At 36.4% G+C, this 67,026-nt stretch overlaps 6 protein-coding genes and 1 long non-coding RNA gene across 9 annotated transcripts; 3 read left to right on the plus strand and 4 right to left on the minus strand.

The window, feature by feature from the left end:
• Nucleotides 1–17,216: 17,216 nt before the first annotated feature.
• On the minus strand, nt 17,217–21,646 carry LOC111380503 (probable receptor-like serine/threonine-protein kinase At4g34500). Its single transcript, XM_023004088.1, has 7 exons — nt 20,484–21,646; nt 19,328–19,432; nt 19,113–19,235; nt 18,788–18,958; nt 18,548–18,677; nt 18,256–18,465; nt 17,217–17,508 (listed from the first exon to the last, which is right to left on the minus strand). Exons 1-7 carry the CDS (start codon nt 21,083–21,085, stop codon nt 17,437–17,439), a joined length of 1,413 nt encoding a protein of 470 aa, XP_022859856.1. The 5' UTR covers nt 21,086–21,646; the 3' UTR covers nt 17,217–17,436.
• A 1,254-nt stretch (nt 21,647–22,900) lies between these two features.
• On the minus strand, nt 22,901–25,549 carry LOC111380512. Of its 3 annotated transcripts, none has more exons than XM_023004105.1 (3): nt 25,268–25,539; nt 24,940–25,058; nt 22,901–23,219 (listed from the first exon to the last, which is right to left on the minus strand). In XM_023004105.1, the coding sequence occupies exons 1-3, from the start codon at nt 25,414–25,416 to the stop codon at nt 23,200–23,202; spliced, it is 288 nt and encodes a 95-aa protein (XP_022859873.1). In that variant the 5' UTR covers nt 25,417–25,539; the 3' UTR covers nt 22,901–23,199. The 3 variants fall into 3 exon arrangements, with proteins under 3 accessions (XP_022859873.1, XP_022859867.1, XP_022859881.1); XM_023004099.1 differs by lacking the exon at nt 22,901–23,219 and adding an exon at nt 23,226–23,759 and having other exon boundaries at nt 25,268–25,549; XM_023004113.1 differs by lacking the exon at nt 22,901–23,219 and adding an exon at nt 23,792–24,174 and having other exon boundaries at nt 25,268–25,542.
• A 1,488-nt stretch (nt 25,550–27,037) lies between these two features.
• LOC111390898 (phenylalanine--tRNA ligase alpha subunit, cytoplasmic-like) lies at nt 27,038–35,491 on the plus strand. The gene is made up of 16 exons (XM_023016021.1): nt 27,038–27,411; nt 27,767–27,889; nt 28,678–28,770; nt 30,993–31,049; nt 31,952–32,007; nt 32,137–32,229; nt 32,494–32,548; nt 32,654–32,783; nt 32,866–32,950; nt 33,027–33,123; nt 33,673–33,766; nt 34,292–34,363; nt 34,553–34,619; nt 34,695–34,820; nt 34,986–35,040; nt 35,129–35,491. Exons 1-16 carry the CDS (start codon nt 27,265–27,267, stop codon nt 35,177–35,179), a joined length of 1,401 nt encoding a protein of 466 aa, XP_022871789.1. The 5' UTR covers nt 27,038–27,264; the 3' UTR covers nt 35,180–35,491.
• Nucleotides 35,492–35,905: 414 nt separating this feature from the next.
• LOC111380530 (transcription termination factor MTERF2, chloroplastic) lies at nt 35,906–39,146 on the minus strand. Its single transcript, XM_023004119.1, has 6 exons — nt 38,415–39,146; nt 37,779–38,187; nt 37,372–37,587; nt 37,045–37,152; nt 36,527–36,801; nt 35,906–36,250 (listed from the first exon to the last, which is right to left on the minus strand). The coding sequence occupies exons 1-6, from the start codon at nt 39,050–39,052 to the stop codon at nt 36,025–36,027; spliced, it is 1,872 nt and encodes a 623-aa protein (XP_022859887.1). The 5' UTR covers nt 39,053–39,146; the 3' UTR covers nt 35,906–36,024.
• Nucleotides 39,147–40,065: 919 nt separating this feature from the next.
• Nucleotides 40,066–40,635, plus strand: LOC111380547. The gene is made up of 3 exons (XR_002700204.1): nt 40,066–40,215; nt 40,348–40,411; nt 40,624–40,635. It is a non-coding gene; the product is annotated as an uncharacterized LOC111380547 (long non-coding RNA).
• A 140-nt stretch (nt 40,636–40,775) lies between these two features.
• On the plus strand, nt 40,776–42,471 carry LOC111380540 (AP-3 complex subunit sigma; the record flags this gene model as incomplete). The annotated part of the gene is made up of 4 exons (XM_023004130.1): nt 40,776–40,881; nt 41,356–41,426; nt 41,990–42,081; nt 42,164–42,471. Coding segments are annotated over 4 exons (276 nt in total), but the record flags the coding sequence as incomplete, so codon positions are not given.
• A 1,529-nt stretch (nt 42,472–44,000) lies between these two features.
• On the minus strand, nt 44,001–50,296 carry LOC111380551 (probable LRR receptor-like serine/threonine-protein kinase At2g16250). Its single transcript, XM_023004145.1, has 4 exons — nt 47,896–50,296; nt 46,432–46,560; nt 45,941–45,963; nt 44,001–44,916 (listed from the first exon to the last, which is right to left on the minus strand). Exons 1-4 carry the CDS (start codon nt 49,836–49,838, stop codon nt 44,312–44,314), a joined length of 2,700 nt encoding a protein of 899 aa, XP_022859913.1. The 5' UTR covers nt 49,839–50,296; the 3' UTR covers nt 44,001–44,311.
• Nucleotides 50,297–67,026: the final 16,730 nt, after the last annotated feature.

The raw sequence follows: 67,026 nt of genomic DNA on the forward strand, positions 1-67,026 counted from the left end.
TGAGTTCTCGTAAGCTTCCATTCTCAGCTCATCCAATTCATTAAGTTGCAGCAGTCATTTTTCACCAGCAGCCTTGAGATCCATATTCAGCTGTTTCATAGCCCAATATGCTCAGTGCTCCAACTCCAATGGTAGATGACACGCTTTCCTAAAAACCAGGCGGTATGGAGACATTCCTATTGGTGTCTTAAACGCTGTTCTGTAAGCCCACAGTGCATCATTCAACTTCTTAGACCAATCTTTTCGAGATGAGTTCACTGTAACTTCCAGTATTCTATTTAACTGCCTGTTCGAAACTTTAACTTGCCCATTGGTTTGTGGATGATATGGAGTTGCTACTTCATGTTTCACCCCATATTTGTTCAACAGCTGCTCTAATTGACGATTTATGAAGTGTTTGCCTCCATCACTTATTATCGCCCTCGGTGTACCATATCTTGTAAATATGTACTTCTTCAAGAACTCTATTACCACTTTTGCGTCATTGGTAGGCAATGCAACAGCTTCCACCCACTTAGAGACACAGTCAACGGCCACCAAGATGTATTGATTTGAGTATGATGGGGGAAAAGGTCCTACATGAAGTCTATTCCCCATACATCAAATATTTCAATCTCCAAGATGTAGTTTAGTGGCATCTCATTTCTTCTTGAGATATTTCCGGTTCGTTGGCATCTATTGCATCTCTTCACATGCTCGAATGTGTCTTTGAATAAAGTAGGCCAATAGAAACCCAACTGTAGGATCTTTGCAACAGTCTTTGAAGCTCCAAAATGCCCAGCATATGCAGAAGAGTGACAATGCTCTAGAATTTTCGGTACTTCATCTTCAGGAATGCATCTTCTGACTATCTGATCTGCGCCTCTTTTGTAGAGAATGGGATCCTCCCAAAAGTAATACTTCAGCTCTGCGAAGAACTTCTTTCTTTGATGTCTAGAATACTCGGGTGGAGGAATGGACTTAGTAAGGTAGTTAACACTATCAGCGTACCATGGGACTTTTTCTACTCCTAAAATTTGCTCATCTGGAAAGATTTCATTGATATCAACTGACATCTCAGGTTCATCCCGCTCCAATCTCGATAGGTGGTCAGCTACCACATTTTCACTGCCCTTCTTATCCTTGATCTCAATATCGAACTCTTGCAACAACAATATCCAGCGGATCAATCTTAGCTTAGCATCTTTCTTTGTCATAAGGTACTTCAAAGTGGCATAATCTGTGCAGACGATGACCTTAGACCCAACAAGATACGATCTGAACTTGTCGAATGCATAAACCATAGCTAGCAATTCCTTCTCGGTTGTCGCATAGTTTATTTGGGCGTCATTCAAAGTTCTACTTGCATAGTATATCACATGAAAGATTTTATTCTTTCTTTGTCCCAATACCGTACCAACTGCATGATCGCTCACATCGTATATTAGCTCAAAGGGCAAATCCCAATCAGGTGACACAATCACAAGCGCTGTTGTTAGTTTTTGCTTCAAAGTATTAACGCTATCAAACATTCCTCATTAAACTCAAAAGATACCTCTTTCATTAGCAAGTTGCACAGAGGCTTGGTGATTTTTGAGAAGTCCTTTATAAAACTCTTGTAAAACCCTGCATGCCCAAAGAAGCTTCAAACTCCTTTTACTGATGTAGGTGGTGGTAGTTTCTCAATAACCTGAATTTTCGCCTTATCCACCTCTATCCCCTTTGCCGATACTCTATGTCCCAAGACTATTCCCTCTTGAACCATGAAATGACATTTCTCCCAGTTCAATACTAAGTTCGTTTCTCTGCATCTTTGCAAAACCAAGTTTAAGTGCTCCAAACACTCATCAAATGAGGTCCCAAAGACCGAGAAGTCATCTATAAAGATTTCAATGAATTTCTCTACCATATCTGAGAAAATTGCCATCATGCATCGCTGAAATGTGGCAGGAGCATTGCAAAGTCCAAATGGCATTCTTCGGTATGCAAAGGTGCCATAGGGGCATGTGAAGGTGGTCTTCTCCTGATCATCTGGTGCCACTGGAATCTGATTATAACCCGAATACCCATCCAGAAAGCAGTAGTGGGAATGGCCTGCCAATCTCTCCAACATCTGATCTATAAACGGAAGAGGGAAGTGATATTTCCTTGTAGCGGTATTTAGTTTGCGGTAATCAATGCAAACTCTCCACCCTGTTACCGTCCTTGTCGGAATCAACTCATTCTTTTCATTCTGAACCACTGTAATTCCTCCTTTCTTAGGCACAACTTGTACTGGACTAGTCCATTTATTATCTGATATCGGGTAGATTATTTCAGCATCCAGAAGTTTGATCACCTCAGCTCTTACCACCTCCTTCATGTTTGGGTTTAGCATCCTTTGACTTTCAACTGTTAGTCGAAAATTCTCCTCCATGAGAATTTTATGCATACATAAGGAAGGGCTGATCCCTTTGATATCTGCTATGGTCCACCCAATTGCTTACTTGTTATCTCTAAGCACCCTAAGCAGTTTTTCCTCCTCCACTTCACTGGCAATGCTTGAAATTATCGCTGAAAGTGTATTAGACTCCCCCAAATATGCATATCTTAGGTGTGGGGGCAGCTGCTTAAGTTCCAACTTTGGTGGCTTCAGGATAGATGGCTGTGATTTCTCAGGCCCTGTCCCAAGCTCCTCAAAGTATCATTTCCGCGTGTAAGGTGGGTTGGACTCCAAAAATCTTGCACACATTTCTATATCCACAAAATCAGATTTTGTGGATTGAGAATGTGCAATGCAGGCCTCCAATGTATCTGATGGATTTTGCAGTGTAAACGACTCTTCAATCATTTTATCGATCATGTCAACCCTGAAACAGCTGCCAGTCTCTATTGGCAGTTTCATAGCCTTGAAGACATTGAATGAAACATGTTCTTCTCCCAATCTCAGTATCAACTGCCCATTCTGAACGTTGATCAAAACTCTGCTTGTGGCCAAGAATGGTCTGCCCAGTATTAAAGGAACATCTTTATCTTCTTCCATATCCAGGATCAGAAAATCTGCTGGAAATATGAACTTCTCCACTTTAACCAATACGTCTTCAATTATTCCTCATGGATGTGTCAATGATCTGTCAGCCAGCTGTAAGGTCACCGTGGTAGCTTTAGCTTCTCCCAATCCTAATTTCCTGAAAACAGACAATGGCATCAAGTTAATACTTGCACCAAGATCGCATAAAACTTTATCAAAATAAACTTCCCCAATGGTACAAGGGACAGTGAAACACCCTGGATCTTTCAATTTTGGCGGGGGAGCTTTCTCTAAATCTTGGCACTGTACTCCTCTGTTAGCATAACTGTCTCGTGATCTCCTAGCTCCCTTTTGTTTGATAGGATGTCTTTCAAGAATTTTGCATAGCTAGGCTTTAGCGAATGGGATGTTGATATGGAGCTTCTTGAAGACTTCGAGATTCTTATATTGTTGTTCCATCTTTTGCTTCTTCAGCCTCTATGAAAACGGTATGGGTAGCTCATATGGGTTCACAGTTACAGTCTCTTTATCCCTTGAGTTTCCTTTATTTGCACTTGGTGTTGGCTCTTTTGTCTGCTCTTCTTCCTCCAAAATCTCTTCTTCTTCAAGAGACATCTCTTCTCTGTTTGCCTCGGGGTTATTCACTTATCTCTTAGGTAATTCAACTCCACTTCTCGTTGTTATAGCCTTTGTATACTCTTTCGGATTGACTTTTGTGTTACCTGGCAAGCTGCCTGGTGCTCTACCTGTTAATGCAACTGCCATCTGTCCCATCTGAGTTTCCAAATTCTTGATGGCTGCATTCTGGTCCTGAAGAGTGGCTTCTGTCTTCTTCATGAATTGGTTGTTCGCCTCCATATATTTGTTGGTCTGTTCCAAGAATTTCCCGAACATTTCTTCCAATTGAGGCTTCTTCTCTTGCTGTTGATATTGCCTATTCTGATTTTGGTTGCTCCAAGAAAAGTTGGGGTGTTTTTTCCAGCTTGAGTTGAAGGTCTCTCCATACATGTTATTCTGCTGGCATTGTCCCCATTGAGCAAAATCTGCTTGCTCTTTTCCTTGTGCCAAAATTAGACATTCTGCTGTCACATGCTCAACTCCACATTCCTCACAATTTGCCTTCTTTGTCTGCGCTGCGTTAGCTGACTAGGTAATGTTTTCCACCTTGTGAAATAAGGAATCAATCTTAGCAGATAACGCTGAATATACATCCACTTCATAAACTCCTGGTGTCTTCTTTGATACTGCTCGTTCCATGGTCCACATTGCTGAGGTCATAGCCATTGTCTCATATAACTTCAATGCTTCGTCAATTGTTTTCGTGGACAATGACCCATTAGTTGAAGAGTTGATCATGCTCTTGAAAGCTGGAAGTAGCCCCGCATAGAAACATTGGACCTGAAGTCCCTTGCTAATCCCGTGGTGTGTACACTTCCTTAGTAGATTTTTGAATCTGTTCCAAGCTTCATCAAAATTCTCAGATTCACCTTGCCTAAAGATAGATATGTCGTGCTTTAGCTTTGCTATCTTGGCCGGTGGGAAGAACTTAGTACAAAACTTTTGAGCTAGGTCATTCCAGGTAGTAATGCTGGCTATCGGCTGAGAATCAAGCCATTCAATCGCCTTGTCCCGCAAAGTATGTGGAAACAGTCTTAATCTTATGGCGTCGTCAGAGATTCCTTGATATCTGAAGTGCTGGCACATCTCTAAGGAACGCGAGACATGCGTGTGCGGATTCTCTTCCATTCTTCCATAAAACTGATGTCTGTTCTGGAAAAGTTGTATCACATTTGTCTTCAACTGAAAATTTGGCTGCCCGAATGGTGGATATACAATGCTGGACTGGCTTTGAATGATTTGAGGGGTCATGAACTCTCCAACAAGCATGTTTCCTTCATCTTCTTCTCCTCTTTCATTGGCTTGTACAACAAGATTGTGTTGTACATTCTCCATCTGATTTCTCGCTACTCTGTTTTCTCTCTGCCTTCTTCTTAAGTTTCGTTCGATCTCTGGATCGGCTGGGAGTAGATATCTTTCAACAGATCTTGGCATGCACTTCTGTAAGAGAATTCAATTTAAACACTTAAATAACTAAAATAAGCACTTAAGTAATAAAACTAAATAATCAATAAAATAAAATGAACTAAAATAAATTTAACAATAAAAAGTTCGAATTAGTGCTAAATTGAATAAAATTAAACGAATACTCAATCCCTGGCAACGGCGCCAAAAACTTGTTCACAAAATAATTCTTTCGATTTAAAACTACCGCAAGTGTACGGATTGTAACAAGTAATAAAGTGAATTTTTAAAAGTTCGAATATCGTCCCACAGAGATTGAGTAGTTTCTATATAATATAGCCTTAACCGAATCTAATTGAGTGAAAATATGGTTCAAATGCAAAAATCCCTAATTTCAATTAAAACCCTAATTTCAATTAAAAACTCTAATTTCTCAATTAGAAACCCTAATCTCGAAATTTCTCTAATTAAACGACTCAAGTAAATGAAATTGTGCAAATTCAAAAGCTAATTTATGGAAATGAATCAAAATAAAATCACTAGGATCACGAATCCCCAATTGAAACTATAAAAACCCTAATTTCATAAAATCAATGACCCGATGAAAATTTGCCAATTCAATGTTCCTAAATTTATCAAACATATTCTCTCGATATATATTAGACCTATTCTTGCACACCACCAGCCTATATCTCTATGAATGATGCAAATATACAAGAATGCATGTGGTTTTGTGAACAATTAGAGAATTGCATAAATCATAGGGGTATATCTCTATCCCCTATCGGACCCTATGTTGATTTACACCTTATCGAACCTATTCCACTTCTCTCGAATGTAAGAAATAAGTTATCAGCACTCACACAATCATTGGCCACTAATTGCGGAAGAAAATCAACATTACTGTTTTGGTCCCTGAACTTCGTTTTCTCTTTTTTTGATCTCTTTTCTTTTTTTCCTTTGTTCCATCATCAAATTTTGACTTCTAATCGACGTTTGGGTCGATCAATTCCTTGATCACTTGTTTGGCTCATCTTTTGATTAATTGCAATTTAATTCTTCATCTTTCACTTTTCTTCAATTCAGTCCAATATTACTTCCTTCTTCCTCCGATCGTCTTGTATCGTCCTCAATCTCATACTTGGCATATTTTCATTCTTGTTCTGCACTTTAGCTCAACTTTTCAATATTTGCACCTTTGGTCCCCGAACTATCGGTTTGTTCCGTTTTGGTCCTTTTTCGGCTCTTTTCTTCTGAATTCCATCTTTTCCATAGAAACACCTACATTGTATGAATTTAATGAGATTAAGTCACAATTCAACTACTTTGTCCATGTTTAAGTCATGTTTGTGAGCTAAATAAATGTGTAAAAACACACTTATCAGGCATCACTTGGGGTTGAGATGCCCTTCTCCGTCTTTCAGACCTTTCATATCCCTAAAGTAACAGCCAGGGGGATAATACCCGGGGCTAATATTACCTTACTTCTGGGGTTCCATACTCCATTTGTGCTCGATCTGTCGAGCTCCATCAAAGAGTGAAAGAGCTCGTGGTCCTGGGCCGCAGGATGATGGGACACGATGGAGGAAGACCCCCTGGCACCTCTTACGGTCCCCACGAAGTACTCGACACTTAGTGAGTATCATAGTTGCGTTTCTTTATATTTCTCTTCTGTTCGGATCACGACTAACATTTGTATTTCTCTTGAAGGTACTCTTCTTCCTCGGTGCGAATTGTCTTCTGAAGACTTCGACACCATTTGCATCATCTATCAACTGCCTCAGAAGTAGAGGTCATACCATCGGCTGATCAGAAAAAATCTACACTTCGTTACACACGACCTGATAGCATCTCAAGCTAACTGTCCCGAAGCCTTTACCCTTCAATATTTCTGAACTCTTTACACTTGTACTAATTCATCGTTTGTTCCTTGCAGACAACTTCAACAAGAAGATGCTCGTGCGTCCCAACTTTAAGACCATCCAAAGGATGATGGCAGAGGCACGGGTGCTGAAGACCTCCTCCTCCGCGTACAAGAAGCAAATGGTGGAGGACCTGGTGGATGCCAGTAAAAGGCTCCAGCCTCCGACGGAGGAGGAGGTGCTAGAGGACCCTGAGGCCTACCGACCTGTCATGGAAAGGCAAAAAGAGTGCCGCCCCTTCAAAACGCCCAACTGTGGCGAGGCCACCCCCCCATTCTGAAGCAGACTACAATCCCAACCGGGGTAGCCATTCCGAAGAAGAGGCCTGCACCAGCAGAGGTTGCTACTGCCCCAACCACTTCGCCACTTGCTGCCGTGCCTATTGCCCAAGTACGGGGGCAGTAGAGGAGAAAGAGGGCACGTCCCTCTAAGGAGGTCGACTTCTTAGGCATCAACTCGGAGGAGCCGGTGAAAGAAGTGTTGGAGGCCCTTCCTCCAGAAACGGCTGCGGTGGCGGTGGTCCACAACAAATACTGGACCGAAAAGTGGAGGGACCACATCGCTTCCTACACAGCCGAAGACCTAATGGTGGCCAATAGTGCCCACGTGGCCTGGGCTCTCAGCACCAGCATCCAATTCGAGGGCTTGGTGAAGGATCTGAATGCTAAGAGGGAAGACCTCGCCAAGATGTAGTACGGGAACGCTGTGAGAGAGGCCCGGGCCAAGGCCACTGAGGAGGAGAAGGGACGAAAGGAGGTCGAGGCCCAGCTGACTGTCGCCAGAGCAGAAGTGGAGCAGCTGAAGAAGGAGTTATACGAGGTGGAGTGCCAGGTGGCTGTCGTGACTCGACGAGTGGATCACGCCAACGAGCACCACCGGCTCGCCACGCCCTCTAGAGGCCTCAAACAAAGAAAATGTGGAGCTGAGGCAAAAGGCGGAGGCTCAATCTGAGGAGATTGCCTCCTTGAAGGAGGAGTTGAAGTCGGCAGTGGAGGTGGCGGTTCAGAATTTCATTGACTACTTCGAAGAACACCCCCTGTACGACGACTTCGCCAACTTTTGGGCATCCTGGAGTGCCTAAGGCTTGCTGGGTCGGCTGAAAGAGGTCCACCCCACTCTGGACATCTTCTCTTTGGCGGTAGAGTTCGGGGGACCAACTGGAGGTCGGCCTAATAGGCTTGTTGAAGAAGCTCCGGAGGCAGAAGCGGTCCAAGAAGACCCTCCAGTAGAATAGGGCTAACTTTTGTAATGGCTTCGGCCTTTTTGTATTTCAAATTCAAGTAAATGAAATGAATTTTTTTTTGTTAAGTATTGGTGCTTCTGCTATCTTATTGTATTGATCTGTTTACCCTTGTATGAACATTCAAGACTAAGCGCTTCTTAACAATAACCAGTTAATAACAGAAGATCGGATCACTCAAGTTAATATGAAACGAACCACTTAAGTAAACATGAAGTGTCTCTTAACGTTAATCAGTTAACAATTTGAGATCGGATCACTTAAGTAAACATATTGAAGGACTGAGAAAACAATTTACTAACTGACGTGGCACAAAACCGAAGTTTCATTACTTTGACAAATTACACCACACTTTACTAAGGCAATTTTAGCACTTAGTAAGCTAGGGAATTTACAACTGAGATTAGATCAGAACACCCATTCATTAGACAATATTGAGATTGGATCGGAACAAAGGCTCATCATTGATAGTACTTTCTCAAGTGTTCGATGTTCTATTGATGAGATAGTGCCTTTCCTGCCATGTCTTCAATTTCGAAAGTGCCAAGTCGGGATTCTCTGTGGATGTGGTAAGGGCTCTCCCAGTTTGGTCCAAACACTCCGGACCTTGTTGGTCTTGAAGATTGGAAGATCCTTCTGAGGATGAGGTCCCCCAAGCGAAGAGTTCCGTTTCTGACCTTGGAGTTATAATAGTGGGTCATCTTTCGATGATACTTTACCAAGTTCACTTGGGAAGCATCCCTCCTTTCTTCAAGGAGGTGGAGTTCGCTTATTCGAGCCTCGTCGTTGCCAATCTCATTGAAGTGTATCCGACGGTGTGATGGAACCTCGACCTCGACCGGGCTCACGGCCTCGGCTTCGTAGGTCATCGAGAATGATGTTTTCCCTGTTGCAGTTTGGCTAGATGTTCTGATGGCCTAGAGGACGTGGGGGAGTTCGTCCACCCAAGCCCCTTTTGAGGTGTTAAGCTTCTTTTTCAGGGTGTGCTTGATAGTCTTGTTCAATGTCTCAACTTGTCCGTTTGCTTGAGGGTGATGAGGCATTGAGAAGTCCTTTATGCCTAGCTCGTCGCATAATTCTCGCATCTTCCTGTTGTCGAACTGTCTTCCATTGTCGGACACTAAGGAGTGGGGAATGTCGAACCTACAAATGATGTTCTTCTAGACGAATTTAGTAGTGTTCACCTCGGTGATCTTGGTAAGGGGTTGAACCTCGACCCACTTAGTGAAGTAGTCAATGGTGACAATGGTGAAAGTTGCGCTTCCTCTTCCATTTGGGAGTGGACCAATGAAGTCAATACCCCACTTGGCGAATGGCTAAGGGCTGGTTATTACAAAAAGGCTCTCAGAAGGCTGCCTTTGAATATTTGAGAAGTGCTGGCACTTGTCACATTTCTGGACAAACTGGCAAGCGTCCCTTTTCAGGGTCGGCCAGAAGTAGCCTTGACGGAGAACCTTGTGTGCCAGAGCTGTTCCTTCAGAGTGATTTTCGCAGATTTTCGTAGATTTTCGCAGAACCTCATGGCAAGGCGAAGCCTCTCTTGTAAAAAGTATCTTCTTGCAAGACGAAGTTTGCAGTCCTTCTTCTTAACTTTCGCGCCTCGCTTTTAGAAGCAGGCAGTGATTGATCCTTCAGATAGGTGATGATAGGCTGCATCCGTAATGGGCCGCCTTCTATCTATAGTACATCTTCACCTCCGGAAGTGGAGGGTTTTGATAAGTGCTCAATAGGGACAACATTTAGCAGCTCTGAATCCTTGCTGCTGGCCAGTTTTGAAAAGGCGTCTGCATGTGTATTTTCTAGGCGGGGGACTTGAGTCAGTTTGAACCATTCAAAATGAGGAACTAGGTCCAAAACTAACTTCAAGTATGCAACCATGCTACTGTCCTTGGCCACGAAGTTCCCATTGACCTGATTCACTATAAGTTGAAAATCACTGCTCGCCAGGAGCCTTCTGACCTGTATTTCTTTAGCAGCTAAGACCTGCCAAAAGGGCCTCATATTGAGCAGCGTTGCTCGAGACTTTGAAGTAGAACTTTACTGCGCAATTTACCTTGTGGCCTTTCGGGCTTTCCAAGACGATCCCTACGCGGAGCCAGTCTCTCCTGAGAACCCATCTACGAATAGTTTCCATGTGAGGGGCTCGGCTGGTTCCATTGTCGCCTCCATTTCTGGGGTTTTGGCAAACTCAACCATAAAATCTGCAAAGGCTTGACTTTTGATGGCGTGTCGAGATCGGAACAATAGATCGAACTCACTGAGCTCGATTGCCCATTTTAGTAGATGTCCTGATGCGTCTGTTTTCTACATCACCTGCTTCAATAGGAAGTTGGTGAGAACTTCGATTGAGTGGGCCTGGAAGTATGGCCTCAATTTTCTTGAGGCTGTGATAAGGGCAAGTGTCAGTTTCTCCATGTTTGGGTAGTGTGTTTCAGCTGGGAGAAGTACTTTGCTGACGTAGTACACTGGCAGTTGGCGCTCACTTTCTTCTCTGACTAGGACGGCGCTAACCGCCACGTCCGAAATCGCTAAGTATAGCAGTAGTGACTCATCTGGTTGAGGTTTCAGCGCCTAGAAGGCTTCCTCACATTCAGAAGTCCATTGGAACTTCTTTTCTTACTTAAGCACATTGAAGAAAGGCAAACTTTTATCTGTGGCTCTAGAGATGAAGCGATTGAGTGCGGCTATCCGACCATTGAGGCATTGGACCTCCTTTGGTTTTTGAGGTGACCTCATCTTTAACAAGGCCATTATTTTCACTGGATTTGCTTCAATTTCCCTTTGATTGACAATATATCCCAAGAACCGACCCGAAGCCACTCCAAAGGTGCATTTGAGGGGATTCAACTTCATCTTATATTTTCTAAGTATTTGAAAATTTTGGATGAGGTGACTTACGTGTTCGACTGCCTGGAGGCTTTTGACTAACATGTCGTCCACGTTGACCTCCATGATTTTGCCAATGAGTTCGGCAAACATCATGTTGACCAGCGTCTAATATGTAGCTCCGGCATTCTTCAATCCGAAGGGCATGACTTTGTAGCAGTACAGACCTCTGTCCGTAATAAACGACGTAGCTTCCTCATCAGGTCGGAACATGGGTATCTGGTTGTACCCTGAGGTCTATACAGTTCGTGTCCAGTAGTGGAATCCACAAGTTGATCTATCCTTGGAAGTGGAAAGCTGTCTTTAGGGCACGCCTTATTCAAGTTTGTGAAGTCTACGCACACCCTCAACTTTTTGTTTGGATTTTTCACCAGGATCAGGTTGGATATCCACTTCGGGTTCCCTTATGAATTATGAAACCACTGCGGTTAAGTTTGTTTACTTCGTCTTTCAGTGCCTCATACCTCTCCGGATTGAGGGCACGTTTCTTCTGTCGATGGGGGGCACAAAAGGGGTTGATGTTAAGATGGTGGCAATTGATCCTTGCCACCATGTCTCCATGCTTCCAAGTGAAGACATCCAAGTTCCTTTTTAGGAAGCTTATCATCTCTTCTTTTGCTTCGGGGGACAATGTCTTCCTTATACGCAAGACCTGACTGGGGTCTTCTGGGTTGGCGGAGAAAGTTTCCAGTTCTTCCATTGGGGTTGCATTTGGTTCAGAGTCAACTATCCGAGGATCTAACTCATCAAGAGGGTTCCCTTGTTTAGGGGCCTTTTCCATGTCGACGTCTTCCTCTTATTCAGAGGTATGCCCTTGTTCAGGGGCATCGAGCATTTCCACGTCTATACGAGTTTTAGTGGGAATCTCAGTTAGGATTACATTAACAGTTCGGGGCTCTGACTTTCGCAGCGAGTTTAAGTAGTAGCATGCCCTGGAGCCCATCTGATCGCCTCGGACCGTTGCAATCCCATGTTCAGTTAGGAATTTCATACACAAGTAGTGGATGAATGTGACGGCCTAAAGATCTTTCAAAACGGGTCTGCCTAATACTCCATGATAGGCCGATCTGTGGTCTACCACTAAGAATTCCATGAAGTGTTGGGCCACTAGGGGTGCCGAACCCATCTCGACTGGCAGAGTGATTTGCCCTCGTGGGACGATGCTGTCCCCAGTAAATCCGAATAGGGGGTCGGTCTTGAGGATCAACCCATGTTCGATTTGTATTTGGTCAAACTGCCATTGTCGACAAACATGCATTTGAGAGCCCGTTTCTGGCTACTATGGCTCTCACAACCAGTGCGTCGCAATGGGGATGGTGAACTCCTTGCGCATCTTCCTGGGAGAAGGTAATTTGGGGCTATCTTGTTGGCCTCTTGGGACTCGTTGACAATGTAAGTGATCATTGGTGGGTCCTTTGCTTCCTTATATAATTCCTTTGGGCATTCCTGGTATTGCCACCGATGTGGGGTCCCCTAATGATGGTGTCGATTTTCTTGATGATTTGGCCCCCAGAAAATGGGGCCTGATATCTCTGCTTGGGTTCTCCTTGGTCCCTTGATTCTCTTCTCTGGGGTGACTGCTCTTTGTGCCTTCAATCTTCCCTGTTCGGGGAGACAGATCTGCGAGGATATTCATTCCTCCTGGAGGGGTGTGGGTCGGTCCGGTCTGAGCGTCGAGGAGCGTCTCTGCATTCGTTGGTGTCATGCTCATAGAGTTGATGGAAAGTGCAAAACCTTGCCCTTGGAAAAGGCCTGTTTGATCGCTTCTTCTTCTTTTTCTTGCTATCGTTTCTTCCAGATGGCCCCGCTTCGCCAGGAGCATTTTCATATGCCAATATCGGCACTACATTTAGTGCGGCGAAAGCTAGTGCCAGTCCGGAGGTGGGAGCTATTGTGTGTCCTCGACCTACCTGCCTCTGAGGCGGAGGGAGTCCTTGCGCAGCACGGTTTCGGTGATCAATCATTTTTTCACTCATGATTTCAACTCTCATCATTTCCACGAGTTCGTCATAGGTGGAAGGATTCTTGCTACGCACGTCCCTCCAGAATAAAGTGTTCATGTTGAGGTCGCCTTTCAGGGCTAAAAGGCCTTCTTTGTCAGTAACCTGTTCGCAGTATGTGATTTCGTCCGTAAACCTGGCGAGATAGTTTTTCAGCGTCTCTCCAGGGGCCTCTCCAGGGGCCTGCCTCATGTCTTGCAGGCGTTGCACTAGGGCTTTTCCTTCTCTTCGCGAGAGGTACTGAATGCCTTCTTCAAATCTGGCCAACTTCTAATGCTTAGGGGAGGAAGCCTGCTGTACCACACTTCAGAGGCTCCGCCTAGTGTTAAATGGAAGGCTCTACATTTCAAAGTAGGGGAGGCTCCCCTGAGACTCATTTGTGTCATATACTTGGTGAGCTGCTTCTCCGGGTCCTCATTTCCTTCATACTTGGGGATCTTAGGGGACATGAAATTTGTTGGCATTAGGAAGCTTCGGATCTCCCTTGAGAAAAGGAAGGTTATCATCATCATCGTCAATCTCATAAGACCGACACGGCCCATCTGACCCTTCATCATCTTGAATGTTCTGGGGAGGTGAAGATGCTTCTCCTCGACTCCCCCACTCGACTATTTTCCTCTTGTCCCTCCTATTTTTAGGAGGAGCTTTTCACTGGGCAGGCCCTATTGCTAGGATCCTCCCCTATCCGATCGAAGATGCTTACCGACCTCTGTTCTTCATATTCTTACGAGAAATTGTTCCCCAAGTGTGGTTCTGATGGCTGGTTCCCTTGCACATAAGATGTAGCTTCGGTGCCCACTTCTCTTTCGAGAGGGCGTTCTCTGTGCTGAATGGTGTGGCCTCGAGAACGAGATACTGAGGCTTCCTGCACTGGAGTTCATGCATGGCCATATTCTGAGCTGCGATGTCTCTCATGCCCACAGCTATTTTAGCCATTCCTTCAGTGAGCATGGCTGTTCTTTCACCTCGACGACGCCGATGATGGGGTCTTTGGTGAGTAACATTGTTATGGAGCACCTCCTCTTCAGAGACCTCTCTCATGGGGTTGTCGTTTTCATGACTATAACTCATCCTATCTCCTTTTTCAAGGGTGGTGAGAACTTGGATTTTTCAAGAACGTGCCCTTTTCAAGGTTAGTCGTTAGTTTTCCGATGATTTCTTCGGTGGAAAATGCAGAACTTTGAACGGGAAGTGCTTCCCACAGACGGCGCCAATCGGTTGACCTCGAAAATTGGACCTTCTACGTGGCCAACCGAGAGCTACTCCACGTATTTCTCCCTGCGCACAATCAAAGCACGGTCAGACGCACACGGTCGGGACCAGCGAGGGTGGCGACGACCGTATACACTCCGACAGTCAAGTCAAGTTCAGGTGGTTGGAATAGTACCCAGGGATTGTGCAAAATAATAAGGGGGAGGAGAAAATATATATATGCTTGCTATGGAGTGCTATGTAGTAAGAGTTTCATTACCTTTGCCTCTTACCAACCCTTGGGTATTTATAGGTAGGATGAACCATTGGATGTGGGGCACGTGTGTACATATAACGGTATGAGGTGTCTACTCATAGGCGTCAATCAGCTGCGTCTGTAGAGTGGGCGGGTAATTACTTCTCCCGAGTTGAGTTGACATAAAGTTGATAAGTCACATCAACTAGTCTCATGGAGACGTAAAATCAATTTAAACCTTAGGGTCAAAAATGATCTTGACAAAGATCTCCTTCTGAAATTGGCGGCAGATCTTCTGACAGAGGTCCCCGGAGTGCACTTCGCCTCGGCCTCAGGGGCGAAGGCGCTTCGGTCAGTTCAGCAGGATCGCCTATGTCTCGCAGTGTGATAGCAAGTCGTTGACATTGGGGAGATCATTTCGAAACCACTTCGAGTGGGTGTCTAGCAGATCGGAGTGTGTGGTGGTGGACATTCCGAGGTGGTTTACTTTGATCTTTTATAGGGTTCACGGTTAAAGTCCAACACTGAAATCAATTGAGGATACACTTTGATCTTTTATAGGGTTCAAGGTTAAAGTCCAACACTGAATTTAAGCATTCTATTACAGATTTTCAAAAAGGGAAAATTAGCCCAAATTGTACATATAAACTATACAATTCAAAATTAAGGAAGCATAGTTTTAATTTCTCAAATCAGGTGGTAATTAAAATTAAAATTAATATATTAATAATTATCTTATTAATAATTATCCTAAATCAAATTAGATAAAATCTTTTCAAACAATATCATTACCATAACTGATCCTAATCAATCTTCCTTGCTGATGAGTGTATTTCACTCATGCTTTAGGCACACTCTAAGCTTCATATATAACTCATTTCTACAAATTTTAGAGCATTTTAATGTTGTTATATAAGTTGATAAAATTGAAAGAAATAAGCAAAAGTTGGCAAAATTAGAAAATGGGTTAAATTGTAAGAGATCAAAAGTTCAAGTGCTAAAGTGCAAATGCTCAAAAGTTGTGTCGGACCTCACAATGAACATTTGAGAGTGCTAGGAGGATAAAAAATAAAATCAAAAGAGTGAAATATAGTGAAAGTATGATTACACATCAATCTCCAATCAAAAAAGTTATGCTCCGAATTTTTAATCTCATATTGAGACCATTTTTTATATAGCAAACATTTGAATTGGAAAACGCTATCTAAAGCAAAGTTGTAGCACTTTGAATTATCTTCCAACGCATCTTGAATCGGCTCAATGAGAAATCAAGAGAAGAAGTTGGTCCCTAGACATTTTATTCAAGTAAAATCTCCTTTCACAAAACAAACTTATGTTTACAATTGGGGTTTCAAGTTGTGAAGAATTTTAGCCATGGGATTCGTGGTAAAGTTGTGTATGTAAAGTTTCATGGCGGGGAAACTAGGATCCACATCAGGGTATTTTGGGACACCCTCTTTTGATGAGAAACATGTACCAATGATGCGAAAGGGTCACAGTTGGACCCTTCTGAGTCCACGTTCTTGGGATTAAGTGATAATAGATTGTGTTAATGGGATATGCGTGAGAAACAGGGAATGCTTCAGAAAATTATAAATGCAGGTTTGCTAGTGTTGCACTGGACCCAGGGGTATGAATTCTCCAGAAGGAGTTTTGCCACGACTGGAGATGACTCAATTATAGTTTGGTCACTTGATGGGTAGACAAAGACTGGTTTTTGAGGGTGCCACGGTGGGTAAGTTCAGTGTGATATGGAATTTTCAACAAGTGAAGAACAACACAAATTGTTGCTACCAGAATCATCAGGGGCCTAATTGCTACAAAATAGGGACAGATCCATTATCAAAAGGTCGAATCATGCACGGCAAATTTGCCCGATGACAATCGTTCTATTAATGGTGAGTTACAAATAGGCGATTGCAAGATTTAAACATAGAGATACCATTGGAGGGTGCAACTTGGGAAACTTCAGAACTCATACACACAAAATTTCCTTCATTTAAACCTTGAGGACAAGGTTAATCTAAGGGGGAGGCCAACTAAAATTGAGAAAAAAGGAAAGAGGAAGACTAGAGCAAGACAAGCAGAGGAAGAAGGAAATGTAGCTAACGGTTTTATATAAAAACTCAATTAGGGAAACGGTGTCGTTTTGGATTCAAATGAAATATTGTAAAAGCTAAACGCGTTTTCTTTAGTTTTCAGTTTCCCTTTTTACACTTTTGACTTTCTATTATAACCATCAGGTGGAGGAGAAAAGGGCACGATGATTGTACGTGAAAAATCCCTCTCTCTATACTTTTTCTTCTTATTATCTATTTCTTATCTTCTTTAATCTCCTCTTAGTTGCTATAATCGATTTGGTTATTCCAATTAATATTGCAATTAATATACCTAGTGTTGAATTCTGTGTTATTGTTGCTGGAATTGTTGGGTTGAGATTCAAGCTCAACCATTACAAAGAATTTGATTAGAGCTCTGGAGGAATTTGGCTTACTAAAATTCACTGACGATATATAATATGAATAGATTATTGTTATTTATTACCTGATTTTTGAAATATTTTTTTTAAGTTTGTTAAATGTAAATTTGTATGCTTGGAGTATTGTAATTTTGTATTTTTCCCTTTTCAAAAAGTCAAACATTGCAAAAATCACCCAATGAACAGAAAAATTAAACATGCACAACCGATATTTAACTATAGCAATGATTTATTATTTTTATTTAATATTATTAATTTCCAGTAGGAAAAATATTTACAAAACTGGGTATGCGAAAGGCTATGTGACAGGGTGAACGTAAAATAAGAACCAAAAAATACATCTAGGCAGTGACATTCCAATTAATATCTTTTGCTAGTTTGGATAAAATAGACGATCAAAACCAGTATACCTTTTGATGCTTCAGAAAATTATTACCATATAAGAACATCATCACTCATCACTTCCTTTGTTGCCAGTTGCTAGGGGATGCGAAGGAGCAGTACCACGAGCAGACCGATGTTCCTGTAGGGTGTGAAAGGCTAATAAATGAGATATTTGCCCTCTCCAAAAAGATAAAAGAATTTTTTAAGCCCATCTTTGGCTAATAATAAAAGGCCAAACAACTTTTATCCACACATTTTATAGAATACACAAATACTATCCACTTAGAGAAATACTACAAAAAAAGGGTTTCGGACATGGTTTAAATCTAGGCAGACACGTGTCTTTCACTGATTGAGTAGTTAGAAAAAATATCTTTCGGCTATCCCTGTCAAGATCCATGAATACGATACCAATTAGAGAAATGCTACAAAAACAGGGTTTGGAGCAGGGTTTAAATCTAGACAGACACGTGTCATTCACTGATTCATTCACTGATTGAGTAGTTAGAAAAAAATATCTTTCGGCTATTCCTGTCAGGATAACTTTACTGATGACCCACTTATCCACCACTAATTTTCATTTATTTATAATTTAAATAGTTTATAAATACTTCCGAAACGGTTTGGCCTTAGTCAGCACTGTTCAATGACAAAAGATTACATATGAGGGGCAGACATAAAAATCGACTAGGACTATAAAACATTTTGTAAGATTTTTACTTCGACTTGATATTATAAGTAGCTTGAGTAGAAAAAGAAATTCGAGTCCCTTTAGTTTGTTGGTTTAAATCGGAACAGAATATTCGAGCAGGGCATACTGAAAACAAGTCACATTATTCAGTACTAGTACTTAGTTATATAGGAAAACAAAGGAAATGAAGCTCACCACGCGGTAAGAAAGTTCATCAGCCTCAAGCATATGAACAATTTGCCCCATCTTTGGACGCTTGCTTGCATCCAAATCTATACAGCGAAAGCAAACCAGAAGTACTCTCTTCAAAGTTCTGGGAGGAGGAGGAATTTCAATGAGGGGGTCGACCAACTCTTCACCACGATGATTTGCTACCATTCCTTTGAACCAATCAACCAAATTCACCTGGATTTAGTAAATAGAGTTACAATATGTAAATATGTTGTTATTAATATAAGTACATACTTCAGGGGAAGAATTAGTTTACCTCCCCAGGTGGTCTGGAATAGTCGACTGGGCTCTTTCCAGTAATTATTTCAATGAGAAGAACTCCAAAACTATACACATCGTTCCCCTCATTAAGCATACCAGTGCTTGCATAGTCAGGGGAGACATATCTGTAGCAACATGCATGGTTAACAATAAGCAAATAAATTTTTGTTACTATCTTTCAAGCTGACTGCTGCTTAATGGAAAATCAAACTGTCAAAGTCAGAGAGGAACAGACCCAAATGTTCCCATCACTCGTGTTGTAACATAGCTTTTCTCTGATCCTAGCAGTTTGGCAAGTCCAAAATCCGAAATTTTTGGATTCCATTTCCTATCTAGAAGAATGTTGCTAGACTTCACATCACGATGCACAACCTTGGGCTCCAATCCCTCATGCAAGTATGCCAGTCTGTGACAAAATTGACCGACTCATTCAAAAAATGGAAGATAAGAACATAAATTAAAAAATATATATCTGTAAAATTTGACCATTGGACTTCCAGGAAATTTTTCCAATATAAACATTGCGGTAAAAATATATACTGTGAGACATAATATCTCACCCTCTTGCTGTCCCAATGGCAATTTTCATCCTGATCTCCCAAGTCAAAGGGCTAACAGGCCCCACAATACCATGTAACCACTGCTCCAAATTGCCATTATCAATGTACTCATAAACTAGCAACCTAAATGGAAGGAAAGAAAACATAGTTATTATTTTTAGTAAAAGATAGCGATATCTACATGACAGATAAATTCAACGGCCAGTCACATGTACCTTTGAGCACCTTCTACACAATAACCCATCAAGCCCACGAGGTTCTTGTGTCTTACCTTTCCAATGGCTTCAACTTCCACCTTAAACTCCTTCTCTGCCTGACCCCTATTAACAAGTGAATCACTAAGCATCAAATTGAACAGAGTTTGTTTCAATGTACAAAGAGCTTAGGACTTCTTTTGAAGTTTAGTAGAAACTTGAAGTTACGGTCACTGCATATTTTTATATGCATCCATCAATTCAGCATTTTGCTAAGGTCAATCGATTGATAGTGCAGTTGGTAGAAATGTCATTTTCAAAAAGAAGAAAAAGAAAAGATGTTTGACGTGGAGTTCATGTTTTAGAATCAATTTCTTCCATTTCCAGGAACTCATTCACATATGATATTCTCTTCGAAAAGTTTATCTGGAATATGAAGCAACCACTAATGCAATCTTCTACATGACTAAAAACAACTGCATCCCTGTTCTGGTATTTGTTGACGCATAACTCTCCAACTATGCAGATATATATCCGTTGCTTCTCATATAATACAACATTATTAGCACCGTCACTCTTGAATTTTGCAAATTGACGAAGCAAAAGTAGGTGCCAGAAAATATATACTTAATTATCATCGATCAAGAACATAACATCCATCCCACCCAATATTTTCTGTAGCAAGCCAATTCGGGGTCCCAAAAGACAATATTTTCCATCAATAAATAGTTGCTCCTTAAAAGTGTTCTATAGAAGCCAAATATCATCCACCTAAGCCAGCATAAAGTCATAACTGCTATGAGAAAATTAACAAAGGAAAAGGGATGGAGAAAAAGGCGTTTAACCAGAAAAGGGCGGAAACAAAAATAAGATAAAATCAACTGACAAGAATGAATAATAAAGAAACAAAAGGAAGAGTTTTACTTTGTTTTTCTCATCTTATAGTCAAAAAGAGACAAAAAGTTGGCCAGTTTTCAAAAAAAAATAAAAAATAAATATCATTTCAACATGAACTACACCTTCTTACTTCAATTATATAATATCAAAGAAAGAATTAACCAACATGAACTGAAAAAAAAAAAAAAATAATAATAATAATAATAAATAAATGAAATAAAAAAACAAAAATCCATTATGTTTACAGCCTTTTGCGATGAAGGTAATATAATAAACTTACTCGTTGTTTAGGAGATTTTTCACGGCAACAACAGAGCCATCGGGCAAAACACCTCTGTAAACGATGCCGTAGCCTCCTTCACCAATCACATTATCATCCGAAAATCGATTTGTTGCGATTTCCAGGTCCTTCAAACTGTACCATCGGCCCCACCCAGTGTTATTCAACCCGTCGGTGGACGCAGATATAGCAGAAGACGATTCGCTCCGAGTTGTACTCGACCCATTGCTCTCCGAACTACCCTTTTTGCCCTTAGACTCGATTGCAACACCTTTTATCACATCTGGTGTAAAAAAGGCTTTGTTTTTTACGCCGACTGTATTTTTTTCAGCGTGATCCAAGGTTTTGATTTCCGTGATCTCATTACAAACCAGAGGCACTAAACCTGAACCGTGTTTCTCACCAACGCGGCGTCGTCTCGAGTTCCGATTCCAACGGAGGAAGAGGAAAATTAAGAAGAAAATGAAAAGCACGATGAAGACAGTCACGATTATGATGACGTAGAGTTTTTGTCCAAGAATTGGGGTTTTGGAGGTGAAAAAGCTGGAAGACGAGTTTCCGGAGGTCTGATTCTCGCTTGAAGACTTGTCGGAAACAACCATTATTCCGATGAGTTTGTAGAGAGCCGTTAGCGTGTGGAAAAGAGACTACAGCATTTGAAAATAACGGTAAAATTGGTGAAGATTGGTGAATTGAGGACTTCGGAGGTTTTAGGCTTTTAGCAGTAGAGACTGGACCGGAGAGTGGACACTTAACGGATAGTTAACAGAAACCGTATGCTTTGTATATTTTAGGCTTAGTTTTCAGAAATATTACGAAAGGCCCAGTTAGCTGAGAAGGAAAAATTAAACAAAAATATACAAAATTTCAATTAATACGGCCTAATTTAAAATTGACAAAATCTCAATAATTATTGCTTGATTTAAAAATTAACAAATTGTTCTTATACCCGCTTCTATGGTTTTAAAAATACTCATAAATTTCCTGCGGCCAAAAATTTGGTATGGAGTAATCACTGCGGAGGAGGGTCTCTTGTGCCCAGAAGTGTACGGTCAATGGGGGAACCTGTGATCCAGTTGAGGCATAACCCGCGATTTATCCTTTCTAAAGTTCTAGGGTCATGGATCTTGGAGATCCAGAATTTAGTCTGGTGTAAACTGGGATATCTGGATATCAAAAAAAAAAAAAATACTCATAAATTTATACTTAAGTCGAATATTCATAATGTCTTTTGCAACTATAGTATGACAATCGTTTTATATCGTACCCTTGATTCCATATTTGCATAACACTGAAATTTTCATTGTAGATAAAATACCACATGATTATATGACTATCGTTTAGACTTGAAAAGCACCATGCAATATCCATCAATTAATTCCAAAAACGAAAGCTTACACTTGAATTCACTAGTGACAAAGCCATTTAAATCAGGCAAAGGGAATACAAGGAAAATTAATATTAAAATACCACCAAACTTGACAAAAGTCAAAAAATAATTGGGACTAATCATTCACCAACTACAATTTGCTTACAATCAAGTTAATTAACCATGGAGATTAAAATCAAATTTTTAGAAAATTTTAATAAAAATTGGAAAAATATATGATTAAAATTAAATGTTAATTTTGACTTAAATTAAAATTAAAATTTTAATCCCTACCAATCAGAAACTTGATACATTTATGCCCTACAGTCAAAGATGACATATACATTTTACTAAATTAAATTGGATTAAATAAAATCGAAGCAAAACGAATTTAAATTGTTTGTTATTTTATTCATATTAATTCAATTTAATGTACTAAAAATAATTTTTCATATTATTTAAACAGATCCGTATTTTTCTTGTATTTTCATTCACAAAGCTTGATGATCCATGCATTTGCTCGACTGAGTATATCTAGAGAAATGTAAAACTTTAATTAACTACATTTCACTTTAATTTCAACAGAGATCCCCCAATATTTCACTCATTCTCACACTTATATCCTCAACTTTTTTCATCTAATTTTTATCTTTAATCTTCCTTCTAATTAGCAAGATTTAGGTCCAGATATTCTATCAGAGCAAGAAAAATCTTTTGCCTAACTTTTATAGTAAAAAATTAAACGTACAGAATTATTTTCCACAAAAACATTATAGACCCTTACATCCGATGGACCCCACGTATATTAAAATATTGCAAAAAAATGACCCACCCACCCTGGTATATGTGTGTTCTATACCATTTTTCTGTAAGTTTTAGCTTTGCTCACTTTTATATTAATTGTTTATCTTGCTTATTTAAAAATATGAGAGCGACTGATTGTGGGTGTTTTTCAAGAATCTAAATCCTCCAGAAATCAACGGATGAAATAAAAATATGATTGCGGTGGAAACACACACACACCCATGAATGGATTAGAGGCGAAGAGTGGAAAACGAGCTTGTCTATTAGCGCAGTCATGGATTTCCTACTGTTCATTTGTATATTGAAGCCTCAATCAAATAACTTCATGATCTACAAATACATACCACTTATTGAAACATAAATTAATAGTATCATCTGAATAGCAATGAGTTTTTCTTGCGTATCGTATGTCAGTATCTACTGATGACTTGAGCAGGGTAATGGCCGTGATTGCAGAGCCTAAAGAGAATTTTGAGGACTCGGGAAAAGGAGAAGATAAGATCACCTAAACGGTCTCATGTGAACGTACTCTGGATCTTTCTATCACCGAGGAATAGCAAAGTCTAAGTCATGCAAAGAAGACAGAAAATACGTGTATCAGTGGAAGGATACCGGATGATATATATACAACAAATAGCAGCGGTGATGAAGAAGGGGAACATTAAATAAAACATTGCAAAAAATAACTAAAAGATAGATGAGAGAATGACTTTCACTCGAAAAAACTATAGTTCAAAGATCCTCTGAAGGTCCTATGCTGATCAACTCCAAGTCCCTCTCAAGTTTGATATTCAATCTTTTGTCTTTGACCAGCATTTAATTATGGTTCAGCTAAAAATTAAATCTTTAGTATATTTTGATAATAAAAGTTGCGGGTTCTATGAAATGTGTGATTAAATATAAATTTAAAGAAAAAATATTTCTAGAAAATGGAGCCCGAACAGGGGTTCAGTTAATACCTAGGGTATCAAGGCCGGATATGAGAGGGAAGTAGAGAAGGGGAGGGGGGTGGCCGGAGGGGGTTCTTAAAGTACAGGTTCGTGCATACACTAGATATGATCTCAGCAGTGACTCATTATTCCGATTAACGAAAACACGCTCACCTTCAAAATAGATATTTATATCAGATAGAACAAATCTAGTAGAAAATGTTCAAGAGTAATGTCCTAAATAAGCTGTTAAATGAAATGTGATGATCACATACAATGAAAAAAAAAAAAGAAAAAAAAAGAGACCAATAAATATGTTACAACCGCTTTTGTTGAACCTTTAAGCGGCCTTGAAAATGGAAACAAAGGTAAAGGCATCAACATATTATTCCAATTAGCAAATAATGTTGTCCATAAATCAGTCAACAACGTGTCTCAAACGAAACAATATTTTTCCCAACATGATAAAAAAAATGTTAGAAACTCTTTTCCATGTTGAAAACAAAAAGAAAAAAGAAAAACCAAACTTCTAAATGCATCTATCTCTGTCTATGCCAGCATACACCTTGTTACAATGACATTGCAAATCCTATACCAGCAGTAGAAGAGAGAACTTATCAAGATACAAGTGGCAGATAGAATCACAATTCATGAGCTAAAACTATGAAATGAGTCATTGAATTATGCATTTGTATCCATGTTGCCTTGTAATCTATACTGATCGTCACACTGCGCCTTTTAACTTCTACGGGGATTCCATGTACTAAACATGAGATTGAAAAAATCAAAGAACAGAAAACCTAACTAATGTTTTGCCATTGGCAGCATGCACTTTCATCCCATTACATTCATACTCCGACATTTTACAGCATCACTTTCAAAGAAAAAGTCATTAGGCCTTTTAATTTCATGGTTTGTCAATTTACAGCACATTGCACCTTGAACCAGACCAACTCCGTTGTATTATTTAACAGCAAAAAGGTATTCTATTGATCAATGCTCCCTACTGTGGGTAAACAAAAAATCTATCTCTTTCCTAAATAATTCACCTACTTCTCCAACATCAACTTCAGATAAAAATTGGTGCGAAATGCATTAAGAACAAGGGAAAATGTGAAAAAGCATATTAGTGCTTGATAGATAGCAACACCATTTGCAGTCAAAACAATTGGACGAAATTGGCATAGACTTACGCATATTGAATTTTCACAGCTGGGGCTTTAATGTTTAAAGGGTATATTGCCAAATCACGGAAGATTATGAGGAACAAATCAACAAACTGCATTTTACCCTTAAAAAAAAAAGAATAAATTCAAATTTCAAAAATGAGAAATAAAAAAGGAAACAATGTAACCTTGAGAAAGCAAGCTCCAGCAGGAAGAATCAAAAGCGATATTGGACTTCAATCGAGTAGATGCAATGACGCTATGGAGTGGCAGCTTCGACTCCAGACTTCCCACCGCTGAAAGAATCCTGCATTTGCAATCAACTTAATAACAAAATAATTTTCGGCATAAACATCGACGATACTTTCTCTGTCTTTCCGTTTCAAACCAAAACCTCGACCTTTGCCACTTGAGCTATAGTTTTATTGAACAAATGAATGTGAACACGCACTTATTCCAATTGAATAACTGAAATTGATAATGGAATACATATATGAAACTACATGTGACCTGTACCTTGAAGTGGCAGTAGGGAAGTTTCTAACTGAAGAAGAAAAATGAGAAGTCGGGATGGGTTTTGGAGCTAGGGTTTTGAGTATTGTGTTGGAGCGAGTGCACATGGATCTCCCAGTGGCCATGACGGCAGATCTACACGCCATAGCCATTTCTGTTGGCTGTTGCGGTGTATTTGAGGTTTTGGACTGGGGACGAGGGATAAAGGTGAGCGGCCCCAAACTCCCTCAGCTTTGTGGAATATAAGCGCATTATCTAGGGTGGGATAAAACTTGCCAATTGAAACGACCCAACTGAATCGAATCTAATCGAGATTAGTAGTTTTTCAAAGTAAAATATTTGAAAAGGTATCAAAATTGAGAATCGATGAGATTAGTTCGATTCTAGACGAATAATTGAATAAGAATATAATCCCTCTATTCTTTTTTATTAAGTAAGCCAAATTATATTTAATTTTTTTCTAAATAAATTTGTCAACTAGTTAATTGAACCCAAAATATCATTTTTGTCTTCAGCTCAAACCTAACTCTGTTAGTTAAATTTCAAAGAATTAAAATTAAATGACCTAGGTTTTTCTCAATCAATCTACAATTTCTCAAATAATCGAAACGGAGCAACTATGTCTCTCTTCATCTTATCCTTTTTTCTGTTATATTCATTTAATTTTATCCATTTTGATCGAGGTAAGCTTCATCTCATTCCTATATAATAGTTTAGCACGCTCAATGTATAAACATTATAAGTTATAATTGGTACTCAAGATGTTTATTATCGTGCATTTGTTTTCTTTTTTCATAGTAGTTACCTTCATTTTCATATTATTTATTTTCACCCTTTTTTACCGCATATTTTTCACATTTCTTTTGGTATGATTCCCATATTGAACATGTCGTTAGTTGGATCGGTGTAATAGTGTTGTAAAATGTTTAAATATTTAATTGTTGTACGGACCTAAGCAAAACCGAACAACACGATTTCACAATTAAACTAAAAAAAATTGACAGTTTCACTTATTAATTACTCAAAAAATCTCGATTTTCTTCGATTCTCCTTTGAATAGAACGGAATTTGACCATGTTTAGCCCTAGTATTATGGTTCAGTTTAGAGAAAATTAGAGATTGGCCTTTTATTGCTAGAAACTAAAATATTGAGGATTGGTTTGCTACGACATGAAAATTGAGAAGCCACTCGCTCCATTTAGGGCGGGACTAGTTGTGATTTTTTTCTTTTCGATTTTAAAATAAATAATTCATGTGTTATTAAGATATTTTGAAGGAAGTGGATAGTGGTGTAAAAATAGGTAGGCTAGTTAAGAAATTGGCATGGCTCGGTATTGGTAAAGGATCGAATCGTGAGCATTCACGGGCCAAACTGTAAAAATATCACTAAACTCGAATCGATCAGAATAAAAGTAAAATTTTGTTACTGATGCACATCCACCAACCTAAACAACCTTCAATGAAAGGTTGTTAGCGATGCCCTTTAATAAAAGGCTATTGTCATAGCCTTTAAATTTGGCCGATGGACATTTAAAATCCAAATTTTATTTAGTTTTTAATATTAAAATGGTCGATTTTTTTAGTTGGTGACCTATGGATCGACCAACTCGGATTATGAGGTCGACGGTAACTTTAACGGATCTGTCCTATAGAGATAGAGGCCATGTTATTCCCGCCTAATTTGACACCACTAGCGATGGACGTGAGCAAGTTGGCTTTGTAAATTTGCAATTTACGTCCTTAGATTTCTCTGAAATTAATTTAGTTTTAAATAATATTTAGTGGATTCGTCGAACTAGTAACCCTCACGTTTCTCTCTTTATTAGCATTTTTGGTGGGTCAAAATGATTCGGCGACATTAGTTGATTGGCGGAGTATAAAAGATTATTTACCCTAAATCCTTTTCTTAACCAGTTGTACAACTTACATCTACAAGAGTACTGTATTCCGTTACTCGTCGGCTGCTAGACCGTGTTCCGCCGACGAGGATTTGCAAAGCGATGGCGGAAGAAGCTGTATTAGGTCATCTAGAGAAGAATGAAGAGATATCGGATTCAGGGAAATTCGCCGAGGAAAAGGGAATCAGTCACGATGAGATCGTCAATGTCATCAAGAGCCTCAACGGTTTCCGACTCGTCGACGCTCAAGTCAGTATAAACATTATTATCAGATTGCAATTCATATTTTTCAAAATTTTATTTTTCATAAAAAATAGTGCATTCAGAGGAATTACAAGTGTCGAAGAGTTTTTGCTGACTGTTTAGCAGTCAGTTTATTGGAGTGGTACTATGTGTATTTAAAATGTTTTAACATTTTATCTAAGGATAGGAAAATCAAGGAAGAAAGATGGAGAAACTGATTTTTTGTAAATTAAACTAGGACCAAGGGTTTTGTTGATTCCTTTGAACCCAGATTTCTAGTTGTTAAAAGTATATCCGTTCTTCCAATCGGTGAAAACAACATGGCCTGGTTGATGAATTTTGCTGCGTGGATATTGTGCAGGACATTAAGAGAGAAAGATGGGGGCTCACCAAGGAGGGGGAAATGTATGCTGAGTCAGGATCTCCTGAAACCCAACTCTTTTTAGCTATACCACTAGAGGGTATAACACGGGAAGAGTTGCAGGTGATTCCATATTAATTTTTCTGGTCCATGGATTCCTAACCTGATTTATCATATAAGATTTGTTTATTGTTTATTCTTACGATTGATATTACTTGCCAATATAACCTGCCATATAAGACACTGTAATGGTTTATGTAAGAAAATTGACGAAGCAATAATAATGAAATCCTGGATGCCCCATCCCTTACATTCCACTAATCCAATTTTTATTTATCATTATCACTAGGACCTAAAACCATTAATTTTTAACTGCCATAAATGACCATTGCCTCTGGGTCTATTTTACCCCCGACCCATGAGGACACCACCTGCAGTCACACCCATAATATTACCTCTCTCTCCCAAAGTTTCTGAGGTTGCTTATCCTTGATTATCAATTAACATGATGGTTCAAAAATGGAAATTTCGGAATTTCACTTCACCTTGGTGTGATGTCAGCAGTGCACATGCCCCTGCCAAATTAATTTTTTATTTGGAAATTTTATTGTAAACTAAAGGAACAGCCTGCTTTTAGAATTTGTACCGTAATTGTTTATTTTGTGACGAATGCAGTGCATATGAGTTTTTCTGTGTGTGATAGTTTATCTATGTGCTTATCTATGTGCTAATTGATTCAGAGTTTAGAATTCATAAAACTGCAAATTGTTTTTGCTACAATTGAACTTGTTCTGACTTCAAAATATTATCAACTAACATATACTTTTGGATTGGTTTTTGCGAGTCAATTGTATCTATATGCTGTACCATACTTGGAATACATGCTAATGAACATTTTTTCTGGGATGCAGAAAAAGTTGGACTCCTCAATTTTCAAAATAGGTTGCCAGCAGGCCATAAAGAACAAATGGATAGAGATGGGTAAATCACATGTATCCAGGAAGGTAATGCCCCCTGAAAATCTGAGCTTTCCAATTTTGTGTGAAAGTTTTACTTTAAGCAATCTTGTAATCATAGAACTTCAAATCGCGTGATATTTACAGCTCTGAATATCTGAAAGAGGTAGGGATGCCACTATTTTGTGGGATAAGTTTATTTAATAATGAGCATCTCTTTTGAATTACTAGAAGCCTAATTATCTTGTCAGAGTGAATGTTCATGATAAATTATAAGTACTTTTTTATTCCCTAAAAATCTTTCAGATTCTCAAGCTACTGTTTTTATTCAACTGATTCTTCATTCAATTCTTTCTCCACTTAATTCTTCAATTCTACCTGTGTGCCTTTAGTAATTTCGTACAGTTCAAGATAAGTAGAAAGATATATATCAGGATTGTACTTTTCACTAGGGTGTTCATTATAAAACCAATTGAAGAAAGTGAAAGATTTAGGGTGTATTTTAAGTGAGGATAAATGACTCATTAAAAAAATAATAAAATAATAATTAAAAAAAATTATGAGGGGAACTGTTTCCCCTCAATTTCCTACCTTTTGTGGAAAGAAAGCTATTTTTCCCATCAATTTGGTATAATGGAGATGTTATGGAAACAATTTTTTTTTTTTTTTTTACTTTTTCTGTACTTCATTAAGTAATTTAAGATTTCCACACATGATTAATATAAAAACAAGGTAAAACTGTAAATTTCACTTAAGTTCATTCATCTCTGTCCCTCCGACCAAACAATGGAAACCAGTATGCTTTTTCCGTTTTTCTCTTACCATTCTTTTTCATCTTCCTCCTACTAAAATCACCTTATGCTTATGAGTGCTTTAGGAAATCTGGAATCTTTACCTGTGTTCTTTCTCAATTATGTATTAATCGTCAATATGTTGGACGGACATAGTGATTAAACGGAATATTTACTTCAGTTTGATAGCTGTGCCTGTATGACTGTTTTGGTTCGTCAATAAAGTCTTTAATATCTTTGAGAATATTAGGCTTTCTGTTGATTTGTGATTTGCAGAGTCAATACTTGCATTTAGATGCCTTTGGTACAGCTTAATCAACCCATTATCATGTCAAAGTCAATCTATATTGGGTACAAATAGCCTCTGAATGTTTTGTTTCTTATTTTAATATTGTGGTAGAACTGTAGAAGCACAATGCATGTCACGTGTGCATAAAAAGCTGTAGAAATGGATTTTTTTACAGGGTAATTAACACAACACGTCCCTACCTTTCAATGTTATTGTGCAAAACGTCCTTATCTTTCATTTTTTGACATTTTCAACCCTATTTTCACCTTTCATCTCAATAAAAAATGTGAAATGACAAATATAACCTCCTATTTAAATAAAATAAAAAGAAAAGAAAAGAAAAAATAAAGAACAAATTATAATTATTCTCCTAAACTTTTTAAAAAATTGCAAACAAGTCCAAATAAGTTATTAAAAGGGTAATTAGTATAATTCGTCCATATATTTTATGTTTTGGCATTTTCATCCTTATTTTTACATTTCATTGCGAAAATCATCATTTTCATTCATTTTCTTCATTAAAAGATGTAAAATGATGAATATACCCTCCTATTTAAATAAAATAAAAATAAAGAAAAGAAAAATAATAAAAACAAATTGAAACTATACTTAAAAATCACTTTGTTTTTTTGTTATTTATTTGAAATTTCTCTGTACTTTTTTTGAAAATTTTGGGAGTATAGTTGCAAATCGTTCTTTATTTTTTATCTTTTATTTAAATAGGAGGGTATATTTGTCATTTTATAGCTTTTAATTGAGAAAATGGATGAAAATGATTATTTTCACAAAATAATGTGAAAATAAGAGTGAAAATTCCAAAAAATAAAAAGTATGGATGTTTTTCACAATAATATGGAAAGGTAGGGACCTTTTGTGCTAATTACCATTTAATAATTTATTTGGACTCCTTTGCAGTTTTTTTTAAAGTTTGAGAGCATAATTGCAATTTGTTCTTTAATTTTCTTTTCTTTTTGTTTTATATAAATAGGAGGGCATATTTGACATTTTACATATTTTTATTGAAAAAAAGGACATTTTCCACAATGAAATGTGAAAATGCTAAAAAATGGAAGGTAAGGACATTTTGTGCTAATTACCCTTTTTTTACATGATGTTGGGGATTATTTATATTTTTAAAAATAATAATGCTTTTCATACAGAACTATTCTTATTTTAATCATTTGATGTAGGTACAACATGTTGATGACAGAGTGAGAGATCTGCTCATGCAGATTCAAAATGGGGAGGTGCATAATAATTTTTGAATGAATAGCTTTTTATCTATCTTTTTTTCCCCTTATGTATGTACATATTTGTGCATATGTGTTTTATGGCTTCTTACATCAGCTAATCTTTGGAAAATCCTATATTTAAACAATAATATCAAGAATGACACGAAAAGTCGAAACAGGGCAATGTATAATTTGATTATTATAAACAAAATAAAATATTTTTCAGACAGAGCCAATAGAATCCGATACATAAACATGTTACCTTGTCCTTAAGTTATATTGAAATTCATGAGCTAAGGAGTTAAGAATTAAAAATTCTTGATTACCAAAAATAGAATAAAAAACATATTATATTTGTTGAGCAGTGGAAAATTATTTTTCGGTCCTCATTGTGTATCTAAATAATTGGATCATTTCTTTGTGGATTCCTTGACTTTCTTGAAATATATTTTTCATATAAAGTGAAGCTGTTTGACAAGATGACACGCAAAGGTCAACTTTATTGAAACTACTTTTCATGAAAAATCAAGGTCTGAGTTTGTGTTGTGTTGCTAAAATGTTCAGATGTGCATATTTTTTAAGGGATGCATGGATTTTTTTCATTTTTAGCAAGTATAGATTCGTGTCTCGTTCTCCTGTATATTTCTTCACAAAATAGGAAAGAAAGATACACTTTCCAAAAATTTCAACGAGGCTTGTATTTGCAAGACTTTTAGCGTGCTGTTGTTATGCGTGTATATGCTTTCCGTTGGGTATTAAATAGAGCACCATATAAGCTAGTCAATTTCCTCAAAGCTTTATTTGCTTTGTGAGACAGGGAGATATAAAAGATCTAAAACACAATTTAGATTTATGCATCTCTACTTTATGACCCTCTGATAATTTAATTGCCAACTGGTACAATTCTTATATTGCAGGCAGTCAACGCTGAGGATGTTGATGCTCTCAAAAAAAGAAAGCTTATTACTCCACTGTAATTATCTATATTTGGTTTTTGTTCCTCGTTCATTTTTTTAAAATGCTCTTTCTAGTTGTCTAGTTAAGCATCCATATTACTACGAGATGTGTTATTTTGTGATTATCTATCTGCTTCTTCTTCAAGGATATGGAAAGGCTATTCAGTTAAAAAGGGTCCTAAATATGCTCCAAAAAGGAAAAAGGTGGCTACCGATCTAACTCGAGAGAATCTGCTAAGGTAATCAATATGTGTATACAACATGCCTGGATAGTGTAGTTTGATAAACATATTATATAGCAAATAGAAATAATAAAGAGTTGTTCATGGATAAATTGCAATTTGCACCACAAAACTCAAACCCTCCTTTTTATTTCTTCCTTTTGAGTGTGTGCGCGCGCACGCGTGTAATCTTATAGGCATTTTTTATAAAATTTTGCTGCAGCTTACTTTATAGCTTCTTGCTCTGAAAGAGTACTAGTTATTTGTTGCCTCAATGTGTAGAGAGAGTGAATGGGAAGGTGTCCCTTTCTATTTGTTCAGGATGTATGCTTTTCTAGCAAGTTATTTCTCTGAAAAAAAAAAAAAAAAAAAAAAAAGGGGTGCACCCTACCTTTTCTCCTTTAGGGTCTCTGTTGGTTGGTTTAATCCTTGTATACATTAGTACATTAAGATGTGGCTGTTATTAATCTATGATGGTTTTGTTGGGTTTTGCAGCTTCTGGAACTTCGATGCACTGTTCCAGCCTCAACAACACCCAGCTCGTGATTCGCATGATACATTCTTTTTGAAAGGTAGGTTTAGCTTTTATATCTTGGATATCTGGTGTCTTGTCCAATCTTTGTCAGATTTCTTATGGTAATAAATATTTCACAGAGCCCTCTACTACAAAAATACTTCCTGAAGATTATGTTGAGCGGGTGAAGGGAGTCCATGAATCTGGTGGTTATGGGTCCAGGGGGTAGGCGACTGCATAATGTTTACATTTAGTCCGTGTCACTCTTGAAGGTTTGTGTCAAATTTTCCATTTCTTCTAGGTATGGGTATGAATGGAAGAGGGAAGAAGCAAACAAGAATCTTCTGCGGACTCATACTACTGCCGTTTCAACCAGGATGCTGTATGCACTTGCACAGGTATTTTTTTCTTTTTCTTTTCTTTTAGGGCCTGTATACAAGTGCTCTTTTTTTGTGTGCACAAGCTTTCTTGTTTTCACTCCTTTTCTCTAATAAGTATGATATATTCAAATGTTTAGATTAAGGTCCCATCCGTTTGATCCATTAACTAGTTCTCTATCTTTTTTTCTTCTTCATTTTATAAGCTTGTATTTTTTGTTCCTTGAACTGTGTAGCATCTTTCTACTTATTTGCTATTCAAGCTTCATATATCTTCGGTGAATATCTGGCTGCTTATGAAACTCTTTACAGGAGAGTTCCCTTCATAAGAAGTTATTCATGACCCATGATATTAGGCACATCTTTGTTGAATTTAAAGGTTTATTTATTGAATATTATTAGTGCGTCCTACGTTGCCGCGTGTTTATTCTCTTCGGTTATTGTTCAATATTATTTTCAAAGATGTCACACAAGGTGTTGGGAATGGGGATGAGGTTTCTGGTAGCATATTCTTTACAAGTCAACTTTATCTCCACTGTGCTATCATTCAAGGAGTTTTCTTTTGGGCAGGACTTTGCTCCCAAAAAGTACTATTCAATAGATCGTGTTTTCAGGAATGAAGCCGTGGATCGGACGCATCTTGCAGAGTTCCACCAGATAGAAGGTATTTTGCATTCTCTAAAGAACTTCAAATAGGGTTCAAATAGGGTTCCATGGTTCGATTCATGTTGCCTGTCAAGCTGTGAAGGAGGACTCAATAGGGTGATTGCACAGCTGTTGCTATTCAAATTTAAAACCAAAATTCTGATTGCCTGATGTGGTTCAACCCCAGCTAATAGTAGTTTCACAGGTCAATATATTTTCGTTGATGACATGGATTTAGTGACAGTAAATCCCACATCGTAGACTGGGAGGAAAGAAATTCACTTATGAATTTGAAAGCTTTTTCTAGAATTGTCTGCTTGTTCTTGGGAAGCTTCCACGTGATTCTGGGTATGGGCCACTGAGGATATGGAACCCTTAAGTTGGTCCAAACTCCATGACTTGGCTATATTCATTAGAATTATTTTGGAATATGTAAGGAGAGTTGCTACAGCCAGTATGAGTTTATAGATAATCCTGTTTCTTTGGTTGACATAGTACACTCCTGCATTTTATCTGCTTATTAACTGACTCTTTCATATGGTAGGTTTAATTTGCGATCGTGGGCTTACTCTTGGACATTTGATAGGAGTTCTTGAAGATTTCTTCTCTCGTCTTGGTAAATATATCTGCCTTTTATTTTAGGAGCTCCTTTCAAGCATTTTACATTTTTATGCCCTGATAATTCAAGATTTGATCGACATGAAGCTTTGTTAACCTCTGTCTCGTAACTTCTCATGACGTGCCTTTGGAAAAGATTTATTGATGGCAGAGTGCTGACAAATGTCCTTGTATCTCTTGATTTCAGGAATGTCAAAGCTTAAATTCAAGCCTGCTTACAATCCATATACGGAACCCAGCATGGAAATCTTCAGGTAGTAAAGAAAGATCATTGTTTGAAACTACTGTAGCATTCCCACAAATAGGCTAATTCAATTGTATTCCATCAGTTATCACGAAGGTTTAGGGAAATGGGTCGAAATTGGAAACTCAGGCATGTTCAGACCTGAAATGCTGCTTCCCATGGGGCTTCCTGAAGATGTTCAGGTTATTGCATGGGGCCTTTCCCTTGAAAGGTTGGCAAAATCTTGACATTACAATTACTTTTCTTGCACATTACGATCTTAATATTTTACTTATTGATTATTGACATTCTTGTATTCTTTACTTATACAGCTCTTACTAACCATTTTTGTGTTGTCTAATAATTCTTCTTCCAATTTTCTTCACTTCTACATCAGACCCACTATGATACTTTATGGGATCGACAACATTAGAGATCTCTTCGGACACAAGGTAAAATTGTCTTGTATCTTTTGTACCGAGGAGATGTGTTTTCTTACATACTAGTTCGGTTGCATGATTCTGTGATCGGGTTTTGCAGGTGGATCTTGGTCTTATTAAGAGGAACCCATTATGCCGCCTTGGTCTTTAATTGATCCAAACCATTCCATATGAGAGTTTTTCCTTAAGTTCTTTTATGGTGACTTGTCCAAAAAGCTTAAATTTGGATTCCAGATACACAAGTAATCGAATAGTGAGTTTTATAAACCATTTTGTAGCAATGCTAAGAAATGCTCCCAAGGCATCTGTTGTGGTATTGTTAGATGGGAATTTGTTGATGCATCAACTTTAGATTGAACCTTTTCAAGGCTGTGGAATCAATCCTTGAATTCGTTACTTGGCAATGTGGCTTTCTTGTGTTGTGTATTTTGTTACCTCTTATCTTAATGTGCTGCAACATTTATCATTTGTTTGATGGTAAGGTCTAAGGTGGAATATATGTTACTGAATAATAAAAGTAAATCCTAAAGAATAAAACTAGGTTAAAGTTGGGTCCATTTTACTATCCAATCACGTCTCCTAATGATAGTCTTGGTGATTGTAGATTGTAGTGGTTTATGTTATGTTATTATCTAGTAAAAAGGGATTCACAAGTCCTTTATATTTATCATTTGTTCCAATTCTTTTGGTTTAAATGATCAGCAACAAAACGCTCATTTGGTAGGGCTTTTGACATGTCAAAAGTTACTTCTTGAAACTGAGAAGATGCTTTTACGCCCTTCAAGATTATTTGGTTAGAAGAGTTTTTTGGACAAGTTGTGGTCAAATTGCTCTCATAAAACTCTTCTGAAGAAGGGCATAAATAGAAGTAGAAGTCTTGCCAAATTGTCCTAAAATATCCTTCTATATTAACATTTACATCGAGACAACATAAGTTTATACAAAACAATATACAATTGAATATGTTGTTCCTACCTACATATGTGTTTTTGAGAATCACATAGCATTGTTTTGTACGACCTCGTCATCTTGACCGTCTAATGGCTGCTCATACATGATACCAGCTTCGACTCTTCTGCATCTCCTCACTGCAGCATCGACTCTCGTATTGAATTCTTCGTCTGTGCTTGCCAACATGTACCGCAGCTTAAAATTAATCCGATTTTCCACCATGATCTTGTGCCTAGGAATTATTCGCTCGTCAAGCGAATAACTGAAGAACCTGTAGTACTCCCAAAACTCAGTATTTGAAGAATGGCATGGATCATGCGTAGATAGAGATACATGAAATGAAGAACTTAAATTTGAAGATAATAGCTGGAAAACCCGTAGTGATCTCAGTACTCAGTATTCGAAGAATAACTCATCATGCATACATGGAGATTCGTGCATGCACACAGCCACTCATGAGCGTATAAATGTTTGTATATTTACGAATGGAAAACTTAAATTTGAAAATAATTGCTTAAATTTGGAGGTTTACATTGATGATGTGTACCTTGGAAATTCAATAAGATCCTGCAAAGGACGAACCATCACTCTCCTTAAGTAACGGTACTTGGGACGAAGGACATCTATGTTATAGCAAAGTAGCATAGGAAAATCAGCTACCATTCCACCCAATACTGGAAGTGGTATACCAAGTGATAAAAAGTATTTCACATTGTGATCTAGTTTATTCACAATGCTGCATCCTAAAACCTCTGGCCCTAAAGCAATCACCTTCCCAATGTTCTGTTGGGAAACCCCAGCTTTTGTCAACAAGAAAATGACCTGCATAAATGCCAATAATTGGAGGAAGATACCAAACTTAGAGACAGGAATCGACATTAAACTTTAGGCGTCCAGCAACGCAATCTTTCAAAATGACAATGACAGAAATACCCAAGGAGCACGTAGCATTTTGAAATGACCTTTACAAATTAAAACCTTCTCTGGTCAGCAATTAACCATTTTTTCAGATAACATTATTACAGAGGTAACAAGAGACGAGCAAAGAAAGAAAAAAAATTGTACCACTGGGCGTATCTTTTTGTAGAGTCTGTATGTTAATAATGAGGGAAATCTGGCAAGAACCCTGCCTATGGCATCTTCTTGAACGCCTATATCTCGTAGAAATTGAACCTTGAAAAAACCGAAGTGGAATTTGTTAGTGTTAACAATGAAGTGCTTCAGCATCATTCACAAATTCCCAAATATAGTTCCGTATTTTCTGAAGTCATCAAATATAAGTTGAAAAGAAGTCCAACAGCATAGTAAGCCAGCCAGTTGGGCAGCGCGTTGGATTCACAATGAGCATTTCAAAGAAAGTTAAGTTTAGATTGTATGGAAAGAAAGGTATACCTTTGGCACAATGGTTTTCTCAAGATCGACACAAAAAACCATTGGCTTCATATTGAGGATTCTTCTCATACCATCTTTAGAGATCCCAAGGTAATAGAAATACTTAACAAGAGGATTCCATCTATCTTCAATGCTGCAAATCATCAGTTGCGGTTTAAATGCTAAAAGTCTCCCTACATCTTCATTATTGAGGCCAAACTCCTTTAAATAAGCTACCTGCATAAAAGAGAGCCAAACATCACTTTGGAACTTACTCAAATTCACACTTCTATAAGCAAACATTTCCCGGCACTATAGAAACAATTACATTAAAATTAGAAGTAAAGATAATAATGTTCCATTTTGAAATATTCCATAAACTATGACAATAACGGGAAAACTAAAAACAAGGGAGTTTAAAAAGGTACCTTTTGGTTCATCTCTTCCACAGAGAGGTAACCAAACACCTTGGGACAGTCAAAAAGCATCGTCCCAAAGTCATTTCTATCCATACCCATGTTCAAATAAAATTCCGTTCGAAACTTCACTTCTTCCATGTTAAAGGACAAGATCTCGGGACATCGGCTAATGACATAGCCCATCCAATCCCTCCTCAGGCCATTGTCCTCCAAATAATCAACAATCTCATCCAACTCCTCTAAGCTGCGTTCTAATATATTTTCTCTAGTTCGCGTCAATGCCACACCTATAAATCGTCCTTTCACATGGATCAACTTCAACCATTCAGCCAACCTTCTTATGGAATCAATATTTCCTCTTGAAGTGCATATAAGCCTCCCAATTTGGGGATACGAAAGTGAATTGTGTTTCAACCATCTGCAAGAAATTCAGTATAGAAAGCCTTCTTCTCATGTATTCAATTCTTTCGTGCAATGTGATACAACAGAATAATTCATTCAAGATTCTGAACTAAAAGAATAATTCATCCAAGATTCCGAACTAATAAACAACACAAATTGTTAACACAAATTCAATCATATAGTCCTATGGATTATGGAAGTGGCAAAGACAAAAAATCCTTACTCTACGTAAAGATCACGTACCTTATAAGAGCCACAACATTAGAATCAGCAATGAAGGCCTCGGCCCGAATATTATATGATGACTTTGAGAATTCAGGCAATTGCTTCATGGAAGCAGCCTGAATCATAACATAATCGATAAAATCAGACAATCTAGAAGCCAAATTATTAATATAAGTAATCCCAAACTTGCCCTTTCTCATAGCATCTTTGAAAATCTCTACAGTCACTTTCCTCCTTATCTCAAGCGCCTTCATTAGCATCCCATCATCATACTCACTTTTTTCACTTTTGGAAGAACTCTTAGCAGGTGGTGAAGAAGCATTAGCGTAAATAGAGCCGGGAAATTGAGGTGCCCTTTTGTTTACAAGTGAAGTTTCCAACTGCCTTTCTTTAGATTCTCTGTGCAATAGTGGTTGATTTTCCTGTTTTTCAGGTGGTGGTGAATGTGAGTTCTGTTGTTCTTGGGGAGAGAGGTGGCGGAGGAGTAGGGCGGTGGACTGGGCGTTATGAGTACGCAGAATGTTATCTTCATTATGCAAATTGGTGGCGGTATCTTGATTTTGAAGGGCTTGGGGTTGGGGGGTGGGGGTGGAGGTGGAGGGAATAGGTAATTGGGAAGAGGTGGGGGAATTTGGATGTGTTGGTGGCTGGAGCATCTTTCCGATTGGTTTGGTGGAGGACGGCGGAGAGATAGTGGAGTTGAAGCTGAGACGCGAGCATCTTTCAAAGGAAGGAAATTGGATAGAGGTGTTCCGTGGTAAAACAAGGTAACTAAAGGAAAATTACAACATTATCCCCATATTTGATACTTATATCAATTTGACCTATAACTTTTATACAAAAGAACGTAGAAAGTCCAGTATTTCAATTTCATTCACCTTAGTCCCAATTAACATTTTCCTTCCAATTGAAGGTAAAAATGCCATAGTTTTAAGGGTGAATTTTATAAAAAAAAAGTAAATAATTTTCTTTTTTAATGTTTATCCCATTTTCTTTTTCTTTTTCTTTTTCCTTTTACATTATTGTTCTTGCTTTTTTTCTTTTTTTTTAACCTGTTTATTATTAAGCTCATTTTTGTATTGAGCTTCTATTTTTCTTCAAAAAATCAAAATTTTCTATTAACGATTGTAGGTCCTAGGATAAGTTATATAATTGATCTTTGTTAGAAATGTATATTGTATCCGTGAAATACCATCATCTAAGATTTGGCTAGATTTATATTCAATCCTAAATTTAGTCCTACACTATTTGAAAGTTCCAATTTTATTTCCAACATAGAGATATTTATTAGTGGCCCACTATTGGGTGAAATGAAATGAGGGTAAATTGTTACCTTTTAGCAGCCTATGTAAAGGGAAAATTGAAAAGTAGTGATATACAACTGTTGGATATAGATTGAACATTTACTGAAATTGATGAATGTAAATATTATTTAAATAAAGTGAATCGTTCAATAATTTGCAGAATTTACTAACAATAGATTTTAAGTCGGACCAAGCAGGGGCTAAAACTCATTTGAGTTTTACTCATTACAACAATATAAATGTCCAGTCAAACTATTGGGGCAAATAGGATGAACTTGCTCATGTTTAAATATTATGAATCAATATACTAAAATGATCAAGTATAAGGACCAACACTGCAATTCTACCTAAACTAAAATAAAAGTGGGGTTACAGTGATGAAATGAAAACCCGAGTTCCCCACCATCAAAATCTACGGAGTTGGAACTTGGAAGCAAACTTGCAGAATGATACGAGGAGTAATAGTGATGAATGATAGAGGCAAGCCTCGTCTCGTCAAATTCTACGAATTTCAGGTTTGAATTTCAGATTTTTATCAAAGAAAATCAAATCAATACATTCCTTTGTTAAATCATAACTTGATTTCGTGTTTTCTTTCTTATTTTTCTGATCGAATTGATCGTTCATTATTTAAATTTTATAATTAGCCTGCGGAGAAGCAGCAGGAGCTCATTAGAAGCATTTACAGAGGCAAGCTCCTATTTATTTACAGTCAGTTCTTTTTTTAAGCTTTCCACCTTGCCTTTATTTTTCCCCTTTATTACTGCATTTATCCAGCTATTTATGTTTTTTCCTCCTGCAATATTGATACTTATCTATGTTTTGGCCTCCTACAAGACAAGATTTACGGTTCATTACGTTTAACAAGAAAAAAATTCTTCTTAATTTGTGAAGTTGACTTACTAGGAGGTTATGTGGTGCAGTTCTATGCAGTAAGGGGCTAGAGGCTGGGGAAAGTAGTAAGCACTGTATTTATACCTGTTTGAACTGATCAATGATAATTATTTCTTTCATACTGGAGTATCCTGGGGGGTCTTGTCCTGAGTGCATCTCTTACTTAAAAATCCAAATATAATACTTGCAGGATGTGCGGCTTGTGTACAAGACTTATGCAACTTTGTACTTTGTATTCATATTTGATAGCTCAGAGAATGAGCTTGCAATGCTAGATCTTATGCAAGGTATGTATAATCCATTATTTGATATGAACTTTTACTCTCACTTCATTGACCTTCTGCATAATTGAAGCTGTTAAAATATTAAACAATGACTTAGCTTAGAAGCATAGATCAAGTAAGAAAGAAAGGTGATTCAACAGTATGTCTGATTCTGCCCGCGTGCTTATTTTAAAATGTATAGGCGATTTTACTGTATACAAGTTGTATCCTGGAATGCAGGTTGATTTGTGAATTGTGTCTCCACTTATCATTATTATAATATTTACCAGCATTGGACATGTTTTGTAAAATCCTATTTATTGAGCTTGGTGATTTTATTTAGCTTTGGAACTATTTCTGGTTTCCCGCTGACGTAGAAGAGCATAAAAACCTAACCATTGTTCTGTTCCCATTCTGAGATTTGCACTTGTAGTATTGTGTTTCAGAGACACTTGTCTGTTTTCATTGGTTTGTTTATTTTACTCCATTAAATTACAGTTTTTGTTGAGGCATTGGACAAGTGTTTCAGTAATGTTTGTGAGATTGACGTCGTATTCAACTTTAACAAGGTTAGTATTCATCGCTTTAAACTTAGGAAAAAAAAATGTATGAAGAAGATAACTGTTTGTTTCAAGCACATTGGTTCCCAATCATATTTACTGATATTTCCAAAGCAAAGTGATGCAAAATCATTCTTAATGTACTACTAGTTGATTACGGCCAACCTTTTTCTATTGTTATTGCCATTTCAAGCATGTAATGAGCAATTGACAGTTATTTTTGCTACGCTCACCAAGATTTCATGTGATCAGAAATTGATATATCGGAGCCACCAAGCATTGGTTGATGTCTATTAACTTCTTATTTAGGTCATATCACTTTGTATTTTATTTCACTAATGAATTTTGTTGCTATTACATTTGCCTCATTCCAATATATTGGAAATTGCTCTGGTACCTAAAGATTAATATCGTTGCAAATGCATTGAATTTCTGATTACTTATTCGATACATGCTTCTTTTGTTGAGTGCTTAATCTATTTGAAATTTCAAGAAGCCTTTCAAATCCTTGTTCTGTAGAATCATGCTAGTGACTGCCTATGGATATATTTCATGTTTGAGCTTTTTAGCAGGTGCATACTATTTTGGATGAATTCATTTTGGGCGGTCAAGTTCTCGAGACAAATTCTTCAGAAGTTGTGAAGACAGTTGAAGAAATCTCAAAGTTCTTTCTCCCTCCTCTACTCTGTGTATGTTTGATTAGCTTCAGATATTCTTATGGATTGTCAACCTCTTATTTTATGCAGGATGTAGAGGGCTGCAAATTCAATCATGGGCGGTCCATCAATTCCTGGCTGGCAGTGGAGATAGCAGCTTTATTGCTCTAGTAACTTCCTTTATCACAATCTTATGTTGACGGGACAAATGTTGAGACGTTAGAACTTTTCAATAGCGTGTTGTTGCTGATTTATGTATATTTTTTTGCAAGAAAAATATTAAAATTATTTTCTATATTGTGTTGTGTGTCAATGCAGTCAATAAACTAATGTAATTAGCATCTTTTTCAAATGAGATTATTTTCTGCCTATAATCTAATGTCAGTCCTTTGTTCTCTTGTTCTGGTGACACATGAAAACTCATTGCAAAAGATTATTAGCATAATTGGGTTGACCTTTAACTTTTTGAATAGATAACCATGGGACTTGTTGCAATATGTGACCGTTTATATGTTTGTTTCGACGTGGGAACAGTTTCTCTCTAAGTTTGTGTGTGCACTGTTGCTGGTTAAATGTTGGAATTTAAAGATACCAAGCCAAATGCTAGAATCTTGCAGTCGTTCCCATGTTCTTCCATTAAATCTTGACTTTAATTGCATGTTTTGCGGGTGGAGGACCTAACAATTGATTCATTTAACGAAGGCATTACCCAAGTTGTCTATACATCTCTACCTGTAAGATGTTTATGTATACATTGCTAACTTCGAACATTCATCTGTAATCATATTATATCTATCTCATGACGTCATGGCTTTCTGGTATTGACTGTGAAAGAACCATTCCTTTGTTTAGCATCTAGTAGTGGAAAGGAGTCAGTACTTGATGGCCGATAAGATTGTCCATGAAAAGGAGTATCTAACATGGTTAGGGGAATCGAATGTGCTGTGTGGGTTGGCCTTTTATCCTGAAAGAAAGATGATAAGAAAACATATGCAAACTAGTAGAAAAGTTCTGGCCATGCTGCTTGGATTTTTCTGAAAAAATAAAAAATTCGATGGTTCTGTAGGCCCGCTTCAGTTTACACCTCTAGAATCTAAATTTTGCTAATTAGAATCTTAATCTAGGATGTTGGGTATAGTATTTATGAATTTCATTATTATTAAGCCGTCCTCCAAGTTCCAATGTGTAATGAGCTTAAAATCAGAGTTAGGATGGTTCATCTGGCTTTTCGAATATACAGGTGAGGGGTGAGTGCAATTTCATTACCTAAAACTAATACTCACACACACTCAGACACTCTTCTGTAGTTAAGATCATACGGAAAGTTATTGGTTCATGATTCGGTCGCGTGATCATGCAGACATAGCAGAACTGTTGAGTATTTTCCAGATTATGAATGGGGTGACTTTGAAGGGATTATATATACAATTGCCTATCAACAATTTGTAATATAAGGATTTAAATATAAACACACATAATGATACCTAGCATGAGGTCCCATGGTCTAGTGGTCAGGACATTGGACTCTGAATATCTCGGTGGGACCTTATTTTGATACTCACACACTCAGACACTCTTCTGTAGTTGAGATCATACGGAAAGTTATTGGTTCATGATTCGGTCGCGTGATCATGCAGACATAGCAGAACTGTTGAGTATTTTCCAGATTATGAGTGGGGTGACTTTGAAGGGATTATTTATACAATTGCCTATCAACAATTTGTAATATAAGGATTTAAATATAAGCACACATAATGATACCTAGCATGAGGTCCCATGGTCTAGTGGTCAGGACATTGGACTCTGAATATCTCGGTGGGACCTTATTTTTTGGTTTTTTTCGGAATTTGAAGCTTACCATTGATTTGGGATTTGAAGCAATGAAGACTTGTGGTTGTGGGTTATTTTCTTCTTCCGGAAAAACGCATTACACAATATTATAATTTATAATTCAAAGGAGCGCCAATGGAAAATATGAATTACAGAAAATTGTAGCTTGTTTTAACTGAAAACAAGCCTTCAAACAGATGAAGAACAAAAGACAACCACTACCAAACCCTAGTTTTGTCTCCCTCCCCATAAAAGGGAGTCTAAAACCTGCAAACAATTTGAATTTTCCACTTTTCAGCTACCCCCTGAAAATGGATGAAATGTACAGGTAAAGAGTTAACAAGCAATACATCCAAATGTGGAGACTGCTATATTATTGATAAAGAATGAAGTACAATAATCTTCCATTTAGTCATTTTCTCGCTCTACATCTTGCAAGTTCAACGGTTCGGGAAAGATCTCATTGGAGTGTCTTTTGGTTGAGAACGAATGACCATGTCCATCGTTTTGCCCGCTTTCGTCAGAACCCGAATGTTTGAAACTGTTAGCATGTTCTGCTTTTCGAGAAGGGGCAGTAGGCATGGCCGCCACATCTGAGGAGCTTTGACGCCAGCTGCCAAATAGGGCAGCATTCCATGACCCTCTCGAGGAAGTAGTTCTAAGCCTTGCTGAGCTCATCTGCTCGTCTCTTACAACTTTCAAAGGGTTTTCCAAAGCTTTAAGAATATATCTCATTAGAGGCCGTCTCGTGGGCTTTGGATTGAGGCAAGATCTCGCAACAATTGCCATGGCCCACACTTCCTCCAGCAGATCCTCGTCTATGATTAATGAGGGGTCGACAATGTTTGTCACAAGTTCCTTATCATATATACTGATGTAAGGTAATGTCGCTTCTAACCACTCCTTCGTCGTGGTATCATTTGATGAACTGATACCCAACTTGCCTGTTACGAGCTCCAGCAAAACCTTCCCGAAGCAGTAAACATCATAGGCACACGTTGCATTTTTCATACCTGGCCATTTTGAAACACACAGAATTTTACAAATCTTTAATCACCATCAAACCAAATAGACAAAATTATGAAGATTATGTCCATGTTTCCTCCTTTCCGTCTATGTTGCTCAGACTCTATTTTAGAGAAGTACCCGTGTCGGACACATACGACAAGGATAAAGGCATGGGATCCTTCTCGAATCCTTTAAATCAAAAGAGGATCCTTTATATCGTTTCTGTATATATCCCTAAAAATGCATCTAAAATTGTAAGTACACAAGTTTCTAAAGTAATTTAAATTTTATAAGATGTATCTCTGTACCTGTGTCTAAAATTTGGATCCCTTTCAGCCGCATCCCCATATCCTAAATTTTAGAGGAAAAAAATCGACTCCTGAATATGTATCCCATACCAGACACCTACACTTGAGTCCAAGCAACATAGTTTTCCATAAATCTAACTTTCGGGAAAATTTTCTGTCTGTTTCTAGATTCTAATACAAGGAATAATTCAAGTGAATGGTTCTCAAACAACTGCAGAAGTGAAGAGTGTAACTGCAGTTTCATCAAATATTAGATGCATATTAGAAGGAAAATATCGGGAATAAATCAGAACATGAAGCAATATTCAATATTTATTGCTTTGGGAATCTGAGCTCATGGATTAGTTTTCTTCCCTCCATCAAAGCAAGCGAATGTCACTCACAAGTTTTGGAAACTTGAACCAATGATAAGCTTGATATAGACAGGTAATGAATTCTTCCAGTACCAAGACTATAGCAGAATTTCTCTTCAGCAGTCGCCCTCTAACAATGAATTTTAAAACCAGTGGTTCTGTTTTTGAAGACTATAAAACGAGACTTTCCATAATTTCTACTCTCTAATCTTTGGAGTTGGATCAACCCCACATTATAAATCTAGATAGAACGAATACGTCGTTGTCTTGGCAAGGAAATTTATTCAGTGGCATTTTACTGCCCCACCAATAATAGAGAGAGGACAGAATATACGAAAATAACTAATGTTTCAAAAAATCCCACATACCTGAAGTTCCTTGGTCTGATGACCTGCATAAAGAGAAACGAAAACAGTGAGAACCTTGTTTAAGTATACAAGTAAGCTGTACAAGAATACAACAGAATCCTTTTTTCCAATAAATTTGAGTCGGCTACACTAGTAAGCTGTACAAGAATAACTTCACTTAAATCACAAACAAAAGTGGCTTTCTTAAATCTTAATAAACTCATTAGCTGGTCCCAAAATTGATCACGAACATAGAAACTATTTTTCAGTAGTCAACTTCATTTTTATTTTGGCTGAGTGCTTAAAAGTTACTTCTCTATAAAGTAAGTTAAGAAAGTAAGTTCTAAAATTGTGATTGACAAAAAAGTACCTTAAAAATAGCTTTTACTTCTTTTTAAGCTTAGCCAAACATGCTAATATGGTCAGCGTCTCCTAAGTTCCTTTATAAAGCTATAGCAAATGAATATTGAGAAGAAGAAAAAAATGTAGCTTTGATGGACAAAAATACTCACGGTGGCAACCGCAGCAACCTTGTGATACTATTTTGATTAGTGTCCCTCTCTTGAACACAAACTTCGCTCAAGCTTCCTAACCGCACTTCAAATTTATCATCAAGAAGTATGCTGCTGGCTTGAATGTCCCTTCAAGGACAAAAACAAATAATTACCGCCATTAAAATTAACGCCGAGCGAGGTAGATTGAAGGAGATAAAAATCCAGCGAAAGCATTCATTGATTAAATAGAAAAGTTGTGAGAGATTTCATTTGTGCTTAAGACAGTCACCAGAACCAGAACCAGAAAAAAGAAAGCAGTTAATAAATATAGATTTCATGATGCACAGAACAATGTAACCTCTAAACCCCACAAAATTATAAATCTTTACGGTGGTTTGTATCCCTAGAGCAGAAGTATTTGATTAACTTTTGGAACTGTCCTAGGCATAATGGAAATAATGTACTAACCCTAACTTTAGCGTTCATATGAGATCTCCCAGGTGTCTACGGTGATTAAGAAAAAAAAGTTCGTTGCTAAAAGTGTAACAATTGTAACTGATATAAATAAAAGGATAAAATTAACTCTTGGTAAATTGGTTTCTTGAATAACTATAAGAGTATTTGTACCTAAAGGTGTTCAATTTTTCTGGCTGCAAAGTTGTAGGGAATATGCTCTCCCAAAGTCAAAAATACGTAATGAATTAACGGCTTGGGCACAAAGGTCGGGTTGTTAAATTATGTGTATATATATATATATATATTCAATAAATCTATTATAACGAAGTAAAGCTGCATCTCCCTGATGTACAGTCATTTAACTACAAGCGAGGATAAGCACCACTAAAATTGTGAAAGGAAGTAAATAGTGCAAGAATATGACATAGAAACGTACAAAATTATGAGATTTCTGCCTCACTTGAATGCAATCATTATTGCTCTTCCAAGTATGACCAGACATTTCTAGAAGTTGGGTGGTTAATTGACAGTCTCCAATCACCAGCCTAAAGTTGTGGGGGTATACCGATAGCAATGACAAGCAATCATTATTTTCCAGAAACTGTACTCTATTATTGATTTACATCTATTTCCTAGTTTCCAGTCAGACAACATCGGCTATGAATTGCAAATAAATTAAATGAAAGCAGCTCCAGCACCCAACACAAATTTCCTCCATTCTATACACTACACCCTCTATTTAGAAATTAGATGCAAGTGCAGTGTCATGCGTATGTATCTAGAGCGACAAACTAAACCTTAAGCATAACATTCAATTTTCTATGCATCCTAATTCCTTTTATGTTTTCATCTATGAATGAGTAGTCTTATCACTTTGATAAGTACTTTTTAATGCACGCCTACACATAAAGCTCCAAATATGTGCCATGCAATCAGCTTAACATGGAAAATGAAATCAGTAGTAATTTAAGGCAAAAAGGCAAATCACAAATGAAAAAATTGCAACCTAACTAAGCCCAAGAATACCTATGAACAAATGGCGGATTACATTCATGGTGTAGGTAAGATAAACCTTCTGCAGCTCCAATTGCAATTTTCAATCTTGTTATCCAATCCAGTGACTGTAAACTGCCATCATCTGAATTTGTTTTCTTGAACAATGAACTGGATAGGTCTCCATTTGGCATGTATTTGTATATGAGAAACTTCTCATTCTCATTCTCCAAGCAGTGTCCCAATAGAGGTACCAATCTTTGATGAGAAACCTTGCTAAACAGGTCCAATTCTAACATATATGCTTCCTTTTTCACTGATGAACGCAAATCGAATTTTTTTATGACTATAGGGTTTGCATTCTCAAGGATACCGCGGAAGAAGTCACCGGAATGGCCATTCTTGATCAGATTTAGATCACTGTATTCACCCGTGGCTTCAAGAATTTGCTTATAGGTAAATGCGTCTCCTAGACTAGAAAAATTTAGCGATGCTCCAAAAGGAGAACTTCCATTTGCAGGAACAGGCCCCACGCCAATGCTCCTCTGGTTTGTTGCACCAGTTTTGCGCTTGCATAAAATCAGCAGTACAAACACAATTGCCAAAAGTGCAATGAGCCCAGCAGCCCCCAAAACAGATGCCAAAATTATTACTTCTCGGTGGGTCTTGTCAGATTTAGGTGCAAGAGGCTGAGTGCCATTTGGCATTCCAAAATTATCAAACACCAGGCCCCTCTCGGCATAGAATGATGCGCATTCACTGGCACTCCTTTGACTTGCGACATTCCGGAGACAGTTCCTACTTAAAGGCGTGTTTCCACTGGCATAATCTGGAACCCTACCTTGGAGATAATTCCCAGACACGTCAATAAACCTGAGTCTCCCTATTACAGATGTAAGATTCCCATAAAAGAAATTCTGTGAAATGTTAAATACTGCAACACTGGCATTAGCATTCAAGCTTAGATCGGGCAGTGTATCAGTAAAGTTATTTCTCGAGGCATCTAGAAACCGCAATTGGGGCATTGACCACAGCACAACTGGAAAGTCACCAGTGAAGCTATTATGACTCAGAACCAGGTGCTGCAACTGAGTCAAAAGGGGGAACAAATCGCCAGGCAATGTTCCAGATAGGAAATTATTCCCAATTATCAATTTCTGCAAGTTTTTCAGCCCTCTCAGACCAGGGGGAATGGATCCCAATAATGAATTAATACTGAGATCAAGGTCAACCAGATTGGAAAGGTCACTGAGTTGGGCGGGTATAGAAGAGGACAAACTGTTGCCTGAAAGATTCAAGTACTGCAGCCTAGACAAAGTGCCAATTTCCAGAGGAATTGCCCCGGAGAAGAAATTCAAAGACATATCAAGAAACGTAAGGTTCCCAAGGGCTGAAAATGTCCTCGGAATCAATCCTGTGAGGGAATTCTGCGAAAGATCAAGTACAGAAAGGAGCAACAACTGACCTAAACTTGTAGGAACTATTCCAGTAAGATTATTATCAGATAAATGAAGTTCAGCTAAGCTACTCAAATTGCCAAGACTAAATGGAATAGTACCAACGATTGAACAAGACCTGAGATCAAGCACTTGCAGTGAGCCAAGTCGAAGGCCAAACCACTCAGGGATAGAACCCGGAAGTGCCAAATTCGAGGCATTGAATGAGGACAAAAAGGTGAAACTCTGTAAGGCATCAACCAAGAACTGGGGGTTTTGACTTCCCTTTCGAGTCCTCCTGAACCCGGAAACGTTGATCCCTGTAACCCGCCCATTTGTACATTTTATACCCGCCCAGGCAGTACATGGGTCGGATTTTAAAGGCCACTCTTTTGCCCTCAACCCTAATGAAGATCTCAATTGAAGCAGTGCCAATCTTTCTTGCCTTGACACCAAGAATTGCTGCTCTACTGTACAATCAATTAGCAAGAAAAACGACACAACACAGACCAGAACCACCTTGCTACACCGATTCACCATACCTTCATTGAACTTATAATAAAATTGGCTTCACATTCATACATAACCCTTACACTAAAGAGCTATTGGGTTTAGAAAAATTCAGGATTCTAAGAATTATAGAGGAATACACACTTGATAATTATATGTTGCCTTGAAATAAAAGAAACAAACTTTCTGGGGTACCATACCTCAATAGCTACAAGCAATGACGCTTTGATTCTTCAAACTCACAGGTTCTATTTTCTCGAAATGTCTCTCTCTCTCTCTCTCTCTCTCTCTCTCTCTCTCCTATTTCTTTCTTCCAGTTCCAAAGAGGGAGAGGGATTACAAAAATGAAGTCAAAAAAACTGGGCTTTAGATAGACAAGACAATGACAGAAAGATATATGAGAAGTCTATGTATACTTATACGTATCCAGGAAAGGGGACCTTTTGTTGGGGCTTATGCTCACCGTATGGTGGCGACGGAGGGTCCGTAATTTAAGGCAGTTGCCGAGCCTGTTGTTAAAATTTTGAGGTTAAAATCAACAGTTAATTTTATTCCATACATTATTTGAATCACACTTTTTTAATAACAGATCTTCTATAAATTTTTATCAAAAATTTTGCCAAAAAACTCCTTAATTTCTATTAATTTTAAATAATTGTGATTTAATATAAAGTTGGACTTGAAATTACTCGTGTACTTCGTTTTTAAATAAAACTACAATGAGTTGAGTCAAAGTTTCTTGAGCTTCTTTATGGGCTTAGTTGAGTAATAATTGATGGTAATTGCTCAATTAATGTGCTTGTGTGTCCAGTTGTGTAAAATTATAACTAAAATTTAAGTCCCAAAATTAAGTATTAAATGGTGTAAATTTAAATTTTATAAGAATAATACAATCTGATCAGAAATTATTAGAAGCGAGAGCCATATGTAGACGAAATTAATATGGTAAGTTGTGATTGTTAATTTTAATTTGATTCAGACCGTGACATAATCGATGAATCTAACAAATTCAAGAAAAAAGTATAGATGCAATAAAAATGGAATTTATTTTGTATTTACTCTGAAGAACTAGAAATTATACTCTGAAAAACATATATATTTTTAACAAATTTATACGTGAATTTTTAAATGAAAATTTAAATAATATCGACGTCGGAAAATATCTTTTTACACTATAAAGTCCGTTTGATAGACCATTATTTTCCATGAAAAATGGAATTCAAATTCCAACTTTCACTTTTTAGCTGTTTGATAGCATATTTTTTTCTAGATAATTGGTTTTCTTGATTTTCTTGCCACATGGACATTTTCTTGGTGGGAATTGGTTTTCTAGGCTATGCTATCGATTTTTTATTTTTATTTTTATTTTTTTTGGCAATTGAAATAAATTTTATCTCTAATTGTAAAAAAAAAATGTTTTCTTCTAATTGACAATTTTCATATAAAACAAAGTCAAAAGAATACCAAAAGACAGATGATTTTCTACTTTTTTTTGACAATGGAAACAAATTCTATCCCCCATTACCAGTAAATTCTATATTTTTAATTGACAATTTTCATGTAAAATAAAGTTAAACGAATACCAAAAAATACTTTTATTTTAACATTTTTCAAGTGAAAAATTATATCAATCAAACACAATAATTAACAATTCTCAGCAAGACAATTCCCTGAAATTCATTTTCCTTCCACCCAAATTTCATCTTTATAATCAAATCGGCCCTAAATTTTCTCTCATTTCTAAAAAGTTGCACTTTAAAGACCAAGTCAAACACTACCCAAAGTCAACTGTCAACTCCAATTAGGCAACAAATTATTAGTAAAAGCCAAAAACACCCCTTAAAAAGAAGCGACAAAAAATTCCACACGATGTGCCACTAACCTCTTCCAAAACATCTTGTCCGCTTGACATCTCTACAGTCCTAAAATGACCAAAGAATAATAAAATAAATATTATAAAATATTTTATTTTAAGCAAATTAAATCCATGTTTGTTATCTTTTAAAAATTTAAATTGTTTGCTACAAGATAATTTTTCACCATACATTCACACAATAAAATATTCTACACACAAATCAATAAAATTTTCTTATTTTTTAACATTATATTTTCTAAAAAATATTATTCAATAATTTATTATTTCTAAATAAATTGTATCACGCAAGCTCTAAATGCTTTTATCAAAAGAGGATTGATTAAAAAATGAATATAATAATGAAAGTGGAATAATAAGAGTTCAACTTTGACATTTTTCTATTTTTGACCAATATCTCATTGAATAGTCCTTGCCATTTTCCAATTCTAGAAATTTGCAGATTAAGAAAGAAAAGAAGTAAAATTAATATTGGAATTTCTATTCTATTTTCTAGCTTCTTAACCATATATATTTAAACATTTATTATTGCATATTTTGTTTCATTTTTTGAACATTTGAAAAAAAATAATAAATAAATAAATTATTTGATTTTGATATTAACGTGACGGTTCATTCACATACTTTTCTGAGATAAATAGATGTTATAGAAATTTTGCAATGGACAACATTTTGTGGGAAATTTCAATGATTTTGACATGAAATCAACCCCACGTATAATTATTTTATTTTTATAAAAAATACATACAGCTACGAGACTAACTTTCATTGATGTTGCCATACATACATTGTTAAGAGTATATCATACGTGAATTATAGATGAAATAAATAAACAATATTTAAGAATTTGTGCTACTTTTCTTAACTCGTGTTTGATTTAGTTAAAAATCGTATTTTCAGTAAATTTTGGTAAAAATTGATTAAACGTGTGATTGAAAAGTTGATAAAGGCTTGTGAATTTCAACATGATACTATAAAAGAAATTGAAGAAAAATGAAAACCAAACATAGATTTAATAAAATTCACATTTTAGAGATAAAGTCAGGCAGTGTAATATTTTAATTTTGTTTCTTCTTTAATGATGTACAATCCGCCTACAAACTAAAGCAGACTTGTGCAAACTTAATCTAATTGCAGTTGACTCTTAAAAATACTACCCATTATAGCTATGTAATGGGACCGACTGCAAAGAAAGGTTTGTCATGGTAATGTATTAAGAGAAGTGTTGCAATGCCAAGGTGGGGGTTCACAGAACCCCCACGGGCTCCTCACAACACAAGGGGGTGGAGCATTTTTGAGGATTTTTTTCTTTAATAAAGGAAGATCCACCTCATGTGAGAACCCTGTAAAAGCCTGTAAAGTTGAGTTTGTACACACAGTTTTATTGTTGGATTAAACCCCAAAAGAAATTGGGTGAAGGATCTCCGAAACAAGATCCTAAGAAACTAGGTAAGACTCTATCGAAAATTTTAGAATCTCTTAACAAAAAAAAGAAGTTAAATCAAAATACAAATCTATCCACCAATTCATAGAACAATAAACCAAAATTTCTCAACTTCGATATCTCAATGAGGCTTAAACATGGCCTATATTATGTTATTAACTCCACAAACTTGATCAAGTTCAGAGAATCTTTTCACTTTCCATTGTCATTCAATGCAAATTATGAGAAAACGCCTTTGAATATAATCTCACGTTTGAGTGGTACTATAGGGAGTTGTTAAAATGATATTTTTAAGTTTGAGTCCATATTTGTTTGTTTTGTTATTATTTTAAGAAAAAATAAATGATAAAATAATAAGCATTCGAATCACCATTGGTGCGTCCACTTCGTAATTTGTAAATTAGAGAAATTTCTCTCTATGCCCTCAATATTTGAAAAATATGAATAGATTTTTTTTCTTATAGTAGCTTTTGTTAACTACTACTTGTGATCGAGGGTGAATTTAGGGGGAGCATCCTCTAGGCTACCACACCCAAACCCAAAAAGAAAATGTTGTGAATATATTTATCTTATGTATTAGTCGAGCCCAACATATAATTTGTCCGTCCCACATAAATTTCTAACACCGTCCATGAACTCTATTACATCTTGTCAACTTCTATCCTACACATCTCATTCATGCCTCTATAGCGAGAATAAGATTATGGTGTAAGTGAGAAAGGTGTATGGTGGTGGGATAACTTAACAAATTAAGACTTAGATAAGGGGGGAAATGAAGGGGCTTGAGTTGAAAGAAGAAGTCTTATTTTTTTGGGAAAATTGCACTATCATAATATGCTGAATTTTTTTGTCTAAAGCATAAAGAGAGATTTTGAAAGTGCAAATCGAAGCTTCTTAAATAGAAGTTGCAACAACAATCTGAATGCAAAAATCGATCAACACAATTAAGCTATTGTATCGTTTAGCTGTAAACTTCATCAATAGACATTATCATAATCTCGAGCAATGATAGTTTAGTGAATTATTTCACCAAATAGTTACTATATTACGAACCATTTCAATATTTTCTAGATAGAAAAAAAAAAGCAAAAAGTTACAATTATCACCTCTATGTTGGCCTTTATTTTCTTAAACTTCTCACACATTAAAAGCATTTCCAATAGATTCTCTAATTTTAAAGAGCGTATTTTATTATTTGGAGAGCATCTATAAATTTAGAAATTTAAAATTTTGAAGCACTCTAACAAACTCTTTATATTTAATACTTAATTTTACTAATTTCAATCAATATTTATTATTTTCTCTATCTTTTATTTTAACTAACTTTTCTCTATATATTTTTTATTATTTCACTTTAAATGCGTTTAATTGTAGAGAGTAAGTTTCACTCTATAAATCTTGAGAGTTAAATCCACTCTCTAAATTAAACTGTTAATTTAAAGAGTTTTTTGGAACATAATTTTGAGATTGACTTTCTAAAATAGAGATCATTATATATTTAAAGAGTTTTTTTGGAGATGCTCTAACATCTTTAGGCTCTAACAGTGTACACGTATTTTACGAGTTGGATGGTATATATACATACATTTATATAAGTTTCGTTTGATCCCCATTAAATTCAATTACATTACATTCCATTTTTCTCTCTCCTATTTTCAACCACACAATTTTCCATAAAATAATATTACATGTAAATCAAAATTTTTTCTTTCTTTTTTAACCACTCATTTTTCTAAAAAATATTATTTCCCCCATTTTCATTTTTAAGTAATGGGGTCAAACGGGGCTAAATACGAACAGGTGTGGATGCCCTTTGCTATTTTGAATTATTGAGGATATTATTTTGTTATTTAATTTCTCTAACATGATCCAGTTCAGAGATTCCTTCGCACTTCCACCAAGTTGTCAGTGCATGTTCTGGCAAATTGCTTTGAATAAATTAAAAATCCTTACCCTCGGTTAGATCATAAATAGTTTGAACTCGCATGGAAGATTATTACTAATGCTATTTAGTCCCGTTAATTTTAGGTGGCGTTAATGTGACATTAAAGAATATATGAAATTTAAAAAGTCATTTAATTTCACATTTTATTCAATATATCATCTATTACCACCTAAACTGGGGTTGTAATCCCAGTGAAAGTATATAACATTATTCTTATTCATAACTTATTTAACTAAAAAATCTGAAGGTCTCAACTGCTGAAATGCAATTAAGAAAATCATCAATTACAAATTTACGCTAAATCAATCTGGGCTCTCTCAAGTCTCAATTACGTTTGTCCCGGACACTTCACTGTATTGCTCGTCCTATTAGTTGGTGACGACCATTGTAATTCAAGAATTTCAGCCACTCTCTCATTCTATCTTGTATGACAATACTCGCTAATATTTATGTGTATGTTTCGCACGGTTTAATTCGCTAACAATTAAAAGGGATCAGACGATTGTGTAAGGGACGAAACCTCTTGAGACAAAGTCCCGAAAAGGGGTATTCTTTAATTGGCGATGAACTTTACAATTGGAAACGAAAAACAACGTGCCTCCAAGGAGCGCAAGCACACGAGTTACAGAAAGAAAAGTGTTTAAGTCCAAAAGCTAAGGAAATGAAAGTTACATATTCTCTGTTCGAGAGTTTTGAATTCGGTCCTTTGCTTCTACGTCCTTTCTCCCTTTTATACCTCATAGACGATCTCTTTGTGATTAACTACTCTGAAAACTGCTTAATCGTCCTATGACTACCCACTTTCTTTGTAGTGGCCATTTTGTCATGAAACTGCCTTTTAACTGCTGCCATTATCTTTCATCGTTCAACTGCCTTCGATTGAATTCCTTGAGTTGTGGAACGTGATAGGGCTACTTTAACAACTGCCTTGATAACTGCATTTCTTGATAACCACAATGCGTTATGTTTGTTGATACCTTGGGCGACTTGAAGGTTTGGGCGAGAATAGAATAACAGCTCTGGGCGACCGTATGACGCTCCATTCGTTCAGATTCTGGGCGACTTGCAAACTTGGACGATGGTGTTACCGCACCCTTGGGCCCCTTATTTGGGCCTTCACCTTGATTCGTTCGATTGGACTTCGTTCTTTGGGCTATCTGATTTGGGGATCCTCCAATTGGGCTTTACTTCTTGGGCTGTTCGATTTGGGCTGAAATTTTATATGTCAACAGTGTAAAATCTCAAGAACCTCAAACCTACATGTACGAAGAAGGATATGTACCAATATCGTAAATTCCTTCGTGCTCATTTCAAGTTCAAAGTACCATTTTTTTCTTTATAATCACGGGTGTCCGTGCCAATTTACGCATACCTCGACTAATTCCACGAAACCCTGAAATTCAAAGTACCATTAGTAAAAATAAGAATCCACTTCGTTAGATTATATCCACCACAAACCTTTTCTTGTTTGAGCCTCACCCTTCTAGACACTGTTCAAACGCTTGTAAGGGTAAAACTATCTTAATAAATTATAGAAATCAAATAATTTTATTTTATTATTATTATTATTATTATTATTAATTTTTTATTTTTTGGGTATCGAGATAAAAAAATAATAATAAGAATGTTGCGTCTTGAGAGTGCAATTTTTGTTCTTGATCTCGATAAATTAGTGGCTTTAATTGGTGGCTTCCATAGGAGATGAGCAAATGATTAAGCAAAAGGGTTATTTGAATAGCATTAAAAGGCAGATAAGCCTGGGATCATGAACCCAGTTGTCAGATCCATGATTAGCTTTTTATTTGCTTGTTTATAAATGATTATAATCAATTAAGGCAGCGTAATTAGGAATCTAATTATTTTTTGCACTTTGAATAATAATTAATTAATGATTAAAAGTATAATTTAAGTGGGTAAGTACACGTGACGTGACAGCCAATAACACGTGATTACCAATTATCCCTTTACTAGTTCCAGATTCTTCTTGTTCTTCCTAAAATGGTGCAATATCATATAGTATTCTCTTGGAAAATAAATTATGTTGTAGGAGGCCTTTAATATTTTCTCTTCTTTTTCTTTTTAATATTTTACTCTCCAACCTTTACAATTATTTATTTTCAGTTTAAGTTTTTTTTTTTTAATCTACTCGAATGTGGAAAAATTAGTTTTTTTTTGCAAACTACCAACTATAAAAAATAATAATTAATTTCCTGATTAATCTTTATCGTTGACCATTTTCTAATTCCCAAACTAGAGGGCTCATGGGAGAGGGAGAATAGTGAGGGAAATGATCAGTCACGAATCGACTCGAGCATTTATGAGTGGGATTGTATGGTTAGCTGCACTGTTTTCCCTATATCTTATCAAGAGTTTGTTTCATATAGATTTCATGGGAGTATATTTTATGAAAAAGTTATATTTTTCAAGTATTATGGTTAAAAAGGTAAAAAAAACAAAAAAATAAAAATACCGAGTTCTGGTGGAAAAATTATTACATTAGAAGAATGTGATTAAAAAAGAGTTTAAAAAATTATATCAAACATGGGCTTATTTTACCTCTTGAGGATCATAGAGCACTTTGTGTACATTGCAAGTTAAATTAACAGCAATATATATACTTGTTCGTGTTATTAAATTAATGACTAATACGATCAAAGAAAGAAAATAAGAATGAAGATGAAGCGAGATATGCCATAGCAAAATATCTTTAAGATAAATTTCGCCCCTTTCATTGGTGCTAACAGAATAATTGGACGTTTGTCTTCCAAAATATATTGCTTCTTCCAAAGAAGGCATTGCACTATACCAACCTTGCCGATCGAACCAAAGTGTAAACAATAATCTTCTGGAATGAAATAGACACGAATTAAAAACTCGAACAGAATTTTGAAAATAATTCGTACATAATTTTATTCCAACAAAATAAAAGGAATAGAATTTTTTAAGAGATGAGTGATTTATAAATCAATGATAATTTGAATTGATGGGAAAAAATGGAACTATCTCTATTTTCATATTTTCAAATGACTTGTTGAAAGGTTACATCTCTCAACATAGACCACACCTTTTCATGTTAAATGGTGTAGTATACATCTTTTTATCATACACCTTTTAAATCGACACACCCATTCTGAACAACATGACTCTTTACGATTGAAGAGACTCCTATTGGAGACATATTTCAATTCACACTATAAATAACACTAATTATTCCGACAGTTCATTGTGAAACAAATTGTTATAAACTGAAGTATCGAAGACAAAAAATGCATGTCACATTAATTATTCGGTACACTACACCTCACCCTTTCTTAGTCTCAATAAATTCTTTTCCATTAAAATCAATTAACTAATGTTCAATTCCAATAATAGAATTGATAAAACGATAGCTTTACAAGGAAACCTACGATTTGTTTGCAAGTGGAGATCAAGAATCCATAGTATTTAGCGCATGTTTGGTAGCAATTAAAATCAAAATTTTAATCAAAATCAAAGTTAACAATTAATTTAAACTACACATTTCAATGGATTTGCAACTTTTTAAACCACACGTTTTATCAATTTCTATCAAAATTTACTGAAAATCTGATGTTAATCCTCATCAAACAGGAGTTTAGATTATCTACTCCATTAAGAGTTTATTTGAGTTCTATTTTATTGTAAAAATGTATACTGGGATAGTAAATTGGTGGAGAACGTATGATTAAAAATTAAGAATTTTTTTTGAATTTACATGTAATATTATTTATGTTGAAAAATGTACGATTGAAAAGAGAGATAGAAAGACGTAATTTGAAAATAATGGGGATCAAATAAGGGCTAAATAAAATATTCCATCTTTCTCGTTAACATTAAAAGGGAACCCCTAGATATCAAGTAAATGGAAAAACAAAAAGGGCTTCCTAAATCTAATCGATCATATTCCAAAGAAATGAAGAAACAAGGGTAAATAATTCAACACAATTGATAAATAATAAAAAATCCTAATGCTGAAAATGTAGGATTTTGGGTCTTCTCGTAGACCGCTAGAGGCCCAAAATCTACAAGTTCGAGAGTCATCTTGTGGATTAAGGGTTTTAGCTTTACTGGGCTAAGGGTCCAGTAAAGCCGGCCATCCAATTTCACAGATTGAGGCCGGTTGACATAATCGGCCAGGCCCGAGGTCATGTTCAGATTTTCATTTTTTTATTTTTATTTTGGATAACCATGTAAATGGCAATTCTAATTCTACATGTCCAGGCCCAAAAAGGGTGGGAAAAAAAAAGGTCAACTTACAAAAATACCCTTAAAATTAAGTGTGTTTTGAAAAATTATATGAAATGTTTTTTGAAAGTAAAAAATATTGTGTAAAATTAAAAAAGTGGCACAATGTCACTTTTTTATGAAAATTTAATTTTTTTAAGAACAAAGGTGACAGTGTCACTTTTTAGTTTAGTATAACATCTTTATTAAAAAATTATATACAATATCATTTTTATTAAAAAGTGATGTTTGTCATTTAAAAAAAAAAGTGATAGAAATTTCTAAAAGACGATTGGAAAAAAGTGACAAACACAAAACAAAAGTGATAAAAAAAATTTTAAAAAAAGTGATAATTACTAAAAAAAGTGATAAAAATCCAAAAAAGTGGTAAAAAGTGACAAAAATTTAAAAAGTTACACAGAGAAAAAAAAAGTGACAGAAAATGAAAAAAAGTGACAATCACTCAAAAATTGACGAAATTAAACATGAGACAACTTAATTTTAGAAATACAACATCCTATAAGTTGTAAGTGACATAAATTTAAAGAAGTGACAAGAAGTTAAAAAAAGTGACGAAATTAAACAAGTGAAAGATAATATTTATATAGTACAATAGTAAAGCACAACAAATAATACACAACAGCACTATGGTGCATGAGAATTGACAGATTGTAGTTCTATTCGGGCTCACTATTGTTAATCAAAGAAGTCATTCACGATTAAACCAAAATTTACACAAACCATTCAAAACAGAAATTTAAATGCAGAAAGTAAAGTGTAAATACAAAAATTTTTCGGCCGAAGCCCCAGAGATTCAGCTTAAAGCCTAATCCCCTGTTGAGCATCCATTATAAAACGGATCTAGCTCGGTTGCACTAAAAACTCAAAATATGGAAGTCAAAATACAGAAGTACAGATCACAAGATAGTCACAGAGACTTATCTTTCTACACGAGGATGATTGAACTATACTTTTCACAGGAATCACTCAGATCTGTTACAAAGCACTACCGAACTCAAGAATCACTCAGATTCTAGTCACTAATCACTCAGAAAAGTTGAGCATTCATACAATCAATAGTATTACAGTGAGATTACTGTATTTTCTCACTATTTTCTCTTAAGAAACCATATCACAGAAGAGAAAACACGAAGAGTTTTCAAAAGGAGCGTATGAACTCAAACGGCAGAGAGAAAACCCTAGAAGAAAATGACGATTCAGCTGAGTGAAATGAGTCCAATCAAAGTAAATAATATCAGAAGCATCCAGAAGCCTGATCCAATGGCCACCATCATCACACGTGTCATGATCCAGTATAATGTTGTTATTTAAAAATGAAAGAAGTGTCAAACTTATTAAACACGATTTCAGCTTTAAAAAATGTGGAAGCAATATGACCAAAGGTCCAGGGTTCGAACCCAACAATCTCCACCTTGCTTCCAACAGTTTTGAGTATAGTGCAGCCAGGAGTTTAACCAACATTTTACAATTTCATTTGCCCTAGTTCCTGCACAGTTAGTGAAAAGAATCAATAGACAATATCTTTAAACAGTTCTGAAACTTATTTAAACGTATTACTTTTGTTCCCATATCAGATGGATTATGTAAAGTAGCAACTTTTGCAATATTTAACAATCCTTTTGATATTACATCTCTTATAAAATGATATTTAACATCTATATGCTTAGTTCTATCATGAAACATGGGATTTTTACTCAAATGTATTGCACTCTGATTATCAGAATATAAAGTAGGACTAGTGTTCACAAAACCAAGCTCATTTAAAAGACCATTTAACCATATACCTTTTTTGATGGCATCAGTAGCAGCAATGTATTCTGCCTCAGTAGAGGATAAAGCAACAATTTTTTGTAACTGAGATTTCCAACTAACAACAGTACCACAGAAGGTAAAAAAAATAAAGATAAAGTGGATCTCTTGTTGTCTCTATCTCCAGCAAAATCAGAATCAGTAAATCCTTTTAGTATTACCCCTTCTTTATTCATTTTAAATATTAATCCTATATCAGATGTTCCCTTTAAGTATTTCATCAACCATTTTACAGCTTCCCAGTGACTTTCACCAGGGTTGGCCATAAATCTACTCAAGACACTGATACTGTAGGCTAAGTCAGGTCTAGTACATATCATCAAATACATTATTGATCCTATAGCATTGGTATAAGGAATTCTTGACATTCTAGACAATTCATCTTCAGTTTTAGGACAAGCATCTGATGTAAGAATAAAATGATTTGCAAGAGGTAAAGATACTGATCTACATCTACATTCAAACATGTTAAATTTTTTCAAAACTTTATTCACATAGTTTTGTTGATTTAAGAACAGCAACCCTTTTTCTTTATTTCTAACAATTTGCATATCAAGAATCTTCTTGGCAGGGTCAAGATCTTTCATCTCAAATTTAGATTTAAGCTTTTGTTTAATATTTTCAATTTCAGATTTGCAACTACTGGCAAGAAGTATATCATCAACATAGAGAATCAAGTAAAGAGAATTATTATTATCATTACCTTTATGATACAAACATGTGTCATAGCTACTTCTATTAAAGCCAAGTTTTAACACAAATGAGTCAAAACGTTTATACCACTGTCTAGGGGCTTGTTTTAGCCCATACAAAGACCTTTTTAATAAACACACAGTTTTATTTGGATCACCCTTTTCAAAACCTACAGGTTGTCTCATATAGATCAATTCATTTAAATCACCATACAAGAAGGCAGTTTTAACATCTAATTGATCTAATTCCCACTCAAATTGAGCAACCAAAGCAAGAATGCATCTAATAGTGGTATAGTTAGCTACTGGGGAAAAAATCTCATCATAGTCAACCCCTTGTTTTTGGGTAAACCCTTTAGCAACAAGTCTGGCCTTGTACCTAACATTATTGTTGCCCTCCTCCCCATCTTTAATTTTATATATCCACTTGCAATCAACTAATTTCTTTTCCTTAGGTTTGTCAACCAGATCCCAAGTCTTATTCTTATATAAGGAGTCTATTTCCTCCTCCATGGCAGCTAACCATTTCTTACTATCATTTGATTTTATAGCTTCATAATAAGAGTAAGGTTCAGTCTCAGTTTCATCTTGATAGGTGAAATAGGAAGCAAATTCATCAGTATTGTATCTAGCAGGTGGCCTAATTTGTCTCCTTTCCCTATCCCGAGATAATTGGTATCCATCAGGAGGTAAATCTGTGATATTAACAGGTTCAGTCTCACTCTGCTCAATATCATTTTCATTCAGATTTGAATAAGCATTTTCAGCTTCTAATGGTACATCATTGTTATTTCCAAATTTAATAGGCTCCACCTCAATCTGAGCATTATTATCAGAAACATTTCTTTGATTTCATTCTAAACATGGCACGCAAGATTCATTAAAGACAACATCTCTTCTTATAATGACCCTATAACCTTTTTCACTATGTACCCACAGTCTATATCCCTTGACATTTTCAGCATATCCCAAAAACACACATTTTAGAGACCTAGGCTCAAGTTTCCCTATATTTTGATGTGCATATGCAGCACAACCAAAAGTTTTCAAATATGAGTAAATCACAGGTTTTTGAGACCACACAAATTCAGGCACATTATAATTCAAAGAACTTGTAGGACTCCTATTAATTAAATAAGTAGCAGTTTTTACAGCCTCCCCCCAAAATAATTTTAGTAGTCCTGAGCTTAAAAGCATGCATCTGACCTTATTTAATAATGTCCTATTCATCCTTTCAGCAGTGCCATTTTGTTGAGGTGTATAGGTAATAGTTTTATGCCTTAAAATGCCATGTTCTTTACAGAAATTATCAAAGTCATAATTGCAAAACTCTGGCCCATTGTCTGTTCTTAATGTTTTGATTTTTAAATCAGTTTGATTTTCAATTTGGGTTTTCCAATTTCTAAAAGCAATGAAAGTTTCATCTTTAGTTTTCAAAAGAAAAACCCATATTTTCTTTGAAAAATCATCCACAATCAGCAAGTAATATTTAAACCCAGACAAGGTAGATGTAGAAGCAGGCCCCCACAAATCAGCATAAACATACTCAAGAATTTTCTTTGATTTAAAGGTACTAAGTGAAAATGGGAGTTTAGTTTGTTTGCCAATCAAACACTCTTCACAATTTGAAACTTCACCAATGTTTGATTTTCCAAAAACACCTTTAGTTTTAAGAGCATTCAGACCTTTTGTACCAATGTGACCAAGTCTACCATACCATAATTTTGCTAGATTAAAATCATCATTTAAAACTGCATTAGACAGACCCATAAGAGGTTTAGCATTTAAGAAATATAGATCATGTCTCTTTGGGATATAAGTGACTAAATCACTTTCCCTAAAGATTTTTATTTGTCCTTGACCCAATTTTATGTCAAACTCCATATCATCTAACCTTCCTAAGGAAATTAAGTTTCTTTCTAAATCTGGTACAAATCTGGTATTTTCTAAAAGTAAGATTCTGCCATTTTCTAAAAGAAGTTTTATGATTCCAATACCTTTAACTTTGCAAGTCATGTTGTTCCCAATGACAACTTGTCCTCCATTAGACTTTTCAAAATTAAGAAAGTAGTTTTTCTTAGGACACATGTGGAAAGAACATCCTGAATCTAGAATCCATTCTTGATTTAAGTTTCTTTCAACATTAACAAGGACTAAACCATTGTCAGATTGAAGCGTGTCACATGACATAACAGTATTTCCCTCACTGACTTTCTTCTCTTTAGAATCATTCTGTTTTTTTATAGCAATCCTTAGCAAAGTGACCTAGTTTACCACAATAATAGCACTTTTTACCTTTTGCCTTATTCTGAGATCTTGTTTTATCAAAAAACTTCTTTTTAGGTTCATTAGAAAATTTTGAATGAAAGTTTGATCTACCAACAATTTTACTTTTTATCAGTAAATTTTCACCATATTGTTTATTGGTAGACTCAGATTTCAGTTCAAGTACCCTATTTCTTAAAGCAGTTATTATAATATCAGTGGTAAGACTATCCCTACCATACTCTAAGGCATTTTTAAGGTCTTTGTGTCTGTCACTAATGGAGTTCAACAATACCACAACCAACTGATCTTCTGATAATTCTTCATCACAGTTGGTGAGGTCTTGAGTCAGTTTGATAAACCTATCAAGATTTTCTTCCAAATCTACTGAAGGATCCATTTTAAATGAGAAAAACTGTTTTAGTAAAAAACATTTGTTTNACAGATCACAAGATAGTCACAGAGACTTATCTTTCTACACGAGGATGATTGAACTATACTTTTCACAGGAATCACTCAGATCTATTACAAAGCACTACCGAACTCAAGAATCACTCAGATTCTAGTCACTAATCACTCAGAAAAGTTAGGCATTCATATAATCAATAGTATTACAGTGAGATTACTGTATTTTCTCACTATTTTCTCTTAAGAAACCATATCACAGAAGAGAAAACACGAAGAGTTTTCAAAAGGAGCGTATGAACTCAAACGGCAGAGAGAAAACCCTAGAAGAAAATGACGATTCAGCTGAGTGAAATGAGTCCAATCAAAGTAAATAATATCAGAAGCATCCAGAAGCCTGATCCAACGGCCACCATCATCACACGTGTCATGATCCAGTATAATGTTGTTATTTAAAAATGAAAGAAGTGTCAAACTTATTAAACACGATTTCAGCTTTAAAAAATGTGGCAGCAATATGATCAAAGGTCCAGGGTTTGAACCCAACAACTATAGAATACCCGTCTTTTTACTCTAAGCTAATGCACATTAACATAATTTGCCAATATTTTTGTTATAGTTAAAATAAATAAGTTATCTACAAACATATCTCACTAATTTCTACTACGTAAAGAATCTCTAACAACTTATATTCACAAAGTTCAAAGGCCTTAACACCTAAGAACCTGGTATCATAATGTCTCATTCAACGACTCACATTGTACACAAGTTGTTTAAGCGTCTAGGCGAACAACATGCCTCTGCATCATCCCCACATCTGCAACTTCTCGATTTTACTGAATCGTGCAAATATCACTTACATTTGAACTTTGAACTTTTAGGACAACACGAGAATCTATTTGCTTCTTGTCTAAGTTCTCCCCATAATTGTGGAGTCGACAACAAATTAAGGAACGTGCCTTCAAATAACACCCTTAAATCTAATGAAAAATCTTGAAAAGCTGTTTCAATTAAAAATGAATTGACATCGAACATGCAGAGGAAGTAGAAAATAATATTATAACTCATTGTTTCCATACATACAAAGTAAAAAAAATTAAAAATTATGGGAAAAAAATGGAACGTTGACTTTTTTCTTCAATTTCTAGAGCTCAGAGTTAAAGCCCTGCTTCGTGAGCTCTGAAGTTGACGAACAATTATCACGCTCCACCAATTTCGATGCAAATTCGTTCACCACTTTACCTCCCAGTTCCATCTTCCCTTCTGCTCTCCCATTCTCAAACAAACTAATATGATATCCAATCAAATTATATAAAAAAATAAATAAAGAAAAGAAAATCATATTATTCTAAGAAAATGAGTGTACTCTCTTTCTCCACTTGGTAAGATGAGGGGCAGAGTTGTGGATTTCAATTTTTTTGCCTTTTGCAATAGAGGGTACCCAAATACCTTAAACACGAGGAATACATAAAAAAGCGGCTTAATAATAATTGGGAAAACAATCTCACACAGTACCAAAAGACCTTGTAGTCTAGAAAAGCCATCTTCCCTTGCCATTTTCGAATTTTTGTACGATAGCTTTCATCCACCAGTAGCATCATGTGATCCATCAAAACTTGATTTTCTCTTCATCCCGTTCGATTCACTTTCTTCAATCATGATTCGAGCCTACAATTAGTAGTGTCGCGTGAGTGGAGCCTTTAATGGATGAATGAATTGCCTTCTTTTTTGGGTGGGTGAAGCTGCTGCTTCTCTTGGTTGAATTGTGAGTTTTGGGACGGTTTGAGATTTTTGCTTTGGAGAATTTTGGGACTATTTTAGGGCATATTGATTACAGTTATTAAAGGTTTTGATTTGTTTTAAGTGTATTAATCTAATTTGTTCTTTTTTTAGAGCAGTGGACCTAATTTCAATTATTTTTATTATCGATTCAAACTTTTAAAAAATAAATAGATCCCTTAACCAATTGGGCAAGGTCGATCTATTTTATAGGCAGATCGGGCTCCAATTTTGGTGTCGATCAAGTACAAATTATCTCTTCGATTTTTTCTCCTTTCGTTTTCTCTCTCTTTTTCCCCAAACTTTCTAGGGACATAATTTGCATACCTCGTGATTGTTTGATGGAAACCTTGACCTTTTCCACCATTGAGAAGTAAAATACACCAAAGTTCGAAGTTTGAGATTTGAAAGGAAAATTAATCGGAGACCCATTTGCTTTATCTTTAAATGTTTGGGGACTCCAGTGACAAATTTGCTTAAATGTAAAAAAATATCTACACCAGCAGGCAATCATAGTCGACCCCATTAACCCTAGTCTCGATAAACCAATAAGCGCAATGCGCACACGCTGTACCCTAGCAAACCCCCTCAAAACCCTAGCCGCCTCCGTCTATATAATCACCCCATTCCACAGCTATTTTCATCGCTCATTTTTCATATTTCTGCTTCTGCATAAAATTTTTATCAATGGCTGCTGCAGATGTTGAGTTTAGATGCTTTGTCGGTGGACTTGCATGGTCCAC

The sequence above is a fragment of the Olea europaea genome, chromosome 3 (genome assembly GCF_002742605.1).
Source record: "Olea europaea var. sylvestris chromosome 3, O_europaea_v1, whole genome shotgun sequence".
In the NCBI taxonomy this organism is placed as follows: Eukaryota; Viridiplantae; Streptophyta; class Magnoliopsida; order Lamiales; family Oleaceae; genus Olea; species Olea europaea.

Coding starts and splice junctions, on each gene's coding strand:
- LOC111380503 (XM_023004088.1), bottom strand. CDS start 21,085: ATGGTTGTTTCCGACAAGTCTTCAAGCGAGAATCAGACCTCCGGAAAC. Junction 19,236..19,327: donor TGTGTAGAAGGTGCTCAAAG/GTACATGTGACT, acceptor CCTTCCATTTAG/GTTGCTAGTTTATGAGTACA. Junction 18,466..18,547: donor ATTCCAGACCACCTGGGGAG/GTAAACTAATTC, acceptor TACTAAATCCAG/GTGAATTTGGTTGATTGGTT.
- LOC111380512 (XM_023004099.1), bottom strand. CDS start 25,416: ATGGCTATGGCGTGTAGATCTGCCGTCATGGCCACTGGGAGATCCATG. Junction 25,059..25,267: donor TTCCCTACTGCCACTTCAAG/GTACAGGTCACA, acceptor TTGCAAATGCAG/GATTCTTTCAGCGGTGGGAA. Junction 23,760..24,939: donor CTGGAGCTTGCTTTCTCAAG/GTTACATTGTTT, acceptor TCTATTTTGAAG/GTGAGCGTGTTTTCGTTAAT.
- LOC111390898 (XM_023016021.1), top strand. CDS start 27,265: ATGGCGGAAGAAGCTGTATTAGGTCATCTAGAGAAGAATGAAGAGATA. Junction 32,008..32,136: donor AGAAAGCTTATTACTCCACT/GTAATTATCTAT, acceptor TTCTTCTTCAAG/GATATGGAAAGGCTATTCAG. Junction 33,767..34,291: donor AGAGTTCCACCAGATAGAAG/GTATTTTGCATT, acceptor TTCATATGGTAG/GTTTAATTTGCGATCGTGGG.
- LOC111380530 (XM_023004119.1), bottom strand. CDS start 39,052: ATGCTCCAGCCACCAACACATCCAAATTCCCCCACCTCTTCCCAATTA. Junction 37,588..37,778: donor TGGAAGAGATGAACCAAAAG/GTACCTTTTTAA, acceptor TCTTTTATGCAG/GTAGCTTATTTAAAGGAGTT. Junction 37,153..37,371: donor AGAAAACCATTGTGCCAAAG/GTATACCTTTCT, acceptor GGTTTTTTCAAG/GTTCAATTTCTACGAGATAT.
- LOC111380551 (XM_023004145.1), bottom strand. CDS start 49,838: ATGGTGAATCGGTGTAGCAAGGTGGTTCTGGTCTGTGTTGTGTCGTTT. Junction 46,561..47,895: donor AATCCGCCATTTGTTCATAG/GTATTCTTGGGC, acceptor TTGTCCTTGAAG/GGACATTCAAGCCAGCAGCA. Junction 44,917..45,940: donor ATCAGACCAAGGAACTTCAG/GTATGTGGGATT, acceptor CAAAATGGCCAG/GTATGAAAAATGCAACGTGT.